The sequence below is a fragment of the Coregonus clupeaformis genome, chromosome 36, assembly GCF_020615455.1.
Source record: "Coregonus clupeaformis isolate EN_2021a chromosome 36, ASM2061545v1, whole genome shotgun sequence".
In the NCBI taxonomy this organism is placed as follows: Eukaryota; Metazoa; Chordata; class Actinopteri; order Salmoniformes; family Salmonidae; genus Coregonus; species Coregonus clupeaformis.
In genome coordinates, this window is record NC_059227.1 from 29,825,128 (window position 1) to 29,879,763 (window position 54,636).

The following is a 54,636-nucleotide window of genomic DNA, read 5'->3' on the forward strand; positions in this document are numbered from 1 at the left end:
TGGAGACAGGAGTGAGTGGAAGTGTTACAATTGGACAAAACGGGACATTTTGCTAGAGAATGTGAGGAACCGTGTAGTTACTGTGCAAGGAAAGGGCACCAGTTAAGAAACTGTAGGCAGAAGGGGAAGAGAGAAATCAGGAGTCCTCATGACCTGGCTGTTTGGTTGTTGTTTTTTAATTGGGGTTTTCAAATAAAAAACAACACACCTAGTATGATGTTTATAAAGCCTTCTTGTTTCAATTTTGGGGGGTTTTCAGCAGGTCAAGGGTGATAGGTCTTAGAGGAGCACACAGTGAATTTTATGGAGTTTTTTAGGTTTCGTGTCACGCTCGTCGGGAACAGAGGAGGACCAAGGCGCAGCGTGGAATGCGAACATTTTATTATTATAAAGTATCACACGAACCAAACAACAAAACGAAAACGTGACGTCCCTGGTTACATACACAAACCAACACGGAACAAGAAACCACACCAAATGAATGCCTAACAGTTACTTAAGTATGGCTCCCAATCAGAGACAACGAGCTACAGCCATCTCTGATTGGGAGCCACCCTGGCCAACATAGAAATACAACAACTAGAACAAACACAAATGAAAACTCACACCCTGGCTCAACATACTAGAGTCCCCAGAGCCAGGGCGTGACATTTTGGCTGAGTTTGGGGTATATATGATTTCTTATGAGAATGAATGTCATGAGGATTAATGAACACTTGGGATAAGTAACATTTATTAAATATTTTGAATAATGGTAATGTTTGGTATACTATGGGATGGAATTTCAATTGCCTCTGAACTCTGTTTTAACTTTCTGGTGTTAATTAATCATCCACACTGGTAAATTCTAAAGGCATGAGAGGAGGACTTTAAGATAGTTTATTTTACCAATAAATAAAAATAAGGGATGGCAATTGGATGATAAATTACCAATATTACCTAAGTGATTGTTAGGTAGGTGATAATATTGACACATGGGCAGTGACATGTGTCAAAATGAGGGATGGATGGTAGAACAGATTAGACAACACTTTGTTGCACATGGGATTACTAATTATTTAAAAAAAGATGTGTTATCTGTGCTCAAAATAATCACCAGGGCAGACAAAGGGCACCTCAGGGTGAGTATCCTCCGGCTAAGTACCCTTTCCAGCAATTGGAAATGGATTTTATAGAGTTATCACGGAGTGAAGGGAAGAAATTTAGAGTAACCCCAGATGAAGATGGGTTATCCCCCTTTGAGAAAGTGTTTGGAAGACCTTACAGAATGCCACAGTTGGCAGGACCAGACAGGCAGACATAGAACTAGAGAGCACCCTAGCAGAACACATGAGAAGGTAGTTTATTAACCACACCTGTATGTCAGAGGTTTTGTGCCCCACAGGTGAACTAAAGGAGAAGGTGACCCACTCTATCTAACCAGGAGACTGGGTGTGGATCCAGTCCCTAAAGAAGAAAAACTGGAAGCAGCCCCCGTTGGGAAGGTCTATATCAGGTCCTGTTGGTGACGGCCTTCGCTGTAAGAATCGCCGAAAGATCCACCTTGGTGCATGTCACTCACTGCAAAAGGTAAACCCAGTTACACCTGACGAACAAACACAGAGTTAGGAGAAAGAACCGATCACCACTAGGGCTCGGGGTTGGCTCTTAACGAAGATTCCCTTACCCTGTCTGATCATCCCTGTGTGAGTTCGATAGAAGGTAAAGCAATGGGTTGGCCTCTGGCGTCTGACATGTTCTCAGGGCGAGGTGGGGATTCACAGGTCTCCTGACGGTAGGTAGCTGTCTGATTGTGGGGGCCATATTCCTAACACACTCAAACCCTCCTGATCCGCCAGAAGTAGTAGTTAACCTAACAACAAGTTGATAAAATAATACCTTAACACAGTCTATGAAGGCATAGGAGACAACTAGACGTAGAGAAAGGGGAAGTACTAGGGACTGTAGGGAAGGACATCACCATATGTATGTCACCATGTACATCCTGGGACTATGTAGTTGCTCATACCAAGCGGGGGGGATATGTCAATCTCCATACACAGTTTAAGGACAGGTGTAGTATTGTGAAAGTAGGGAATTACCAGAAAATGGCAGTGCGACCCATATAAGGGTAGGTGCTGTCTGAAAGTCTGAATTACGCTAAAACAGGTTACAGACCTGAACAAGTGAGATGTCCTCTTCAACTGGGGCACCCTATAGAGTAAACCTCTCTGAGGGAGGTAGTGAGACCGGGGCTGTGGTGAAGATAGTGCAAACTATAGACCTGAAGGAAGTCGTACAGGTGGAAACGGGGTATAGAAATCTTAACCTGTGGTTGGAATGGATTCAGTATACGGCAAGAACTATGTCTAAAGAGGACTGTTTTGCCTGTGTGACAGCCAAACCAGGGTTAACAACTACTCCGTTCCCCCTTGACAGGCTTTGACTCTCTGTCAGGTTTATCCTCCATGCAAGCCACCTGGGAATGTGGTGAAAGAGTCTTGTAGTAACTTGCACTTTCTGTATCCCCTGATAACAAAGTCACCCCGACCTAGGTTGCCTCCGTTTGAAGTCTCAGGGGATTCTTATTATTGTTTTTCTAGGACTAGTAAGGATAGGATACAGGGTAGGGCATCTTAGCTCCTGCTCCCACACAGAGAATGTCACACCTAAAGAGACCATGACTAATCTCTCCTCTTTGTTGCAGCCAGAGGATTTTAGGAACCAAAACCAGGTCCGTGCTGACATCTGATGGTTGTGTGGTGATAACAGATTGTGAACTCACCTACATATGCAAAAAATCAAACGTGTCAGAGACTGGTGAGTTGTCACGTAGAAAGTAGGACCTCCTCCTGGGATCCTTTGATGAAAGGATATATATTGATGGGATAGCAGTACCTCGAGGGGTTCCAGAACAATTTAAAGCTAGGAATCAGATCGCAGCTGGGTTTGAATCAAGTATTTTCTGGTGGTCAACAATTAATAAAAACGTAGATTGGATTAATTATACTTACTATAACCAGCAAAGATTTATAAACCACACTCGTGATGCAATAAAGGGATTAGCTGAGCAGACAGCGGCAACTAGCTTAATGACATGGCAGAATAGAATAGCTTTAGATATGCTTTTGGCTGAGCGGGACGGGGTTTGTGTTCTGTTTGGATCTATGTGCTGTACTTTCATCCCCAACAATACAGCACCGGACGGGTCCGTGACCAAAGCGCTTCAGGGACTCACCATGCTGGCAAACGAACTGGCTGAGAACTCTGGTATTGATAGCTCCATAAACGGTTAGTTTGATAACATATTTGGTAAATGGAAAACTATTGTTGTAACTATTCTGGGTGAAGTTATAGCTTCTATGGGTATACTTGTTCTTTGTGGATATTGTCTTATTCCCTGTGTCTGAGGGTTGGTGAGCAAGGCGGTTTCCCAACAGATGGTGAGATACGGCCCAATCCCGGACTCCGACTGAAGGATATGACCTACCAGGCTTGGTGGAGGACGACGACGATCCAGATAATTTGAGACTGGATGTTTTCCTAGAACTATAAATCTCTAGTTTAAAAGTTATTGTAATGAATTTTTGTGTATTAAAGTCTCATTTTAAGTATGATGTACTAGTTACCATTGCTAAAAAGTAACGTTATGCTTTTAATCATGGGGTAACCCTGATGAACCTGTAATGTTTTAATATGCAAACCAACTTATATACTTCAATGAGTGTGATTCATTTCTATAACAACATATATTTTGTATGTGTGTAATATTTAGTCAAAGGGTGGAATTGATAGATTAATTATTAATGACTAATTATTACACCCTGAAACTGTGTATAATGTGTTAGAAATGTGTGAGTGTAGGACCAGTAAAGGCTATGGCATTGAGCCACTATTTAACAATGTGAGTAAGAGTTAGGCCAGACAACAAAGACAACTGAGAAACTAAGATAAAGAGGCCTCCCAATTTAGGGAGGGGAGAAACTGTTATGAAAACATGGTGCAGAATATTGTGAGAACGGCAATAACTGAGTAATGCAGGGAGTAGGATATGTGTGTATGTATGTGTGTATGCATGTGTGTATATGTGTGTGTGTGTGAACTGAAGGTCAGTAGAGCAGTTTTAGAGTGGAAAACTACAGCCCGCCTACAGAGGGAAGGGATTTATTTTTGTATGACGTATGAGTATAAAAGATGGACTCTGAAATTGTGATGGCAGAATTCTCAATGAATAAATATCTCTGACTATGCAGACCGGGACTCTGGCCGTTACTTAAATCCCAAAAGACTTACAACCTTTTGGGAGACACACAGAGAAACTGAAATAGTTTGTTAAATAATTCACATAACAACACACCTACTAATTCAAGGGTTTCTCTATATTTTTACAATTTTCTACATTGTAGAATAAGAGTGATGACATCAAAACTATGAAATAACACATATGGAATCATGTAGTAACCAAAAAAGTGTTAAACAAATCAAAATATATTTTATATTTGAGATTCTTCAAATAGCCACGCTTTGCCTTGATGACAGCTTTGCACACTCTTGGCATTCTCTCAACCAGCTTCACCTGGAATGCTTTTCCAACAGTCTTGAAGGAGTTCCCACATATGCTGAGCACTTGTTGGCTGCTTTTCCTTCACTCTGCCGTCTCAATTGGGTTGAGGTCGGGGGATTGTGGAGGCCAGGTCATCTGATGCAGCACTCCATCACTCTCCTTCTTGGTCAAATAGTCCTTACACAGCCTGGAGGTGTGTTGGGTCATTGTCCTGTTGAAAAACAAATGATAGTCCCACTAAGCCCAAACCAGATGGGATGGCGTATCACTGCAGAATTTTGTGGTAGCCATGCTGGTTATGTGTGCCTTGAAATTCTAAATAAATCACAGACAGTGTCACCAGCAAAGCACCCCCACACCATAACACCTCCTCCTCCATGCTTTACGGTGGAAACTACACATGCGGAGATCATCCGCTCACCCACACCGCATCTCACAAAGACACGGCGGTTGGAACCAAAAATCTAAATGTAGTTTCTTGGCCCAAGTAGGTCTCTTCTTCTTATTAGTGTCCTTTAGTAGTGGTTTCCTTGCAGCAAATCGACCATGAAGGCCTGATTCACAGTCCTTTCTGAACAGTTGATGTTGAGATGTGTCTGTGACTTGAACTCTGTGAAGCATTTATTTGGGCTGCAATTTCTGAGGCTGGTAACTCTAATGAACTTATCCTCTGCAGCAGAAGTAACTCTGGGTCTTCCATTCCTGTGGCGGTCCTCATGAGAGCCAGTTTCATAATAGCACTTGGTGGTTTTTGCGACTGCACTTGAAGAAACTTTCAAAGTTCTTGAAATGTTTCCGTATTGCTCGACCTTCATGTCTTAAAGTAGTGATGGACTGTCATTTATCTTTGCTTAATTTGAGCTGTTCTTTCCATAATATGGACTTGGTCTTTTGCCAAAAATGGCTATCTTCTGTATACCTTGTCACAACATAACTGATTGGCTCAAACGCATTAAGAAGGAAAGAAATTCCACAAATTAACTTTTAACAAAGCACATCTGTTAATTGAAATGCATTCCAGGTGACTACCTCATGAAGCTGGTTGAGAGAAGAATGCCAAGCGTGTGCAAAGCTGTCATCAAGGCAAAGGGTGGCTATTTGAAGAATCTCAAATATAAAATAAATGTTGATTAGTTTAACACTTATTTAGTTACTACATGATTCCATGTGTGTTATTTCATAGTTTTGATATCTTCACTATTATTCTACAATGTAAAAAAGAAAGAAAGAAAAACCCTTGAATGAGTAGGTGTGTCCAAACTTTTGACAGTTTTTGTATATATACTGTACATATATATATATATATATATATATATATATATATATATACTAAGTGTACAAAACAAAACACCTTCCTAATATTGAGTTGCACCCCTTTTGCCCTCAGAACAGCCTTAATGCGTCGGGCATGGACTCTACAAAGTGTCGAAAGTGTTCTACAGGGATGCTGGTCCATGTTGACTCCAATGCTTCCCATAGTTGGGTCAAGTTGGCTGGATGTCCTTTGGGTACTGGACCATTCTTGATACACATGTTGGAAACTGTTGAGGGTTAAAAAAAACTTGCCAGAATTTGTAGAATTGCAGGAAATTATCTTTCAAATGTACATTTCTCTCTCCGCTCTCAAGAGGCGGACACTAAAATGTTTTGCCCGCGAGGTTGGGGGCCTCCAAACATATCTCACTTAGGGCCCCCCCACATATACATTTTACACACAGTAATTACACAAGAAATGCATCGTTTCTGGATTATTTCACATTTTAGTCATTTAGCAGACACTCTTATCCAGAGTGCATACATTATTTTTTTTATTATAATTTTTTTTTTCATACCCCCGTGTGAATCGAACCCACAACCCTGGCGTTGCAAACACCATGCTCTACATCCCTGCCGGCCATTCCCTCCCCTACCCTGGACCAATTGTGCCCCGCCCCATGGGTCTCCCGGTCGCGGCTGGCTACGACAGAGCCTGGATTCAGACATTCCCATATATTTTCGATAGCGGCATGTGTAACATAACTCCATCATTCCTATCCATAATATCTTTAATAAATATAATAGCATTTTAAAACCTTGTTTCCATAAATATTTTTTTTTTATTTATTTTTTTACAATCATTATATTTGAGTTTAACCATTATATTTGTTGTAATATTTGTTCTGTATTTTCTGGAGGATAAAATTGAAATTCGAACCAGCTTTGTATGGCTTGTTTAAGAAAGGGCGATAATTTGAACAAGGTTTCATTTTTTATTCACCGAAAATGAGAACCAAACATTACTACTGCGATTGTCTAAATAAATTTATTCCAAAATACATATGTGCATTATAATTTATTACGCAATTATATGCCTGTCTTATTCCCCAAAACAACTTTGTCGATTCTATGGAGTTTTCTTAAAGCCGCACAATAGAAAGATGCAATATTTATAAGAGAACTTCAGTTCTTGGAGGAATGTCTGCATATTTTTGCCAAACCTTTGAATCAGACCAAGCTGCCACAGAGACAGAGAGCATGATGCTGCATCTATTCTGTAGCTTCCAGTTAGATAAATCAAGATCTGGGAAACGTTGGGGAAAACAAGTGCTGATGCAATATCACACTATCACCATCTGTCTGTAGCTTCTCCATTATTTATAACTGAAGTACCTCTAGTGAGAGGAAAAGAGAAGAGAAGAAGAGAGGAGAGGAGAGGAGAAGAGAGGAGAGGAGAGGGGGAGAGATGGGAGGAGAGAGGAGAGGAGAGAAAGGAGAGAGAAGAGAAAAAAAAAAAAAGAAGAGAGAGAGAGAGAGAGAAAAAAAGAGAAGAGAGGGAGAAAAGAAAGCGGGAGATGAGACGAGACGAGACGAGAGGAGATACTGATGGACTGATCTTGTTTTGTGTCATTTGTACTATGTGGCAATAGCATTCAACACAATTCAAACCTGGTTTCAAATGGTGCCTAGTAGTGCCTATGCTATTAATGTGCGATTACCAATTGACCATTTGATCATGTCATTTCTAAAATATATTAATAAATACTGTAAAATAAAGTGCTACCCACCAGTCCCCTTATCCCCTCACTGTGGTTGCATCCCAAATGGCACCTTATTCACTATATATTGCACTTATTTTGACCATGTGGGCTCTAGTCAAAAGTAGTGCACTAAATGGGGAATAGGGTGCTATTTGGGATGCAAGACAGTGTCATTTACATCTTGGATGCTCCCTGCATGTGACTGTGGGTGGTGATCACTTAAACAAGGTAAATTATAGGGTAATGTTGTTGCGATGTCTGGCTCTCATCCCACAATACAGTAAGTCTGTCTGTTCAGAGGAGATAAAGCGAATAAGAGGGTTGAATGGCTGAAGCATAACATATGTGTGACTGTGTGTAATGGGACTGTGTGGTTGTTAAATGGCTGTAATAAAATGGTATGTATGGGGTGGGGTGGGGTATGTGTGTGTGTGTGTGTGTGTGTGTGTGTGTGTGTGTGTGTGTGTGTAGTCCCAGACAGTACTGAGAACTGGCCTCTTCCCTGGAATCATATCTCCTCCAGTGGTGATTTTAGCATGTAAACCTTGGTGGGGCAAAAAAAAAAAGTGGGTTGCATGCCAGCAAAGCCACTACACAACACAACACTAAACAATACATTAATTGAACTATTACGGTGACAAACGGTGCCCACAAACTGTTTGGCATTCTCTGGATTTATGGTGCTTTCAAGACAACTGTGAACTCGAAAAAAAACAAGGTCGAATCATAACGTCAGTGATCTTCAGGTCGGAGCTCTAGAAGGAGGCCAGAGTTCCCGACTTGGAATTCTGAGTTGAATGACCGCTCAAAATGTATTTTCCCAGTCGGAGCTCGTTTTTTCCCCGAGTTCCCAGTTGTCTTGAACTCACTGAGATTCTGAGATTTCCCAGTTCCGAGTTTCCAGTCGTTTTGAATGCTGCAGAAGTCATGCTGGATTGACAGCATAGCCAATGTATTCAACCTTTTCTGGCCCATGGTGTTGCGTGTGAATGTTTATCCTTTTAAGCTTGGAAAAGAGACCCTTCAACCCAGACTTGGACCACACGCCCTCTCCACCAAATAGCAGGCAGGGGAAGCAAAATAGTGATTGCTTTGCAACCCTTGCAGTTAGCCACTGATTCCTTCCAAACCACTCATTGTTGAATTTGCGATTTCCAACTTGTTGTGTAGTGTTTATGTCCAATGGCTAATGAGCACCGATACATTTTATCTATAATTTCTCTTCATATGAAAAGGATTGAAAAGGAGTTGCCGGTAGATTGTCGGCATGATTCATGATGATGACTGCTTGTCTAGCTTGCTAGCTAAGATTTTGAAAGTATTATGTTGACATGATCAGTCCAATCAAAGCTACGGTAGATATAACGTGATTTGACGTCATTTTATCTGTGGCCAATGACCTTGAGCCTTCTTGGATGGGCACTTCTAATGTAAATCTATTGCAGCACCCAAGGGGGCTTGAACTTTCTAGCTCTCCCTGTAGATTTTGCGGTGACGTACAGTGAGGGAAAAAAGTATTTGATCCCCTGCTGATTTTGTACGTTTGCCCACTGACAAAAACATGATCAGTCTATCATTTTAATGGTACGTTTATTTTGAACAGTGAGAGACAGAATAACAACAAAAAAATCCAGAAAAACGCATGTCAAAAATGTTAAAAATTGATTTGCATTTTTATGAGGGAAATAAGTATTTGACCCCTCTACAAAACATGACTAAGTACTTGGTGGCAAAACCCTTGTTGGCAATCACAGAGGTCAGACATTTCTTGTAGTTGGCCACCAGGTTTGCACACATCTCAGGAGGGATTTTGTCCCACTCCTCTTTGCAGATCTTCTCCAAGTCATTAAGGTTTTGAGGCTGACGTTTGGCAACTCGAACCTTCAGCTCCCTCCACAGATTTTATATGGGATTAAGGGCTGGAGACTGGCTAGGCCACTCCAGGACCTTAACGTGCTTCTTCTTGAGCCACTCCTTTGTTGCCTTGGCCGTGTGTTTTGGGTCATTGTCATGCTGGAATACCCATCCACGACCCATTTTCAAAGCCCTGGCTGAGGGAAGGAGGTTCTCACCCAAGATTTGACGGTACATGGCCCCATTCATCGTCCCTTTGATGCAGTGAAGTTGTCCTGTCAGAAAAACACCCCCAAAGCATAATGTTTCCACCTCCATGTTTGACGGTGGGGATGGTGTTCTTGGGGTCATAGGCAGCATTCCTCCTCCTCCAAACACGGCGAGTTGAGTTGATGCCAAAGAGCTCGATTTTGGTCTCATCTGACCACAACACTTTCACCCAGTTCTCCTCTGAATCATTCAGATGTTCATTGGCAAACTTCAGACGGGCCTGTATATGTGCTTTCTTGAGCAGGGGGACCTTGCGGGCGTTGCAGGATTTCAGTCCTTCACGGCGTAGTGTGTTACCAATTGTTTTCTTGGTGACTATGGTCCCAGCTGCCTTGAGATCATTGACAAGATCCTCCTGTGTAGTTCTGGGCTGATTCCTCAACATTCTCATGATCATTGCAACTCCACGAGGTGAGATCTTGCATGGAGCCCCAGGCCGAGGAAGATTGACAGTTATTTTGTGTTTCTTCCATTTGCGAATAATCGCACCAACTGTTGTCACCTTCTCACCAAGCTGCTTGGCGATGGTCTTGTAGCCCATTCCAGCCTTGTGTAGATCTACAATCTAGTCCCTGACATCCTTGGAGAGCTCTTTGGTCTTGGCCATGGTGGAGAGTTTGGAATCTGATTGATTGATTGCTTCTGTGGACAGGTGTCTTTTATACAGGTAGCAAGCTGAGATTAGGAGCACTCTCTTTAAGAGATTAGGAGCACTCCCTTTTGTCACGATCGTCTAATGAGGAGGAGGACCAAGGCGCAGCGTTGAATGTGAACATATTATTTATTAGAATGATCACCCGATCAAAACAACAAAACAACGACGTGACAGTCAATGGTCAATACACAACCAAACACGAACAAAATCCCACAAACCCGAATGAAAAACAGACAGTTTAAATATGGCTCCCAATCAGAGACAACCAACGAACAGCTGACACTCGTTGCCTCTGATTGGGAGTCACTAAGGCAAACACAGAAAACAACAAACCAGAACCCCCAACATAGAAACACACCACATAGAACAAACACACCCTGGCTCAACAACTAGAGTCCCATTGCCAGGGTGTGACACCTTTCTGATTGAGAGGGGGTCAAATACTTATTTCCCTCATTAAAATGTAAATCAATTGATAACATTTTTGACATGCGTTTTTCTGGATTTCTTTGTTATTTTTCTGTCTCTCACTGTTCAAATAAACCTACCATTAAAATTATAGACTGATCATTTCTTTGTCAGTGGGCAAACGTACAAAATCAGCAGGGGATCAAATACTTTTTTCCCTCACTGTAGTGTCCCCATGAGTGACAGAACACTGAGCCAATCATTGTGCAACTAGAGAAGATTACCAACCCCTACGCTCTGTGTTTTCCGCTGGCTGCCCCACCACCACAGAAAGCACTGAGCTAGGCTGAAACACCTGCATTTTGGAGCTGCCTTACTCAAGAAAGCAAAAAAGAGACCATGTTTGTATGCAGCTTTATTAACACAATAATTATTTTTTTTACATTGTTTGCAAACTGATATGTGACACGTATTAATGCCAAAATAACATGCAAAACAGGCAACATTAAAAAAGTACTTTTTTTTTAGCTAAACAGGTGGGGCTCAAAACATGTGGGGCTCTGCCCCACCTGCTCTGAATGACGGGTCGCCGCTGAGAGAGAGGACAGAGAGAGAGAGAGAGAGAGAGAGAGAGAGAGAGAGAGAGAGAGAGAGAGAGAGAGAGAGAGAGAGAGAGAGAGAGAGAGAGAGAGAGAGAGAGAGAGAGAGTGAATGCGGGGCTGGGGGCGGCCGATAGGTGTTTTGCTCTGCAGCCCACTCTAAACATCATGCTTAACTGGTAGGGTGGAGGCTGTGTGCTGGACTGAGGAAGGGATCAGTCAGAAGAGGGGAGGAAAAGAGAGGATAAGACAGGAGATGGAGAGAGTGGGAGAGAGCAAAGGAGAGGTGAAGAGGAGACAAGACAGCGGGAGAGGAGTGAGGAGTGGAAAGGAGAGGAAAGAGGGAGAGATGAGGGGCAATTAGTGGAAAGGAGATAGAAGAGGGGATGAAGAGACGGGGGAAAGGAGAGGGAGATAGAAGAGGGGATGAAGAGACGGAGGGAAAGGAGAGGGAGATAGAAGAGGGGATGAAGAGATGAGGGGAAAGGAGAGGGAGATAGTAGAGGGGATGATTTGGCTAAGGTGAGGGAGATGGCATGAATAACAGCATACCCACGATGGCGGGATGTGGGGGAGGGAGAGGAGGGCAGGGGAAACAAACCACTGCATTCTCCTTTGTCTCTCTCCCTTCCTGTCTCGTTTTCTCAGCTACACACAGGCACACACACAGGGCAAAAGTGCACCTTAGCTATGCTCTTAGCTATGCTATACACCCTGTACTTAACCGCACTACTTAACAATTACCCTCCCGCAGTTTTATCATTGAACAAACCTGTCTATTTCCCTCTGTATAACTACAGCAGAACTAGGACACTTCTCTCTCGCGCTCTCTCTCTGTCTCTCCCTTTCTATCTCTCTCTGTAATGCTCTGCTAACAGAGTTGTTGTGATGGTGGTGGGGGAAGGGGAGAGACAGAGCTGAAGAGGGAAGGGAGGCTGAGGAGGGAAGAGAAGGGAGGATGAGTCACAGTCTACAGACAGACAATGCCTCCCAGGTCCTTCCAACCTTGGCCCTCCTCCCTATTGATGTAACCACATCTGCTACCCACGATAAACCCCACCTCCCCCCTCCTTCCCCTCCTACTCCATTCATATCAGCTAAAAGTGTATACATGGCCTTTTAATTACGGTTAAACAATGTACCATCCCATGCCTCCTCTAACAGGCGAATGACTTTTACTGACAGCTCATCTGGTTGGTGGCGTGTAAATATTTGGAACTTGGGAAGGGAATGTGTAGTTAGAGAAACACCACCGCCTAGTGGGGAGGTTTGGTCCTGCATGTGCTGATGCCCGTTGGTAGACTGCATTTGAAACCCTTTTAGTTAGCTTATAAACATGGTTTAGGTCTGAGGCGATTTTTGTTGTTACATTTTCAGGTTACCATATGTGTGTGTTTATACTTGTACAGAGCAGTATGTATTGCATGCTTGTTATTTTTCTATAAAACAAAAACAGAATATCACCACGTTTATAAATCACTGGTATTATTCTTAAATATCTGAAACACCCAGTCTTTCTTATAATGCACTTGGACGAGTCTGATTAAAAGCTATGTGACAAGCACACGCACGCACACACACTGTGGCCAAAATATGTGTGTTAAAATGTGAATTATAACACAGAATAAAGACCTATAGGTCACAGTCCTTTCTTGGCTATAAGACCACACAATAGCCCTTAGACTAGAGTCCTCCAATAAATCCTACTGTGAAGTGGAGAGCTGTAATCTGGGTCAAGGACACCCACTTACACATTAACAATACTAATAAGTAACTAGTATTACGGACAATTGATTTGAAACCCACTGAGAGATTGAATGACACCCCTGCATGACCAAATTCTGAAGCCATAAAAAGACAGTTCAAATGGGCCCTGAGAGAGATACAGACTTCAGACTAGAATGGTAACAATGTGGCCGGCTGTCTGGATGCCTGTGCCCTCAGCCTGATAAAAAGGCTGATCATGTACAGCTTTAAGGGGAGACAGATACAGCTTTAAGGGGATGAGGTTTGTCCATTTGGCCTAATATTGACATCCAGTATTTCCTCTAACATAGACCACAGCACTCATTGTGTAAAGCAATCGATACACCGAGAGCTGGCGGGACTAGGGCTAGGGGGTGATAGGGGGTTAGAGTATTGCTGAACACCCATCCGCTTCTACCCCAAGCCACTTCATGTAGATCTGAAAGGATTGGATGGGTATAAGCAATATGGTGAATATTCTACCTAGCCCATCAGAGGGCAATGTGAAGCTATTACCAATTTCTATATTGCTAACAAAAACAGTCCCAATCCTAACCTCTCAGATATAATAGAAATGCCACCACCACCAGATGCATGAAAAGCACCAGAATTTAGCAGCCAAACATTGGATTTGGGATTGGGATTGGGCACAGACAGGAGTCCTTTTCTCAGACCCTCTCTTTAGAACCTCTTCACTGAGAACACCAGGCCATGTCTGTTGAGGCGGTCAATGAGAGTTGTCCTGGCAAACGCAGCTCCTGGACTGTACACTCCTCCCCTGTAATCACAACATAGTGTTTAGTTCTACATTTACATTTTAGTCATTTAGCAGATGCTCTTATCCAGAGCGACTTACAGTTAGTGAGTGATTTTTTTAAAAATACTGGCCCCCTGTGGGAATCAAACCCACGACCCTGGTGTTGCAAACGCCATGCTCTACCCATGAGCTACATCCCTGCCGGCCATTCCCTCCTCTACCCTGGGCCAATTGAGCGCCGCCCCATGGGTCTCCTGGTCGCGGCCGGCTACGACAGAGCCTGGATTCGAACCAGGATCTCTAGTGGCACAGCTAGCACTGCGATGCAGTGCCTTAGACCACTGCGCCACTCGGGAGACTTAGGTCCTGTATATGCGTCTATTACGGTATATTTGTACTGTTACATTGTAATGATAGCTGCACATTTGATGTACCAGTGTGTAGACTTTATTCTTTGTAGAACTATAAAATATTCACGAGAGAGAGTGAGAGAGAGAGAGAGAGAGAGAGAGAGAGAGAGAGAGAGAGAGAGAGGCACCTGACTCACTTTATAGGAAGGAATTGTGGTTCATTCAGCACGGTGATAGCTGCCTGTACCATAGCAACTGGTGTGGCTACATAGCCAGGCTCTGTGGACCAATGAAAGTCAACATAGTTTATCAACAAAAACTATAGCAGACCAATGATAATCAAGACGTAGATAATAATAAGCACTGTGTGGACATTGGACAGAGCATGAATAGACATGATCCTGACTTGCATTACAACCAAACCAAAACAAGGCTACAATCAGAGACAATGTATTACCTGCTCCATGTATCTGGGTACATATCCTAGCGTTGGGTCTTCCCTGAGACGGGTCCAGCCCCTCAATATAACCCTCCCCGAAAAACGTCAGACTGAAAGATGTTCCCTCCATCTGGGAGAGGAAAGAAGAGGAGTCTTAGCGCTTAAAGTGATGAATGCTAACCTCCACTTCCAAAAACGGATCAAATGAATACAGTGCCTTTTTTTTCATAGTTATGTTATCAACATTGTACAAAGCCTGCATCCAAAACTTGACTAAGCATGAAACATTTATGGATGTTCTTCTCACTAGACACATGGCTATGACTGGGCCATTCATGTACACAACCGGTCAAAGGTTTTAGAACACCTACTCATTCAAGGGATTTTCTTTATTTTTACTATTTTCTACATTGTAGAATAATAGTGAAGACATCAAAACCATGAAATAACACATATGGAATCATATAGTAACCAAAAAAGTGTTAAACAAATCAAAATATATGTTATATTTGAGATTCTTCAAATAGCCACTCTTTGCCTTGATGACAGCTTTGCACACTCTTGGCATTCTCTCAACCAGCTTCACCTGGAATGCTTTTCCAACAGTCTTGAAGGAGTTCCCACATATGCTGAGCACTTGTTGGCTGCTTTTCCTTCACTCTGCGGTCCAACTCATCCCAAACCATCTCAATTTGGTTGAGGTCGGGAGGGCTTCTGTATACCCCCCCCCCCCCCTACCTTGTCACAACACAACTGATTGGCTCAAACGCATTAAGAAGGAAAGAAATTCCACAAATTAACTTTTAAGAAGGCACATCTGTTAATTGAAATGCATTCCAGGTGACTACCTCATGAAGCTGGTTGAGAGAATTCAAAGAGTGTACAAAGCTGTCATCAAGGCAAAGGGTGGCTATTTGATGAATCTGAAATATATTTTTATTTGTTTAACACTTTTTTGGTTACTCCATATGTGTTATTTCATAGTTTTGATGTCTTCATCAGGCCTGAGTCCACTACAGTACCTGCTTCCTGCTGGGTCCTGCCTTGGTGAACACGCCAAAGGAGAAGAACTCTGGAAACTGAGGAGCAGAAACATCAACCAATTCATTGGAACATTTAGCTGACTACCTCCATCTCCAACACAGGTAATTTCTTCTTGTTATCGCTGTACAGTACAGTAACTACAGTGGGGAGAACAAGTATTTGATACACTGCCGATTTTGCAGGTTTTCCTACTTACAAAGCATGTAGAGGTCTGTAATTTTTATCATAGGTACACTTCAACTGTGAGAGACGGAATCTAAAACAAAAATCCAGAAAATCACATTGTATGATTTTTAAGTAATTAATTTGCATTTTATTGCATGACATAAGTATTTGATACATCAGAAAAGCAGAACTTAATATTTGATACAGAAACCAAAATATTATATAATTGTTTGCAATTACAGAGATCATACGTTTCCTGTAGGTCTTGACCAGGTTTGCACACACTGCAGCAGGGATTTTGGCCCACTCCTCCATACAGACCTTCTCCAGATCCTTCAGGTTTCGGGGCTGTCGCTGGGCAATACGGACTTTCAGCTCCCTCCAAAGATTTTCTATTGGGTTCAGGTCTGGAGACTGGCTAGGCCACTCCAGGACCTTGAGATGCTTCTTACGGAGCCACTCCTTAGTTGCCCTGGCTGTGTGTTTTGGGTCGTTGTCATGCTGGAAGACCCAGCCACGACCCATCTTCAATGCTCTTACTGAGGGAAGGAGGTTGTTGGCCAAGATCTCGCGATACATGGCCCCATCCATCCTCTCCTCAATACGGTGCAGTCGTCCTGTCCCCTTCGCAGAAAAGCATCCCCAAAGAATGATGTTTCCACCTCCATGCTTCACGGTTGGGATGGTGTTCTTGGAGTTGTACTCATCCTTCTTCTTCCTCCAAACACGGCGAGTGGAGTTTAGACCAAAAAGCTCTATTTTTGTCTCATCAGACCACATGACCTTCTCCCATTCCTCCTCTGGATCATCCAGATGGTCATTGGCAAACGTCAGACGGGCCTGGACATGCGCTGGCTTGAGCAGGGGGACCTTGCGTGCGCTGCAGGATTTTAATCCATGACGGCGTAGTGTGTTACTAATGGTTTTCTTGGAGACTGTGGTCCCAGCTCTCTTCAGGTCATTGACCAGGTCCTGCCGTGTAGTTCTGGGCTGATCCCTCACCTTCCTCATGATCATTGATGCCCCACGAGGTGAGATCTTGCATGGAGCCACAGACCGAGGGTGATTGACCGTCATCTTGAACTTCTTCCATTTTCTAATAATTGCGCCAACAGTTGTTGCCTTCTCACCAAGCTGCTTGCCTATTGTCCTGTAGCCCATCCCAGCCTTGTGCAGGTCTACAATTGTATCCCTGATGTCCTTACACAGCTCTCTGGTCTTGGCCATTGTGGAGAGGTTGGAGTCTGTTTGATTGAGTGTGTGGACAGGTGTCTTTTATACAGGTAACGAGTTCAAACAGGTGCAGTTAATACAGGTAATGAGTGGAGAACAGGAGGGCTTCTTAAAGAAAAACTAACAGGTCTGTGAGAGCCGGAATTCTAACTGGTTGGTAGGTGATCAAATACTTATGTCATGCAATAAAATGCAAATTAATTACTTAAAAATCATATAATGTGATTTTCTGGATTTTTGTTTTAGATTCCATCTCTCACAGTTGAAGTGTACCTATGATAAAAAATTACAGACCTCTACATGCTTTGTAAGTAGGAAAACCTGCAAAATCGGCAGTGTATCAAATACTTGTTCTCCCCACTGTATATGTTATATTCACACAGATCTGACAGTCATGGAGATTAACTGAGCGAAGGGCTCACAGTTAAAAGAAGAGGATGCCATTCATTTGTGTCTTTTCTGCACTCCTTTAACTACCCTTAATTAGGCCAACCAACTGTGACTGACAATTTCTCTTTACAAGCTTGGTAACCAAACTTGATTAATCTCATTTCCACAGACATCTAATGTGGATAAATACACTATATGGGCCCCTAAGGGCCCTGGTCAAAAGTAGTGCACAATATAGGGAATATGGTCTTGGCCTCTGGTCAAAAGTAGTGACTATATAGACAATAGGGTGCCATTTTAGGCACATTTTGGACACATACCGTAATGAGGAGCTTCCTTCCCAGGCCGAACTTCCCTAGGAACCAGAAGAGCAGGCCACCACAGAACATCTTTATCAACGACCAGACGCCACCGACACCTACATACGCAGAGTACTGGACCTGAAGAGGGAGAGAGGGAGGGGGGAGGGGGAAAGAGAGAAGGGGAGAGAGAGAGGAGAGAAGTAGAGAGAGGAAAGGAGGGAGAGAAGGGGGAGGGAGGGAAATCGATAAATAACTTTTAACTCCTCCGTGCTCCTGTAAGCTACTGATGCCCCCTGCTTCTACATAGTACTCCCCCAGTCCATGGAAAGGGTAGAGGAAGGGCACATCACAGGCACTATAATCTTTAGTGCACCATTGTTGGCCAGGAGCAGTGTTGAGACACACCACAGAGATAATGAGGAGAGAAAGATGATGAATCACTTGGAGCTGTTGTATGACTCATTATCATCTATCTCTCTCCACATGAAGAGACAGGGGTTCTTTCCAATCAATTTCTCTCCACATTGGATGTTTGTGAGTAAATGAGGCTTCATTAAATAGTTTCATCGGAAGCTAGTAAATGGATGAAAATGTTGACAGTCAGCGTTGCTTGACCTAATTAGGGGTTGTGAAAGCAAGGAAGGGGATAGACACGTAGATACTGAGGTAGACTATGGACATGACAGGAGTTATACCTATAGTATAATAACGTAATTTAGCAGACGCTTTTATCCAAAGCGACTTACCGTCATACGTCCATACCAAACACATTTGGGTGGTCCCAGGAATCGAACCCACTATCGTGGAGCTGCAAGTGCCATGCTCTACTAACTGAGCTACAGAGGACTATGTACCTACAGTTGAAGTCAGAAATGTACATACACCTTAGCCAAATACATTTAAACTCAGTTTTTCATAATTCCTGACATTTAATCCTAGTAAAAATTCCCTGTTTTAGGTCAGTTAGGATCAACACTTTATTTTAAGAATGTGAAATGTCAGAATAATAGTAGAGAGAATTATTTATTTCAGCTTTTATTTCTTTCATCACATTCCCAGTGGGTCAGAAGTTTACATACACTCAATTAGTATTTGGTAGCATTGCCTTTAAATCGTTTAACTTGGGTCAAACGTTTCGGGTAGCCTTCCACAAGCTTCCCACAATAAGTTGGGTGAATCTTGGCCCATTCCTCCTGACAGAGCTGGTGTAACTGAGTCAGGTTTGTAGGCCTCCTTGCTCGCACACGCTTTTTCAGTTCTGCCCACAAATTTTCTATAGGATTGAGGTCAGGGTTTTGTGATGGCCACTCCAAGACCCTGACTTTTTTGTCCTTAAGCCATTTTGCCACAACTTTGGAAGTATGCTTGGGGTCATTGTCCATTTGGAAGACCCATTTGCGACAAAGCTTTAACTTCCTGACTGATGTCTTGAGATGCTGCTTCAATATATCCACATAATTTTCCCTCCTCATGATGCCATCTATTTTGTGAAGTGCACCAGTCCCTCTTGCAGCAAAGAACCCCACAGCATGATGCTGCCACCCCCGTGCTTCACGGTTGGGATGGTGTTCTTCGGCTTGCATTTTCCTCCAAACATAACGATGGACATCATTTTCTGGAATTGTCCAAGCTGTTTAAAGGCACAGTCAACTTAGTGTATGTAAACTTCTGACCCACTGGAATTGTGATACAGTGAATTATAAGTGAAATAATCTGTCTGTAAACAATTGTTGGAAAAATTACTTGTGTCATGCACAAAGTAGATGTCCTAACCGACTTGCCAAAACATTTTACATTACATTTTAGTCATTTAGCAGACGCTCTTATCCAGAGCGACTTACAGTTAGTGAATGGGTGAATACATATTTTTTTATACTGGCCCCCCGTGGGAATCGAACCCACAACCCTGGCGTTGCAAACACCATGCTCTATCAACTGAGCTACATCCCAGCCGGCCATTCCCTCCCCTACCCTGGACGACGCTGGGCCAATTTTGCGCCGCCCATGAGTCTCCCGGTCGCGGCCGGCTGCGACAGAGCCTGGATTCGAACCAGGATCTCTAGTGGCACAGTTAGCACTGCGATGCAGTGCCTTAGACCACTGCGCCACTCAGGAGACATTCCAAACTATAGTTTGTTAACAAGAAATTTGTGGAGTGGTTGAAAAATGAGTTTTAATGACTCCAACCTAACTGTATGTTAACTTCCGACTTCAACTGTAAGTGGGTATTGTATGTGGCAGTAGATGGGGTTTGACAGTGGGCTTGGTATTGAGCAGGTTGTTTAGGCTAGCCATGATGGATAAAATACTGGGCAAAGGAGCCTGGGTACCAGTCTGTTTCTGCTTTAGCCAACTGGTCGTTTTCTTGCCATGCCAAACAGCTACGCATAAGCAAGACAACAATGTAGCATCGTTGAGTTATTGAATGCAGGCAGACACAGTCAGGCAATAGAGGTGTGTGGTTGTGTTAGATCTTACTGGTAACTCCTGATGCTCCTCATACAGGAAGCGCTGGGATCTCCTGACCACCGATGGGTCTGAGCCCATGAAGGGTATGGCATACTGGTCAATCTCCTTACTGAAGAACAGGCTACCCCTGAGGAATACACACACACACACACATACACACACACACACACATACACATACACACACAAGTCAGTTTACTTCCAAATACACTCTAGAATTTTCACCATCAGCATCCCACAGAATTCAGCACAGACAGATGCCATCAACTCATTTCATCTATATTGATAGACTAGTCCTCTAAATCCACTTCAGCATTGCCAAACACCAACTGTGCCATGCCAATAAAATGCAATTACTTTTAATGCAAATGGATGAACACAGACTGTCTGTACATTAGACATCTGCCAATACCTCTTCTTGACTTTGGCTCCTACAACTGGGAGAGGTTGGTGGCCAAACTTCTTCCTCAGCTTCCTCAGGGAACCGCTGTCTGCAAAGCCGTAGATGGCTGACTGCCATGTGCCATCGTGGGCACAGCCTCCCTACAGGGAAGGAAGGAACATCCCAAAGCTTTAGCCAAGTCACCATCACAACAAACAAACTATTAAAGGGATAGTTCACTCCGAAATTAAAGTCTGTCAGAATTCACCATGACACCAAACAAATTGTAAAGGGGATAGTCCGCCCGAAAACCAACGTTTGTCAGACATTTTCTGACCTCAAAAGTGGTTTATGAGTCCACGTCCCATGCCATTTGTTGTGTCTAATGAAATGATGAAATTAGACGGTGCCTACAGTTCCCATTCATTCAGGATTGAGGCATATAGCTGGATCTAAACAAAATAATGGTGTGGACCTTGGAATCATCTCAACATTAGATCACTTTAAGGCTCTACAAACATCTGACAAACTTTGATGTATGACTACATTTCCCATAATGCATGTAGGAAACAGGAAGTGATAGAGCTGTCTACCTCAGGACCAGTGTGTACAGTCAGGAAGCTCTCCACAGCTGTCAGTGTTCCTGTTAACGGATATGACACAGTGTTATTATATATCCTTTACTCAAGGACAGACTGGTCTAGTGCACAGATAGAAACCTCATTGGAAACCAACAAGGGTACTAATGCAGTGAGTTAATTGTGTACTGTAGCTGTTTCATCCTGTTTGGAATTCAGCTAAAAACACAAACATCTTCTTTGCCAAAATGGTGCTGTAATTCATTGATAACAGGAAAAACACCAGTAAAGCAGAAAGAGCCTGCAAATGCAATGTCAAGGGCAAAAATAAGTATGAGAAGTAGAATTGTATCTTCTTCACAGATGGCTTCCATCATCACAAACCCAGAGACACAAACAAGTGTTGTTCTCTATAAAACATTTTAAAAAACATTCACAAACCCAACTAACAGTGTACTCTCTACCTTTAAACTGGTTCCTTGTGTACAGGATGCCCATGTCAGCTGGTATGGAGTCAAAGCCACAGCTGCCAATCACATACACTCCACTATCCATCGCTCTGCTATGGTAGTCCAGCTGCATTCTCTCCAGGAACTATGAACCACAATACAAGACCACCATAAAAACACTATGTCAACCGATCTGGTAGGGGAGACATGGGGTGCATCCCAAATGGCATGCACTACTTTTGACCAGACTATGTTGTGAATAGGGTGCCATTTGGGTGTGATTTGGGATGCACCCTTGGCCAATATATTGAATGTGTTTCACAGATATGAGCATAAAGCTCCTAAAATCCGAATACATCCTACTATCCTTGTCTCTGTAAAGTGCAATGCCTCTCATAGACAGTAATAAAACTAGGTTGGAGGTAGAGGCTAGTGAAGGCACTGAATTGAGCCATAAAAACGGACATTTAATATGATGGTGTTGTATAATGACAGAGCCTACTACCTGAGGTTCTCCACAGATGTCTATGCAGTGGGCTCCATTCTCTATGCAGGCCTTAACCACTGGCTCACCATAGAACCTGTACTGGGGAGACAAGAAAAAGGACTTAATAAGATTTGGTGTTAATGGAGGTATGGGCTTGTGTGTGTATGTGTCATCAACACTTTATCAAAAGTCAAAAGTATAATCTCCCTATCAAATTGCCATACCTTCGCATTTGAGAACATGTTAATATGTTCCATACGCACTGATAAAGCTAGGTCTACTGTACTATACTGCAGTACCTGTGGACACAGCTACACAGTCAGCATATTCCTAACAAGCTTTCCAAATATCATTGGGGATATGAGTACCTTGGGAGTCTGGACAAATGACACCCCAGATCCACAGCTGTGCGAGGCCAGCCTTCATCCCAGGTCTCAATAACAACAACACTCATTATTACTGTAGACTTACTGGCCCCACACAGTTGAGAACTACCAGTCCTTGTTGGCACATGATGGCCAATGAATCTGCTTCGGAAACATCAGCCACAATGATTTCAACTTCAGTTCTTAACTCTGGCTTACCTGGAAACAGAGAGCAAAGTTGTACTGAATGCATGCATTGGTTAAAACTCACACATTTACAGTAAATCATAGCTTAATACCATTTTGGAATAGGCATTTAGAAAGGGAAAGGGAAAGGGGATACCTAGTCAGTTGTACAACTGAATGCATTCATCTGAAATGTGTCTTCCGCATTTAACCCAACCCCTCTGAATCACTGATCATATAGTTTGGACAGATTTGCATTATTAGAACTGGTGACCATTATTAAGCAAGTCACAAGGCAGTGGGATCAATATCAACTAAGATTAAACAGCAGTATCCCTATGTACCCAGTTAAATATTAAGACACCTGTTTAAAGGTCAAGTTCAGCAGTGTTGTTGTTTACCCATAGAGAACAACTGATACTGCTTGTGCATACTGCGCGCGCCTACAAAAACAAACAAAAAAAAAGGTTATTGAGGGGTTCTTTGTCAGAGGTGAGGGTGGTATGTGTAACCATTTTTCAGGTAGGGTTCTTTACTGCTCAGGAAGGGTTCTTTACTGCTCAGGAAGGGTTATTTACTGCTCAGTAAGGGTTATTTACTGCTCAGGAAGGGTTATTTACTGCTCAGGAAGGGTTCTTTACTGCTCAGGAAGGGTTATTTACTGCTCAGGAAGGGTTCTTTACTGCTCAGGAAGGGTTCTTTACTGCTCAGGAAGGGTTCATTACTGCTGTGATGGTTGTGAAGAATCATCCTGTTCTTTCCCTCTCCTCCATGTTTTCCTTTATGCCATGAAATGCTAGATTGTTAAAAAGTTCCACTAATTTTACGGTACACTAGACGCTACTGGTTGCAGTGAAAGTACAGTAAACAACAACAACAAGTTACTGAATTTTCCGTATTTGTGCCAAGTGTTGTACCAGTTTAAGTGGTTGATGGTTATGTTGTTAAAGGTTGAGCACCTCTTTTACTGTAACACTGTCAGTTCTGCAATCTTTGTAAGAGCATGTGACAATGAAGAGCTGCACTGTTAAGAGGTAACTGTGCAGTGTTTCCCCTAGGATTATTTTCAGCAATGGTGGCAAGGGTAGCAGGGGAAAGTGCATTTTTACTACTGTTAGCGCAATGATATGCTAGCTGTTCACATCGACTTCCAGTCATGGAGCCAACGACTATCCATTTAAAAGGGCAACGCAACAGAAATGTTTAAAAAAAATTACTTCATATTTTTGGCAGTGGTGGCAACAATTTGAATGAATATTGGGGAACACTGCTCTGCATTTCACAGTAACTTAATGGCAGTTAGCTGCCTGGAAGTTGCTGTGAATTTTGTGTTACCTAACTGGCAACTAGCTGTCAGTTAGTTAGTGTAAAATTCACAGTAACTTAATAGCCAGTAACTTACCTGCAACTAGCTGTCAGTAACTTACTGTACTTCACTGAACTTTACTAATTACAAGCGTAACATTCGTTGACAACTACTAAGCATTCTTTGTGGTTAGCACACTTGGAAGTCAGCCTCACCTGGCCTCAACCTCTTGGTTGACAGTCAACTGACCATCCTGCCACACCATCTGGTCAGTGAGTGCGACAGAGATCAGTCACAGTAAGTTACTGTGCAGTTTACAACAACTACTTGCAGCAAGCTGACAGTAAATTGTAGAAAAATACAAATGAAATTCCTGGTGGCCAACTGCCATTATGTTACTGGTAAATGCACAGTAACCTCTTACCAGTGCAGCTCTTGATTGTCACAAGCGCTTACAAAGATTGTAGAACTGGAGTGGACAGATGAGGTCCTCAACCTTCATCAACATAACAATAAAACCACTTAAACTGGTGCAACAGTTGGCACAAATACAACATATTTTAGATCATGCACCCAGATATGTTAATGAGCCCCCGCCAGCACTGCCCCCACCTACATTTCAGAGGGCACTAATGATTGTACCTTATATTGAATAGAAAAATGTACCATTATACTAGGTTTTGCGCATATGTATCCTTAAAGGTACTGACCAGTATTAACCGACATGCGAGTACCTAACAGTGTGTGCCATAAGCACATCTGAAGTATCTTATAAGTATAACTGTAGACCTGTTATTGGTTTTACCTGGAACCAGAGGGTTCTTCTTGAGAGGGTTCTAAATGGCACTCAAAAGGGTTCCCCTACAGGGACAAATCAAAGGGTTCTACATGGCACCCAAAAGGGTTCCCCCATAGGGACAGATAACAGAATCCTGCAACAAGAGGGTTCTTCATGAGAGGGTTCTACGTAGAACCCAATTGGGTTACCCTACAGGGTCAAAACAAAAATAAACCCAGGGTCCTTGTGAGAGGGTTCTAAAAAAAATCTAAGGGTTCTACGTGGCACCCAAAAGGGTCCCCCATAGGGACAAATGACAGAATGTCTATTGGTTCTAATCTTTTAAAGCTACAATATGTAACTTTTTGGCCGTCCCACCAAATTCACATAGAAATGTGAGTTATAGATCTGTCATTTTCATTGAAAGAATATCTAAGAAGCGGTAGATCTGTCTATGTGCGTTATTTCTATGCTTCCCATTCTTAAGTTTAGTTTTTGCATCTTTTACTTTCGGTTTTGTACACCAGCTTCAAAAAGCTGAAAATACAATATTTTTCTTTATGGAAAATATATTTCACAGTGGTTTAGATTCTTTACACTATACTTGCTTGTTTTGTCATATAAACTGAAATTAGGCGAACTATTAGAATTTTTGAGAGATTTCTGCATAGTGCATCTTTAACCATCTCTATCATACCCATAGACCCGGTGGTGTAGCAGGCAAGTCATGTTCCTGCATGTGGGCATTCGTGCATCTGGAACCCCTCTTTATACTTATATTGGTTATTTTTAAGTTAGGACAGGCGGGAGGTGGGGACGCTCCAGTACAGTAGGTTAATGCACAATAACGTTGGTTCCCAGACGCCTATAAACCCCACATAAGAAGGGGTGGGGGCGACAACGGTAGCTAGCTAGCCATACACCGGTAGACAGTGTCCTTCGCCCCCGCCTGTCGGGCACTGTTTTCCAGCAGTTCTGTTAATGACGGCGAGGGCAGGTGTTCGGCAGGCGGAAAAGAAGGACACTGTGTGATAGCTTAGCCAGCTAGTCCTAAGGAGGACTCTGGTACACAGCAGGCGGGAGGCGACACTGTGTGCTGGGTCACTAGCAAGCTAGCTAGCACACAGTGTCACTAACTATCCTGCTACCCTTACGAAAAAAATATTACAGTCAGAGCGCAGTATAACTGCAGTATGCTGCAAATACTGCATCCAAATAACACCCTTTTTACTGCAGTAATTTTGCAGCGTAACTGCAGTTATTCTGCTATTACTGCGTCCGAAATACCACAGTCGACTGCAGATACTGCACTTTTACAGCACTTTCAAAACGGCAATCTCTTTTTGTACACGGTGTCGCCCTAACCTCACACCTGCTGTGCTAGCGGAAGGCGGGGAAACCGGTAGAGAGGGGCATTCGCCCCCGCCTATCGGGCACGGTTTTCTCCGGTACACAGCAACTAGCAAGCTAGCACACGGTGTCGCTAACTAGCTAGTTAGCTAGCTAGCACAGTGTCACCCCAGCCTCCCACCTGCTGTGCTAGCGGGAGGTGGGAGCGACCGGTAGACAGTGTCATTTGCCCCCACTTGTTGGGCACTGTTTTCCCGCAGTTCTGTTCATTATGGCGAGGGCAGGTGTTCAGCAGGCAGGAGCGAAGGACACTGTCTACCGGTTTCGCTCCCGCTAGCTAGTAAGAAAGACTTCAGTAGTCGGGGGCAAAAAACCTCTGATAATACTTTTATTTCCCTTTTGACCCACATTCACACGAATGAAGGGGGGGTTAATGAATGAACCAATGGGATGCTCAAGGGGGGTAGCGTGAATGCCCACATGCAGGAACACCCCGATTTGCAGGCTGCAGTTGCACACTACTGTCGCTGGCAACCTAGAAGTTGTGAGTTCAAATCCCAAGTGAGGATGACTCGCAAGTAATCAGAATACAGCAGCATACTGTCACTTACAGAAATAACACCTTAATCCAGCTCTAAAAATACAGTATATTTTTGTATACTCCCTTACAAAAAAAGATTGCAGTTTTGAAACTGTAGTAAAAGTGCAGTAACTGCAGTCCACTTATGGTATTTTGGATGCAGTAATTGCAGAATAACTGCAGTAAAAAAAACGGTGTTATTTTGGACGCAGTATTTGCGTGTACTGCAGTTCTACTGCACTCTGACTGCAATTGTTTTTCCTAAGGGTTTACCATATTTTCACTGCAACCAGAAACCGGGATTTTTTTTTTTTTTACAGTACAATGAAGAACCATACAAATTGTTATACAAAGGTTTATTAGAAGAACCGTTATTAAAAGGTTCTCCACAGCCCAAAAAAGGGTTCCCCTACAGAGACAAACTGAAGAACCCTTTGTTACTAGCACCTTTTTTTGAGAGTGCAAGAGTTTATAGGCCTAGTCGGTTAAAGGCAACTGAAACCGTTGCCGCTGTTAATCATTATACAGTAGCCTAGTCAAACCATGCTTGACATAAAATCATTATTCAACTGGCAGCAGGCAGTATGCACTCGCTTATCTTTTCTGGTTAGTGTCAAACACGTACGGAGCATCTCGGCGGCTTGGTTCAGAACTCCCTCCAGCCGTTGTCTGCTACGCCCGGCCAAGGCCCATTTCAGAGAACCGCTGGGTCCTTCTAAGGCGCTCCGGGCTACCTCTTCCACCACAAACTGCCCGGTAAAACCGGAGGCTCCGAATATGATAATGTGATAAGGTCTGGTAGAGGTTACAGTCGCCATTGTGCACTAAAACTTCAGTTTACTGTAGCCTAGTTTACGCAGCGTGACGCGCAAAAAGATCTGTTCTCGTAGTGTTTCGTATTAATCAACTGACTACAATGTTAACCAATGCGTTCGGTATTACTGCAACGTAGGCCAAAAAAAATATCGATATTGAAATACTAAAGCTGAGATATGTAAAACCACATGGGTAGGCATAATAATGTTATCCGAAATAACTCGAATTTTGACTGAAAACATAAACTGCGCAGCAATCTTGCATGAGTCGACTGAGCTCTAGTCCAACGCTTGATATTATGCAGTATAAATACACACTTCTAGAATAATGGTGGCTGGTTTGGTTTCATGGTGCACTGAGACATCTTGTGAACTGTTGGTGGTATTACATCTTGAGTGGAGCACTGTAGGCTACAACATTGCACAACTCATGCCAATATGAACAATAAAATAACATCACATACCAAGTTTCCTTGATATAATTTATATTCCATTGAGAAAACAAGTCAACAAAAATACTGCAACATATAAACATGGATTGAATGATGCAACACAATAGTAAACAATATAGGCTGCTACAGTGACAATTAGAGGCAACAATCATTGACATTACTCAACCGCAGCCATTTAGGACTTTATTCAATACGTATATTGCGGAAATACAGCATTACAGCGTGATTGAAATGGTTCCAATCGTTTTTCCACCATTCATTTTTCCCATAGGGGATTTTAGAAACACTTAAAATAAGGGCTGTGTTTCGTGTAGGCTTACCCTGGCGTGACATTTTGATAACCATGTAAATCTCTATAGGACAAGGTGACTTATCAATATATTCGCCTGTATTTTTTTATGCTAATCAGCTGCTAATGTGGCTGTCATAAAGAACTAAAAATACCATGATGATCTGGAGGAGATTGCTGAATCAAGCAACTGTAAGAATCTCTGGATTAACTATCTAATGTTAGCTAAATGTAGTAATGAATAAATGGTCTACATTTCTTTAAATTGACAATTCTGTGAACTGTCTTGTGCAAGTTTTAAATTGACACAGTACCTGTTAGCAAAGGTGTCAGCTAGAGATGACATGCAGGAGCTTGCAGGGATTTGTAGTCTTGCATGATGTCTACTTTGATTCTAATTAGCATTTTAGAAACTGAGCGTAAATAGAGCCGAATATATTGATAAAAGTCACCTTATCCGAGAGAGATTTACATGGTTATCAAAACGTCCCACCAGGGTAAGCCTACATGAAGCACATACATTATTTTAACTGTTTCTAAAATTCCCATAGTAAATTAATGGTGGAAAAACGATTGGAACCATTTCCCAGTTTGACCGCCAGTGTGGGGCTCTATGTTCCCACATTAGCTGAGACTGCATTCAGGTAAATGCTGCAGATGTCACTTCAATATGAAATTACCTTCACATTTCTATCAAGCAATTTGTAACGCTTCAGAAATACAGATTGAATAGCACTCTTAGAGAGCATATGGGTGGAAATATTACTTTTACCAGTGGCATGACTGTCCTGTGTGAGGATCTAAGGCCTCAGATCAGCTTGGCATTGGCTGACAATAACCAGACCCTCTCTCACCCACAGAAGAGGGGAGGGGGGACTGGGCCAGTTTTGACACATCACACCCGGTCGTAAATTAGGCAGGAGGGGAATCTCTTTCTACACCTCCAGTATTGGTGATTGGAAATGCCCTTTGTCTCCAGAATACTTTTGCCGCCAAAACTCTAACGTCCAAAAAGTAAACACTGGAACAATATTTCTAAGATAAGAATGTGGGGAATGGTCAGTGGGGACCTAAAGAATAATCATGTCATATTGTTTATTATTTTGTGGTGTCATTAAGAATGGTATCAAGAAAATATTGTAACTTGAAAAGTATCTGTCAAGTTTTCATCAGATAATTTGTGTATATAATATGGAAAATTATGAGAGTATTTTTGTTAAGATAGGAATGTGATTTTAGTTTTCTAACTTTAGATCATAGTTTTTGATGATGCTTTGCACCATTAATTAGCCACCCCCCGAGTGTGCTCAGAGAGCGTGTCAGCATGATGGAACGCCCCTTTTACCAAGAGTGCATAAAGGCTTGAAAGACAAATTAACATCAGACCAGAAAGACGTGAGCGGTGGCTACACATCTGAAAATAGTTGGAACGTTGACCCTCAACACGAGGTGTAGAAGATCACCTCCCAGACTAGTCCCAAACATTGCCAGGCTGCAGCTGTGCGTGTAAAGTGGTTAAAACTCTGACTAACCACACAAGGTGGGAAGGAGAAAATCCCCTCTCAGACAATCGCTGGTACAGCTGAGTATCTGCTCAGAAGAAAGACTCCACTCCAAACCAAGACAACTAAGAAGAAGGACATTGTGACCTCTGGTGGACAACCAGAGCCTTACACCGACACAGGACACTATCAAAACCCCCTAAGAAGAAGGCTTGGTTTCACCAGAGATAGACAACGAACAAAGACATCCATAGGTAAATACATTCATGATTTCTTACTCCAAACGGGCGGTGGTTCGTGAGCAAAGTATTATGATTACTTTGAGGGTAGTTTCCAAATGTATCAACGATAAGTGTCTCTGTCTCTCTTTCTCTCTCTCCCTCTGTGATGAGTGTGATTAGAAGGAGTCAGGCGCAGGAGGGTAAATCACAGAATACAGAGTTTATTCCGTCGTACACAGTTGCGCTGGATAGCCACAACAAAATACAGGCACAGGGGAACAATCTACCCCGGAAATACAAGATACGGGTAGCTCCAACAAAATACAGGCACAGGGGAATAATCTACCCCGGCAATACAAGGTACGAGTAGCTCCACCAAGCTACACTCAACTCACATAAAACAATCACCCACAAGGACAAGGGGGCAGAGGGAACACTTATACACGGACTAATGAGGGGATATGAACCAGGTGTGTGTAATTGACAAGACAAGACAAATGGAATGATGATATATGGAGCGGCAGTGGCTAGTAAGCCGGTGACGTCAAACGCCGAAGCCTGCCCGAACAAGGAGGGGAGGCAGCCTCGGCGGAAGTTGTGACACCCTCTCTACCCCTCCCTCTTTTGGTAACCAAGCAGTCATGTTGTTGTTAGTCCACTAGGGACTTTTTCTCATGTATTAAGTGTGTATGTTATTCTGTGTTATTATTTAGTTAGCTAGTAAATAAATAATTAAACACATTGTGTAGTGCTGAATCATAAGTAATGCTGGGGTTCTTGCAGATCCAAGAGGTCTACGACCGTTCAGAATGACGACTGATAAGAGGTAATGATTAATACGTTGACTGTTTTATAAAGACCTTTAGAGTTTAATTCGGGAGATGGTAACTCTATAAACAACTTCTTCCGTGGTGCCCCAAATCCTAATGAGTTAATTGTTACCTGCTTAATTTAATCAGGTAACACTTAAACATAGTTAGTTGATTCGATAAATAACAGTCATCATATTAATGAAAGTCATTTCACAACACCAGACACCAATGTCAGACAATGGATAGAAGATCATGCCCATAAAGTAATTAGTATGTCATTAGGGACATTCCAATGGCAAGCTGTGGCTTTCTGTCTGATTTCCTTCAAACACATTCACAGAACCAAGCACTAGGTTTAGAACAGGGTTCTCCAACTCTGGTCCTGGAAAGCTACTGGGTGTGCAGGATTTTGATCCAGCCCTGCAGTATCATCTTCAGATTAGACCACAGTTAGCTGATGTTACGAATTCCAATTTGTTGTTGCTAATGTTAGCTAGGTGGATATGTGGCTAACGTTAGCTAGATGGCCAACATTAGCTTGGCTAGGGGTTAGGGGTTAAGGTTAAGGTTAGGGTTAGGAGTTAGGTTAAAGGATTAAGGTTAGCTAACATGCTAAGTAGTTGCAAAGTAGCGAAAAAGCAGTAAGTAGTTGCAATGTTGCTAATTAGCTAAAATGCTAAAGTTATCTGTGATGAGATTCGAACACGCAACCGTTGGGTTGCTAGATGTTCGAGTTACCCTCCCTCCCTGTGTTGCTAGATGTTCGAGTTACCCACCCTCCCTCCCAACTTTCGTTTTTGCCTTAAGTAAACTTATGTCTTATATAGCCATACCGAACGTAACATATCATACTAATTTGAGTGTCACGGATTTTCGTTTACTATGTTACGTCTAGTCTATAAGACCAGCCTGGCCATACAGTAGATAAAATCAAACACAGTTTGCAAGGGAATGGATTTGTATTGAATACATTAAAATCGACTCATAGAATAAAAGACAAATAAAGGACATTAAGGGCTGTATGGTTACAGTACATAACAATATTGACCAGCACAAAAAAGTTGACAAAAGTGCCTGAGATATTGGAGTAATCCGTACAGTACTGAATATCATGACTACATTTAAATTAATTGTTGTATGAACATTAAACTTGTTCATATTTTCATACCAAGAGCCATACATACAGTATCTGTCATGCATATTTGTATTGATATCGTTACTCAGTTTTCAACAAATTACTTAACAATGTGCCAATTCCAGAGAGCCGTTCTTCACAAATGACTTTCATTTGCAGTGGTCAACAACCTTGTGTACCTTCAGAGGAATGTAAGAGTAATTCTAAACCCATGTCTCCATGTACAAAAACAGCTGTAAAATGTACAACATGTAGGCTACATTTGACAAGTCAAGGAGTTGAGAAGACTTGTCATGAAAAATGCTGAAACGTTGATAATAAAAAATGTCATTTCAATTCCCAAAATGTCTTTGGTTTTTTTCACTATGAGGCTTTCAAATTCAGATAAACATCTTTACTGTTTATCTGAATTGTATCTGTTTTTCAGATAAACATTACAAATTCAGATAAACATATTTTTTAATAAAAATTCCAACTAGAATATACTTTACAATGCTATGTTTTGTTCCTTTGAATGTTTTTGGAAGCTCTTTTGTGCAGCGTCCATCTTGAGGTTAAAAACTGCAGGTTAAAAACAAGCGGTTAAAAACTTCAGTTTAAAAACAAGAGGAGGCAGTGTTCCAGAAACAGTTTGGTCTGCATGTGAAATGTCAGTAGTTAAAAATGTCTGCACCTGTGCCTCCTGTTAGATCAATGCTCACAAGCCCGTTCAGTCTCTATTTCAGGCCCTACCCTAGAACTTCAATGACCTTATGACCTTCTCTAATTCATACTGGGACTAGGGTCAAGTCCTCCCTCTTGTCTCAGTCTCAGAGCAGTTCATACAGTATATAATACCCTCTTACTGTATCTATTCCATGGTTTGGACAGTATGGAGAGCCAGTGTCTGACTTCACTTAAAGCATTCTCTCCAACCACCAGTGTCTGAGCCCGTCCAGGAAGCGTCGTACTTGGACCACGTAAAAGTCTATGTTGTGAGAGAAGTCGGTGCAGATACTACTGTAGGTGTCCACTAGGGTGCAGTACAGAGCAGTCCCGCCCAGACTGATCACCACCGTTACTAAGCACAACAACAGCAGGATCAAACAAGAGTCTCCGCCCACCTCGTCTGCACAGAGAAAGAAAACATACTTATCAATATGTTACTACTATCTTATTGTGTCTTTATTGAAGACACAGTATAAGAGCTTATGTATAGAGTGTATGCATGTGTGTGTGCATGTGTGTGTGTGTGTGTGTGTGTGAGTGAGAGAGAGACAGAGAGAGAGAGAGAGAGAGAGAGAGAGAGAGAGAGGTTGTTATCAGGCTGATCCATACCTGGTTCCATGCCATCCTCTGGCTCACTGAAGCGCACCTTGCGTTTGGAGTTCTGTTTGGCTGAATCAGGACCCTCTGGGGGCAGGCCATCTAAAGACGCCCCCCTCCTTTTCAGAATGGACACCAGGCCACCTGTTGAGGAGCTCTGCAGGGGAACAGAGTGATGGGGGAGACGTGAGAAGTAGAAACAGTGTGCAGCGAATAGCTTAAACATTTATTTCTCTATACAGTACACTACTTTTGACCAGAGCCTTATGTAATTAAAAACAAAAAAATAATTTAAAAGTGAGAAGTAAGCATTGTTTTGAAGCCGAAAAAGAAAGGAAATTCACATGAGCACCACAATGCCTACTCCACCCATGCTCTACCAAGGTTTTTCAGCACACAGCTTTGACCTACTACAGTAGCTATGTTGGTCTATTGTACTTCAAACGATGTGTGTGCAGGTTGCTTAGGATTCAAACCTTCTCAAATAGCAGAGGAGCTGGATGTTCCAGTGGAACCAGAAGATAAACAAGTGCATAGAGAGTGCTCGGCGCTCCGTCAATCAGCTGGTGTACACATTTCAGGGAACACAATCCGCCACCCTGCCATTAAGCAGTGTGTCCCTGGGATGTACCATAGGGGTGGAGTGCATCTGAAGGATGAGGGCAATGATGTATTCCTTAAGAGTTGGTCTCTCCAGTCTCCACCGTACTCTCCTCTGTAGTAGCAAGATGGAGAAAGGTGCAATTGCGGCCCGCAATTCAGGGCGTTCCTGCATGTGGGCATTCCTGCATCTGCAGGAACCTCTCTTTATACGTCACGTCATCGGGCTAAAGCGGGGAGGGAGGTGCGCCCTTCTCAAATCGAACAGTAATCTGCGCCGCTCTGTCATTTTGTCAACAAGGCAGCATGGTGCATCGTCCAGAAACAATTTATTTTCCATAAATTAAATGTTTGAATTTCTAGATAGTTTCTGTGGGCTTTGAACGGGGCACTTGGCTCACGTCCAGGATGCAGCCTGGTTCCAAATCGAATGCAATCAACTTTCAGCCAATGCAAACCCCAGAGGGTAGTAATTACTAGGATTGTGTTTTCCCATGCAAAAGGGATTGCTTTTGATAAAAATGCTTTATCTGCCTTCCCAATTAAAATTAGTTAGAACATTTTAACATTTATTTTATGGAAAATATTTTGACTGTGGTAACTAGTGGAAACCCTTCAGATTCCATGGCGGTGAACATTTATTTTATGGAAAAGATTTTGACTGTGGTAACTAGTAGAAACCCTTCAGATTCCATGGCGGTAAACTTAACGCTTACGCTACGAACCCTGTCATGATCTGACTCCGGTGCCAGGGTGCCAGGGTTATTCGAGGAGTGACGGAGGGAGTTTTGTGCATATTCTGCCCAAGGCAGAAACGCAGCCCACTCCCCCGGCCGGTCCTGACAGTAACTACGAAGGTACCTACCCAGTTCCTGATTTACATTTACATTTACGTCATTTAGCAGATGCTCCTATCCAGAGTGACTTACAAATTGGTGCATTCACCTTATGATAGCCAGTGGGACAACCACTTTACAATATATATATTATTATTATTATTATTTTAATTTTTTTTTGGGGGGGGTAGAAGGATTACTTTTATCCTATCCCAGGTATTCCTTAAAGAGGTGGGGTTTCAAGTGTCTCCGGAAGGTGGTGAGTGACTCCGCTGTCCTGGCGTCGTGAGGGAGCTTGTTCCACCATTGGGGTGCCAGAGCAGCGAACAGTTTTGACTGGGCTGAGCGGGAACTGGGCTTCCGCAGAGGTAGGGGGGCCAGCAGGCCAGAGGTGGATGAACGCAATGCCCTCGTTTGGGTGTAGGGACTGATCAGAGCCTGAAGGTACTGAGGTGCCGTTCCCCTCACAGCTCCGTAGGCAAGCACCATGGTCTTGTAGCAGATGCGGGCTTCAACTGGAAGCCAGTGGAGTGTGCGGAGGAGCGGGGTGACGTGAGAGAACTTGGGAAGGTTGAACACCAGACGGGCTGCAGCGTTCTGGATGAGTTGTAGGGGTTTAATGGCACAGGCAGGGAGCCCAGCCATCAGCGAGTTGCAGTAATCCAGACGGGAGATGACAAGTGCCTGGATTAGGACCTGTGCCGCTTCCTGTGTAAGGTAGGGTCGTACTCTGCAAATGTTGTAGAGCATGAACCTATAGGATCGGGTCACCGCTTTGATGTTAGCAGAGAACGACAGGGTGTTGTCCAGGGTCACGCCAAGGTTCTTTGCACTCTGGGAAGAGGACACAACGGAGTTGTCAACTGTGATGGCGAGATCATGGAGCGGGCAGTCCTTCCCCGGGAGGAAGAGCAGCTCCATCTTGCCGAGGTTCAGCTTGAGGTGGTGATCCGTCATCCACACTGATATGTCTGCCAGACATGCAGAGATTTGATTCGCCACCTGGTTATCAGAAGGGGGAAAGGAGAAGATTAATTGTGTGTCATCTGCGTAGCAATGATAGGAGAGACCATGTGAGGATATGACAGAGCCAAGTGACTTGGTGTAGAGAGAGAATAGGAGAGGGCCTAGAACTGAGCCCTGGAGGACACCAGTGGTGAGAGCACGTGGTGCGGAGACAGATTCTCGCCACGCAACCTGGTAGGAGCGACCTGTGAGGTAGGACACAATCCAAGAGTTAGCCGCGCAGGAGATGCCCAACTCGGAGAGGGTGGAGAGGAGGATCTGATGGTTCACAGTATCAAAGGCAGCAGATAGGTCTAGAAGGATGAGAGCAGAGGAGAGAGAGTTAGCTTTAGCAGTGCGGAGAGCCTCCGTGACACAGAGAAGAGCAGTCTCAGTTGAATGACCAGTCTTGAAACCTGACTGGTTTGGATCAAGAAGGTCAATGGGTACCTGCCCATTAGATTGGGGACGGTACCCGGAGGTGAGGTGAGGCTGACCGTGACCCCCAGTCGTTCCATGAAGGCCTTCCAGACACGGGAGGTGAACTGAGGACCACGGTCAGACACGATGTCCTCCGGGATCCCATAGTGCTGGAAGACGTGAGAGAAGAGAGCCTCCACGTTCTACAGGGCCGTAGGGAGACAAGGCAGAGGAATCAAACGACAGGCTTTGGAAAACCGGTCCACAACGACCAGGATGGTGGTGTGCCCCTCCGAGGGGGGAAGGACTGTGACAAAGTCCACGGAGAGATGGGACCAGGGTCGTTGTGGAACCTGCAGCGGGTGGAGTTTGCCATAGGGGAGGTGTCTAGGTGTCTTGCTCTGTGCGCAGGTGGAGCAGGAAGAGACGTAAACCCGGATGTCCCAGGCCAAGGTGGGCCACCAGTACTTGGCGGAGAGACAGTCGATAGTACGGGCTATACCCGGGTGCCCCGACACAGGTGCTGTGTGTGCCCAGGCGAGGAGATGGTCCCGCACATCAGAGGACACGTAGATACGTCCCTCGGGACAGTGGGCAGGTGAGGGCTCCTGTCGCAGGGCTCGACAAATGTCTGCGTCCACATTCCACACAACAGGGGCCACAATGCGGGACATGGGAATAATGGGTGTCACTTTCTCCCTCCGATCCTCTGTGTCATGCACCCTGGACAATGCATCGGCCTTAAATGTATTTGATCCTGGCCGGTAGGAGAGGGTAAAGTCAAACCTGGCAAAGAATAGTTGGCAAAACCAAGGAAGCGCTGCACCGCCTTGATGTTGGATGGAACAGGCCACGACTGTACTGCACTGACCCTCTGCCCTTCCATCTCCACTCCCGCGGTGGATATCCGATAGCCCAAGAAGGAGACTGCCTGCTGAAAGAAAAGGCACTTCTCCGCCTTGGCGTACAGGTGATGCCCTATCAGCCTCTCCAAAACGAACCTGACATGAGACATGTTGCTCGCGTGTAGTGTTGTACACCAAGACGTCGTCTATGTACACCACTACACAGTGACCCAACATGTCTCTAAACACCTCGTTAATTAATGATTGAAACACCGAGGGTGCATTTGTCAGGCCGTAGGGCATTACCCTGTATTTCGTAGTGCCCTGTGCTGGTGCTGAAGGCGGTCTTCCATTCATCCCGCTCTCTGATGCGCACCAGGTTGTAGGCACTGTGTAAATCCAATTTAGTAAAGTACTTAGCACCGTGCATCTTCGATCACAGTGGGTATGAGAGGCAGGGGATAACTGAATTTAACAGTAGCCTTATTCAGTGTCTGGTAATCGATACAGTGGTGGAGACCTCCGTCCTTCTTCTTCACGAAAAGAAGTTGGAGGAGGCCGGAGAGGTGGACGGATGGATGAATCCTTGGGCCAGTGCCTCCTTGACGTAGGCCTCCATGGCTTCGGTCTCCGCATGCGATAGAGGGTAGATGTGCCCCCACGGGAGGGTAGAACCAGGCAGTAGGTCAATAGTGCAGTCCCATTGGCGATAAGGGGGCAGGCACGTGGCACGAGTCTTCGAAAAGGCCACCTGTAGGTCCCGGTATTCCTCCAGGAAAAGGACGTGGGAAGCCTGGTCTGGACTTTCCACGGAGGTGGCACAGATTGACACAGAGAGACACCTCCCCTGACACTCCTGCGACCAACCAAACAACCTCCTCTCTATCCATGATATACTGGGGTTATGTAACTGTAGCCAAGGGAAACCTAAAACTACAGGGTGTGCAGGAGAGTCTAGGATGAGGAAAGTGATGCGTTCATGGTGGTTGTGATTAACTGTGAGGGAAATGGGAATTGTGGTCTGGCACACCAGTCCGGTTCCTAGGGGACGGTTGTCTAGGGCATGGACTGGGATAGGGGGTTGTAAAGGGACTAGAGGAATGCGTAATGATAAGGCCACTGACCGGTCTATGAAATTGCCTGCAGCACCTGAATCCACTAGGGCAGGACTCAGTGGGGGACCAGGATAGTCAGGGAAGGTGACATGGAGGAGGACGGGCTGGGTGGACAGAGAGGAGCAAGGCACGTCCACGCCTACCTAGGAAAGTGCAGGAGTGCTCCTCGGCCTGTCGCTTCCTCAGCTGGTTCTCCTTGTGTCGAGGATCAGATCTGGGGAAGGGTAACAAAACATTTCTGCAGCATTGAAGGTCCCCAAGAACACAGTGGCCTCCATCATTCTTAAATATAAGAAGTTTGGAACCACCAATACTCTTCCTAGAGCTGGCCGTCCAGCAAAACTGAGCAATCGGGGGAGAACGGCCTTGGTCAGGGAGGTGACCAAGAACCCGATGGGTCACTCTGACAGAGCTGCAGAGTTCCTCTGTGTAGATGAGAGAATCTTCCAGAAGGCAACCATCTCTGCAGCACTCCACCAATCAGGCCTTTATGGTAGAGTGGCCAGACGGAAGCCATTCCTCAGTAAAAGGCACATGACAGCCCGCTTGAAGATTACCAAAAGGCACCTAAAGGACTCTCAGACCATGATAAACAAGATTCTCTGGTCTGATGAAACCAAGATTGAACTCTTTGGCCTGAATGCCAAGCGTCACGTCTGGAGGAAACCTGGCACCATCCCTAATGTGAAGCATGGTGGTGGCAGCAGCACGCTGTGGGGATGATTTTCAGCTGCAGGGACTGGGAGAATAGTCAGGACCGAGGGATAGATGTTGGGAGCAAAGTACAGAGAGATCCTTGATGAAAACCTGCTCCAGAGCACTCAGGACCTCAGACTGGGGCGAAGGTTCACCTTCCAACAAGACAACGACCCTAAACACACATCCAAGACAACGCAGGAGTGCCTTCGGGACAAGTCTCTGAATGTCCTCGAGTAGCCCAGCCAGAACATGGACTTGAACCCAACCGAACATCTCTGGAGAGACCTGAAAATAGCTGTGCAGTGACGCTCCCCATCCAACCTGACAGAGCTTTAGAGGATCTGCAGAGAAGAATGGGAGAAACTCCCCAAATACAGGTGTGCCAAGCTTGTAGCGTCATTCCCAATAAGACTCGAGGCTGTAATAGCTGCCAAAAGTGCTTCAACAAAGTACTGAGTAAAGGGTCTGAATACTTATGTAAATGTAATATTTCAGTTTTTTTTATTTTGAATACATTTGCAAATATTTCTGAAAACCTGTTTTGCTTTGTCATTAAGGGGTATTGTGTGTAGAACCATTTTAGAATAAGTCTGTAACAAAATGTGGAAAAAGTCAAGGGGTCTGAATACTTTCCGAATGCACTGTATATTGTCAACCTTGAGTTGTGGCGATGCATGATCCATCCATACAGCTAACGTTACCACTACAGCCTTGTTGGCTTATAGCTAGTTAACTTTAGTTGGCTAGCTAACTGGTAATAATGCAGCCAATGATGTTCGTTATCTTATTTGTGCTTATTTCACGCAAGTGTCAAGGCCAACAGTTTACACAGATGACTTCAGCCATGTAACAAACCTTCCATAGTAAAATATAGCTAGTTTCCTTTGCTTGTAGCTTGCCTCTCATCCGACTGGTGTTAGCTAGCTACTAGCACTGTTGCTGCGCAACCCAAGTGCTTTGGTCCGGTTTTAGAACTTTGAGATTCAGATGAAAATAAGTTAGCATTGTCAGAAATGCTACAAAAAGGTAGCACATCGTTGGTTCTTAATGGCCCGAAATGTGCACGTAAGAGCGATAAATTATACATTTTATAAAAACTGTTGCACCTACAAATGTATTCAGTCCAAAACGGCTGGATGGATCATTACGAGAGGCGAGTGTGTTGTGTACCTACAATCAAGTTGATTTGCGAATTTCCATTGACATTGTGTCATATTGACTTAGATATGATGGTAGGGAGATTTGAATTTAACATTGAGCTTCAACCAGTGCATATACTATTGTGCACCATATATATATAATATATTTATATAATGCACCATATAGGCAATAGGGAGCAATTTTAGACGCACCCTTAGAATGTATCTAGAGGTGAAACAAGTGTATGTTTGCACAACAAACTGCAATGATGTACAGCTCTGCGGAGTCATACACTATTGCACTTAAATTAGGTCATTTATCACACTGACAGTGTCATCCACGTTATAATATATAGGTAGGTGAGTTATATGGGGTCAATATGCAGAGATCAATAACAACACAGGATAATGCCTTAGTCAACAGATCTATTGTCAACCCATACAAGAGCGCTAGTATATCATCTTAGGTTGTCTCTAGTGTCTAGTCTGACGTGTGGTTTCAGCAGTCACTACTAGACAAAACTGGGTTCGAATACTAGCCAGGCATGCTCAACAAAGCCCATAATTGCTCAACAAAGCCCTACTAAATGTCATTGTCTGAAACATTTAGCAGGACTTGTACGTGAACTACTTGTTCTAAATCTGTTGTGGCCCTTTAGTGACATCATAGCCTCTGTGTCCTGTACTCAAACATTCCACCCATGGCCACGTCCGTAGTGTGGCTCAGCAAATGGATTGAAGTAATAAGCACACAGCCAATTAACTAGTTACAGACCCAGCTCCTCTGCCAATACATTTCTGTGCTCCCTTGAGCCTGTCCAAGGCTGTGTAACATTCCAAAATGTGTGTCCCCTACCAAACAAGACAGAGAGAGAGACAGAGACAGAGAGATCGAGACATACAAGAAGAGAGAAAGAAACAGAAAGAGAGAGAGGGAGAGAGAGAGAGAGAGAGAGAGAGAGAGAGAGAGAGAGAGAGAGAGAGAGAGAGACAAAAAGAGAGAGAGAAAGAGAGAAGAGCAAGAGAGAGATAGATAAGGCTGTAAACATGAGGCTGTTTAAGCCTCAGTTACAGTGTATTCTCACCTCCTCCACATGAGAGAGTTTGACCAGGTCTTTGGCTGAGGCTTGGGGAACCCCCGCCGGCCACTCCACCACCTGCACCTCCTCTTCTGGACTCTCCTCAAACACCCCCTGCCCTTCCTCCTCCATCTCTTCCACTCCTCCCTCTCCCTCCTCCACTCCTCCCTTCTCCTCATCCATGGCAGGGTCAGCTCCTGTTGACGTGGTCTGCTCTAAATCCTCCTCACCCTGTTTTACAGGGTTGTTGCCTCTGACTGCAGAGACAAGATACATTTTGCTTACAGTACTAGGCCTACTACTAATCACATGGCTTCAGCATATAGTGCCCATATGCACTTATTATAGATACTGACACAGACACACACTTATAGCTGAGACAGTATGGAAGCATCATCTGGTATCAGATTCCATATTATGAGCCCTTATTGACTAGAACCAAACTACACTCTGGGGCTTTCCAGTGAACAAAGAGGATGATATCATCTCCCTCCTATACACATCTCTAGGCTAAGTGGCCATTCTATAATATTGATTTAGGGATTCATCTGATGGTGGGTTTTGTCTTTACCTTTTCCATGGTGGGATGGTGATGTTTCGCTCTCATTCCTCTCACACTGCCCCCTGGTGTTGTGGTTGTCTTTCAGCACTGTGTCTGCCATGCTCTAGAAAAAACAGCTTTGTCATAAATGTCGCTCATGTCACAAACACACTAATCTTCTCTTAAAGTATGGACTAAGAAATGTCATCAAAAGGATGGTGTGTAGTGTATTTTCTTACCTTTTCCGCACTAAGCATTGGCCTATTACGGAGAGACAGAGAGAAAGAGAGACAGAGAGAGGGAGAGAGAGAGAGAGAGAGAGAGAGAGAGAGAGAGAGAGAGAGAGAGAGAGAGAGAGAGAGAGAGAGAGAGAGAGAGAGAGAGAGAGAGAGACAGAGACAGAGACAGAGACAGAGACAGAGGTCAGACTGGGTAAGCTGATATTTTGAAGCCATTTGATTTAAAAAATGTCAAGCTAAAATGACCGGTGGTCACAACAGTGACTGAGCATCTGGTATCCAGCTGAATCAATCTATAACAAACCGCCACAAACTAACATACCAAGAGACATGGGTGGGGTTCTGTGACTCGCATGAAAACCTATCTGAGTCTATAGCTTAGTAGAGTAAGTAAAGAGAAATATTTGAAAATCAAATAAGTGTTAGTTAATTAAGGTGTGGTTTCATGTCTAGACAAGAACCACTAGCGTGGGATGGTATGTTCAAAGGTCAAACATAGGGTATAATCTGACAAATCAACCAAATGACTCTAGCTAATAAACCATTCATTATAAACTATCATTAATGAAAAGATGCATTTAAATGAAGACAGTGTTTACTGATCCCCCTCTGGAGCGGTAATATTGTGGGTGGTGACAGAATGTGACAAACTAAACTATATAGACCTGCTTTGCTTTCCCTTCTACTGCAGCAAGCAGTACTGCTACAAGTTATTGTAAGTCAATGTTTTGTGCATGTAGTCTCAGTTATAGCATAACAATGTGCTAGATCAGCACCCATGTTATGGTCCACCAGTATCTATCTCACCTCTGGTGGGTCCTGCAGATCTGGCTCAGCATTTCTATGTGTTCCTGTCCAATGCTGTTGGTTTCACCTGGTGAGGTGCTCTCTGCTGCTCTGTTACGCTCTCTCCACTGGCTCTCTGGAGCACACAGGACACACACACACACATACACGCACACACAGAGTGGAATTCAAAGAATGACAGGGTTATATTTTGTCAGTCATGTTCAGGTGAGTCTATGGCAGTGACAGAGCAGATGTGTAGAGAAGAGTGCAGTACCCCAGACTTCCTGCAGGGCAGCGAGGTTGGACAGGAGGCGCTCATGATATAGTCTCTCCAGCTGAAGGAACTGCACCGCCCAGTGATCTTATAACCATCAGCAGTTAAGGAAAGAGGACACTACAAGAGCCCATAAAAACCCTCCCTGAGGCTGTCAACTCTGGGATTCAAAAGACAGGATCATATTAACAAACGTCAGACAAATATATATATCTGGTGTTTTGAAGATTACATCGCTGGTGCTTGTGTGCGAAAAACCAAGATTTCAGAAAATGGATGACGCTATAAACAAATATTGGAATTTTGAAGCTATTCCAGGGTATGTTCTGCAGTTGACTGTGTGTGTGTGTATACTACTTTCTTAGGCAAAACCTCTAGTGTAAGAGATTCTTATCTCAATGGGAATGAATTGGATTACTACCAGTATAACACATTTCCCTCATCAACAACCCCCAACTTCCACACCCAATATTTCCCCAAATCAAGGGAAATCCTGCAGGGAAATCCACCCATGAACCAACAGAACAAGCCAAATAGTAATGAAATAGTAACCCGCCTATAGAAACTAAGAAACTAAAAGTTAATATTCCGTTCTGCCCAGCACACATGGAAACATTTACCCCACTACTGCAGAAATATCAGGTACCTTTCCTTTTTTCAAATTAACAATTGTTAAAGTGTCATCCTAAATCACTGTCACCAAAGTCCCTGAAAAACACTACTATTTAACTGCTGTTCAGCTCTATCAAAACAAAAGAGTGGAAATAAGTATTGGCAATAAGTAATGGCAAGGATACATTCCTCTTCCAGGGAGTAGGCCTCTGCTATCTGTCAAGAAAGAGAAAGAGAGAGAGTGAGAAAAAAAAAGCCTTACAAACTGACCTTCTTATTCTGTCACTTAGATCACTCACTCAGAATCAGACTTCAGTACGGTATGTTTTTTTATTTATTTTTGTCAGGTCCTCTATTTAAAAGAGAATGTGTTCTCAATAACCTACCTGGTTAAATAAAGAAAATAAATAAACTAGAAAGATTAATTTAAAGTAATAATGTAATTTCACTAGAAAGGTTTTACCCTAAAGAAAACGTGTGCGCTTGCTTCAGCTGTCCAACTGTACTGTCAGACTAGATACCCTCCTGCTTGGTAATGAACTGATTCTATAACAGCTACTAATGGCTACCGACACTAAACAGTCTGACTTCCAACACGTTTTGTATCTAAGCCAAGTCACTTGATGAACTTGAATGTGACTCAAGTTTTAACTTCTAGGAATGTCTGCCACGTCCATTAAAGCCAGTGAAACATGCCATGAGCTAACCTTAGACCACTTTCATGTAGCTCTGAAAGACTATATTAAGTCACTCTAGAGCAGGGATGGGCAACTTTGATTGGGGTCGGGGCCAGAAAAAAGGGGCCGCAGTGGCTCGCGGGTCTGTGTACCCACCATACCCATCCACACCCACACATGCAGTCATAGCTGGCGCTAGCCTTTTGGGGGCCTTAAGTGATACCTTGTTGCGAGCAAAATATTTGAACGCCCCCCCCTCTTGACAGCGGGTTGAAAATAAATGTTTTACAGTCTTTTCCTGCAATTCTACACATTTTGCTATGGGGCGTAGAGAAAATGCTGTACTTTTAAAGCAAATTTGCTGCAATTCTACAAATTTTGCCATGGGGCGGAGAGAAGATCTTACCATTTTATAACTAATTTCCTGCAATTCTATACATTTTGCCATAGGAATCTAAAACACTTTAGCTGACATGGGCTAAGTGAGTGACTGTCAGTGAATGACATAACAAGAGAAGAACTGCTGATGCACAACCATATTTCTAAACTGCACCTTGTGTATTCTACTATTCTAACTCTCAACAGTAAGTTGAGACCCCGACTGAGTTCCAATTTTGAGGGGGAAATTGATTCGTGGGCCTACGAAAGGGGGGCCACCGTCAGTTGCCCATCCCTGCTCTAGAGGATATATGCAAATAAAGGGTTTGAGTTATGTTAGGTATGTTTTAAGAGCTGAGATAATGCAAAACCACTGCTATTTCATTTCCATTAATTAAATAGTTAGTTTCACAAGCAGATAATCTCAGTTTTAAATCCAAGAGAGAGAGCACACATTCTGTATATCAAAGCCTAAAATCACATTATACAGACACACATACCAGGAGAGACATTTGACCTTTGTCAATGACCTTTAAGGCATAAAGTCACAAGCAAGAACATATACGTGGTCACATGTGGCTCAGTTGGTAGAGCATGGCGCTTGCAACGCAAGGGTTGTGGGTTAGATTCCCACAGGGGACAAGTATTAAAAAGTATGAAAATGTATGCACTCACTACTGTAAGTTGCTCTGGATAAGAGTGTCTGCTAAATGACTAAAATGGCATTGCCTAGATTTGCTTTTCGTGTTTTTATGCACACATGACTGTGTATTCTTAATGTTGAACTTCACTCCCCTGTCCATGTATAGAATGAATGAAAGAATGATTGGAAGAATAAATGAATGAATTATTTAATTAATTAATGAAATAGTAGTCTGGAAGGATAGAGTTAAGACACAAGATGTGACTCAAGATGTGGCGAATAACAAGCTGTTCTGCATCAGATTCACTTCTACCGTGACGCACAACCGAACTCAAACAACTGTGTCAAACAACTCTGTCTCAACTCTCTGTAGACTCTACAGTGTAGAGTGAACACAAAGTCAAGACGCAGACTGAATCTCTTCAAATGTCAATGCCTGTTTACAAGGATTCTATGAATTGATTTTTTTGTACAGCTCTACAGCTCTAATTCTCCATGTTTGGGCATCTATTTTGTCCACATAGCTGAAATGCATTGACATTCAATCTCTTGGCGTACTTCTTGGCCAGTTATTCTGCCAATGCTCCACTGATTGTAACAGTTTGATCACAGAGCAACCCTTTCTTCTGTATCAGTGTATCAGGGCCCGTCCCAAATGGCACCCTATTCCCTGCCTATTTCGAGCACTACTGTTGGCCAGGGCCCAAAAGTAGTGCAATATGTAGGGAATAGGGTGCCATTTGGGAAGCAAACTCAGTGTATCAGTGTGGCCTGTCTTTTCTTGAGGCGTGTAAATCATAGCTGGCTCTTTGTTCCATGACGACCAGAACTGGCAAAGAAAAAACAACAACTGCAAGACTATTACAGTACAATGAGGGCCAAAGCAAGTGTTCTAACTGAATAGGATTATAACATAAGTGTATAGAGTACAGTACATGAGAATTGTCATCATGGTTTCATCTTAAAGCTTGATTTACTCTCCCTACAAATGAAAAGAAGGCACAAGGGAAAAGCAAGATGTTTCAGTGGCAAAAACACAGGTGACAGATGAGGATGAGATGGTGCAACCAAACCACAGAGGAATAGAACACAGAGGACTTGTGCTTGTGAGGGTGACAACACACACACACACACACATACACACACACACACACACACACACACACACACCTGGTGTAGAGACTGTGGCAGCAGTGTGTGGTCACTGTGTTCTCCCAGAGACTGTAGTGAAGCTAGCAGGTCAGGGCTGGGGCAAGGGGGGCCTCTGGGGCCACTTCCTGAAAACAAACACAATGTCAAGTGTAATAGACAGTTGAGGAATAGGCATGTTTGATTTGACATTTTGAGGCTACTCTTAAGGTCTTATCATGGCAGCCATAGGGAGTTGAGAAATGTTTCTGCTCTAATCGCTAAGATCCAATTTGTGCTTGTCTTTTGAAACAGCTTGAGGTAGGTGACATATGCAAATCTACTACACAGTAAATATGTATACTGTAGTGTACACTAGTGATGCGCGGGTTGACTAATAACCCGCAGTCCCCGAGGGACATTAAATATTAAATATTGTGTGGCTGTCCCCGCGAATAGCGGGTTGAGGGACATTAAATATTAAATATTGTGTGGCTGAAGTACGGGTGTGTGGCTGAAGGGCGGGTGTGTGGCAGGCAGGTTGAATAAAGAGAAACAGTACCTTAAAAAATCCATGAATGTATAATTATTGTACAATTTACAGTTGAAGTCGGAAGTTTACATACACCTTAGCCAAATACATTTAAACTCAGTTTTTCACAATTCCTGACATTTAATCCTAGTAAAAATTCCCTGCCTTGGGTCAGTTAGGATCACCATTTTAAGAATGTGAAATGTCAGAATAATAGTAGAGAGAATGATTTATTTCAGCTTTTATTTCTTTCATCACATTTCCAGTGGGTCAGAAGTTTACATACACTCAATTAGTATTTGCTAGCATTGCCTTTAAATTGTTTAACTTGGGTCAAACGTTTTGGGTAGCCTTCCACAAGCTTCCCACAATAAGTTGGGTGAATTTTGGCCCATTATTCCTGACAGAGCTGGTGTAACTGAGTCAGGTTTGTAGGCCTCCTTGCTCGCACACACTTTTTCAGTTCTGCCCACAAATGTTCTATAGGATTGAGGTCAGGGCTTTGTGATGGCCACTCCAATACCTTGACTTTATTGTCCTTAAGCCATTTTGCCACAACTTTGGAAGTATGCTTGGGGTCATTGTCCATTTGGAAGACCCATTTGCGACCAAGCTTTAACTTCCTGACTGATGTCTTGAGATGTTGCTTCAATATATCCACATCATTTTCCTTCCTCATGATGCCATCTATTTTGTGAAGTGCACCAGTCCCTACTGCAGCAAAGCACCCCCACAGCATGATGCTGCCACCCTCGTGCTTCACGGTTGGGATGGTGTTCTTCGGCTTGCAAGCAGCCCCTTTTTCCTCCAAACATAACGATAGTCATTATGGCCAAACAGTTCTATTTTTGTTTAATCAGACCAGAGGACATTTCTACAAAAAGTATGATCTTTGTCCCCATGTGCAGTTGCAAACCGTAGTCTGTCTTTTTTATGGCGGTTTTGGAGCAGTGGCTTCTTCCTTGCTGAGCGGCCTTTCAGGTTATGTCGATATAGGACTCTTTTTACTGTGGATATAGATACTTTTGTACCAGTTTCCTCCAGCATCTTCACAAGGTCCTTTGCTGTTGTTCTGGGATTGATTTGCACTTTTCGCACCAAAGTGCGTTCATCTCTAGGAGACAGAACGCGTCTCCTTCTTGAGCGGTATGACGGCTGCGCGGTCCCATGGTGTTTATACTTGCATACTATTGTTTGTACAGATGAACGTGGTACCTTCAGGTGTTTGGAAATAGCTCCCAAAAATGAACCAGACTTGTGGAGGTCTACAAAAAAATTCTGAGTTTCCCATGATGTCAAGTAAAGAGGCACTGAGTTTGAAGGTAGGCCTTGAAATACATCCACAGGTACACCTCCAATTTACTCAAATGATGTCAATTAGCCTATCAGAGGCTTCTAAAGCCATGACATCATTTTCTGGAATTTTCCAAGCTGTTTAAAGGCACAGTCAATTTAGTGTATGTAAACTTCTGACCCACTGGAATTGTGATACAGTGAATTATAAGTGAAATAATCTGTCTGTAAACAATTGTTGGAAAAATTACTTGAGTCATGCACAAAGTAGATGTCCTAACCGACTTGCCAAAGCTATAGTTTGTTAACAAGAATTTGTGGAGTGGTTGAAAAACGAGTTTTAATGACTCCAACCTAAGTGTATGTAAACTTCCGACTTCAACTTTATATCTATAGGCTACATTGAGGTTTTTCTTTCATTATTTTAGTCTATCTGGTATTAGTTCATAAGCTTAAACTTTATGGCTTAACTGTAGCCTACGCGAATAATAGCCTACACAGCCAATCGCATAATAATGCTTTTGGGAGCGCGCAGAAAAAGTTAACGTCAATCCACGGAGGCAAAAAGAACATTGTCGAAGTTTAATTCAATAACACAAAAGCTGCGAAAGGAGAGTTGAAGATAAAGAGAAGGGAGGGCCAGAAAAGTAATGTTTGGAAAATATTTGGTGAAGTGGTAAAAGAGGATGATATCAGTGCCAGCTTTGTTATGTGTGATGATTGCGAGGCGCTTTACAAATTCGACAGACACAAGACGGCCTTCAAATAGGCCTATGTTGTGTCAAGGGAACTGTAGCCAACTGTTTAGATAGGTTAAATGGAAACTGATATCTGTACACTGACTCTAGGTCTATAACCTCTCACATACCCTTTATAATAACTCCTGCAGAATTAAGCATTTCTTGCCGTAAAATTACACCAAATGTAGGCAAAATTTGGACTTGGGAACAGGAGTGGAGAAATATGATTTATTTATTTCTGCATCTTGAGAGAATGCAATGCTCAGTTTTGGGAACAGGAGTGGAGAAATATGATTTCTTTATTTCTGCATCTTGAGAGAATGCAATGCTCAGTTAGATACTACATTTAGAGCTGTTGTCTTCATCATAAAAGCGGATAGAATTTCAACCACATAAAATATGCATCGAAGCCGAAACACGTTGGGTCGTTTTCACAGCTTTCTTTTGTCTAATGTCAACTGATGTCATTTGGACATTTTGCACAGAAAATCTTTCCCGTTGTTTTTGCGTTATTGTATTTTCTCCCCAGTCCCTAAAAGTCTTTGCTCGGCGAAAGCTGACAGAGAAAACTTTACCGATGTCAACTAGATTAAAGCATTCATTCTATCGATCTATTACATTATTCTGTTGATCAAGGGTATATTTAGTATTTTAGGGCAACATATAATGACAAAAGAGAAGCTACATGTATCTAATTATAGACAAGTTGACTAACAGCCTAACAAAATGTCGGAAATTATAAGCAGAAACATATCTAAATCAGGCAACAACAAAACTCTGCACCCCCTGTCAAAAAATCGTTCTGCCGTCTTTGACTGTAGCCTATATCGCATTTTCTATATTTGCGGGTTAGAGTTGGGTGCAGACCTCAGATTTTCATGTGTGGGTTATTAGCAATTGCGTGCGGGGTGCGGGTGAACAAACAGCTGACCCGCGCACCACTAGTATACACCTACACTACTGTATGAGACCTGTACTGTGTGATGAGTGCTGTAGACTACCTGAGGCAGTCTCAGTGTTGTTTGCCTCCTCTCGCTGAGTCTTCTCAATGTCTGGGTCTCTGGAGGGGCTGGTACTCTTGTTGCCCATCCTCTCCCTCACAATGTTGTTGTCCTCCAACTCACTGGTTCCCAAGCGGTGGGTCGGGCCCACAGGAGGGATGTGGCTGGCTGCTTTAGGGCTGCCACTTACTAGGATTGGATTCTGTCTATAAACATGGATTTGGTTTAGGCTACTCTATGGGTCACAGGACACTCCAAAATATTTATGTTAGTGTAATAAAATGTGGGATCCAATGTTCTAGGTTTTCCAGCTTGTTGTTGTAGTTGGACTTGGGAGAGTATAAGTAGAAGGTTGTGTCATCAGTGTAGATATATGGTCTATTATTCCACCACAATCTCCTTGTTTTTATGGTCTCCCTGTGTTCTGGTCTCCTTGTTTGGAGTTGTTTGCACCTCAATCTCCTTGTTTTTATGGTCTCCCTGTGTTCTGGTCTCCTTGTTTGGAGTTGTTTGGGGCTCTCCCTGGTCCTCGAAATCCCTCTAGCAGGTCACCAAGGAGCTTTTCCTCTCCTCTTCAATACCCTGCTGGATATGAACAGATTTTATAGTGTTAGCATCAGCGTGTCATTCTCAGCTGGAAATACGCCTTGAGTTAGTGAGGAAACTGAATGTGCAGAAGAGTGGGAGTGAAATGCTAGTTATTTTTGCTGAGTTCATATTTTCAGAGAGAACTCTTTGTGTTACAACCAGGACTTGCCTTCAGGCACAGAGAAGCTGTTACATCAGCCAGGCTTATTTTGAGAAACTTAAAATAACATATTTGTCTATTAGAAACCATAATGGCCATGTTACATCATCAACACATGGGGCTGCACACACAGAGAGAGAGAGAGAGAGAGAGAGAGAGATGTACAGTGCATTCGGAAAGTATTCAGACCCCTTCCCTTTTTCAAAATTTTGTTACGTTACAGCCTTATTCTAAAATGGATTAAAAAATAAATACATCTCATCTATCTACACACAATACCCCATAATGACAAAGGGAAAACATGTTTTGTGATTTTTTTAGCAAATGTATTAAAAATAAAAAAACATAAATAGCTTTTTTACATAAGTATTCAGACCCTTTGCTATGAGACTCGAAATTGAGCTCAGGTGCATCCTGTTTCCATTGATCATCCTTGAGATGTTTCTACAACTTGATTGGAGTCCACCTGTGGTAAATTCAATTGATTGGACATGGTTTGGAAAGTCACACACCTGTCAGTTGACAGTGCATGTCAGAGCAAAAACCAAGCCATGAGGTCAAAGGAATTGTCCGTAGAGCTCCGAGACAGGATTGTGTCGAGGCAGAGATCTAGGGAAGGGTACCAAAAAATGTCTGCAGCATTGAAGGTCCCCAAGAACACAGTGGCCTCCATCATTCTTAAATGGAAGAAGTTTGGAACCACCAAGACTCTTCCTAGAGCTGGCCGCCTGGCCAAACTGAGCAATCGGGGGAGAAGGGCCTTGGTCAGGGAGTTGACCAAGAACCCGATGGTCACTCTGACAGAGCTCCAGAGTTCCTATGTGGAGATGGGAGAACCTTCCAAAAGGACAACCATCTCTGCAGCACTCCACCAATCAGGCCTTTATGGTAGAGTGGCCAGACGGAAGCCACTCCTCAGTAAAAGGCACATGAAAGCCCGCTTGGAGATTGCCAAAAGGCACCTAAAGGACTCTCAGACCATGAGAAACAAGATTCTCTGGTCTGATAAAACCAAGATTGAACTCTTTGGCCTGAATGCCAAGCGTCACGTCTGGAGGAAACCTGGCACCATCCGTACGGTGAAACATGGTGGTGGCAGCATCATGCTGTGGGGATGTTTTTCAGTGGCAGGGACTAGGAGACTAGTCAGGATGGAGGGAAAGATGAACGGAGCAATGTACATAGAGATCCTTGATGAAAACCTGCTCCAGAGCGCTCAGGACCTCAGACTGGGGCGAAGGTTCACCTTCCAACAGGACAACGACCCTAAGCACACAGCCAAGACAACGCAGGAGTGGCTTCGGGACAAGTCTCTGAATGTCCTTGAGTGGCCCAGCCAGAGCCCGGACTTGAACCCGATCGAACATCTCTGGAGAGACCTGAAAATAGCTGTGCATCGACGCGCCCCATCCAACCTGACAGAGCTTAAGAGGATCTGCAGAGAAGAATGGGAGAAACTCCCCAAATACAGGTGTGGCAAGCTTGTAGCGTCATACCAAAGACAACTCAAGGCTGTAATCGCTGCCAAAGGTGCTTCAACAAAGTACTGAGTAAAGGGTCTGAATACTTATGTAAATGTAATATTTCCGTTAGTTATCTTTAATACATTTGCAAAAAAAATCTAAAAACCTTTTTTTGCAATTTCATTATGGGGTATTGTGTGTAGATTAATGGGGGGCTTTTAGAGTAAGGCTTTAACGTAACAAAATGTAGAAAAGGGTCTTTACATCAACATTATTGTGTTTGATGTATTTCGAATACCCGTTAAGATTTTTTCTGCTAGATGTTTTCTAAGACCCCTTTTCCATCTGTTTGACCAGAAATCAAGTTAAGCATTTCACTGTGCTTGTGCACGTGACAAATACAACTTGAAACTTGAAAATCAAAGTCTTTGCTTATTCCACATTTTTTGGATGAAAATGGTTGAAAACTTTATATACTGTATGCCTTAATTTTCAAAAAAAAATTGACTTATCTTTCATTTGACACCAAATTTTATGTGCTCCTATGAACTTTACATGTTAGTGCTCATAAAAACAACCTCCACATCATACGACCTAGCCTACATTTAAGCATAAATGAATGACCAGAGAGTATGGATGGAATGCACAGAGTGGGGGTTCAGAACATGTCTGGAGGTGCCATGTTCACAGTCATGTGGATGTGAGGGGGTTTAGAACATAGAACTAGAAGGAGGAGTGTGACTCATATGCATCGTGTCTAATGTGTAGTACTGGCCTTTACCCTCTCATTTAACACGCCACTGTGTGCGTGACTCATAGCTCTTACATAGATTTAAGGTGACAAAACTCACAGAAAATGTACACACATTGCTTATCCAATGTGATGCATTGTTTTGAATAATCATCCATGTTTGCATCCTCCAACCAGTAACTGACAAACTGTAGTTATACACAGATAGCAGAATGAACCTCCAAAAAACATTCCTTACCCCATGATACTTCAAAGGGTGTCTGTCTGTCTTTTGGATTTTCAAGTCCCTCAGTCGAGCACCTGATTCCCTTTTTGTTCAAACTGGGCTTAAGCGGGTTTTGGTACACTTTCTTTCCAGAAGAATTAACCTTTTTAGTATAGAGTAGACTAATGTATGTTTGGTCTTATATGTATACTTTGATCTCTTCCGTGTGGTCATGTGTATTTTTATTTTATAACGTTTACATCTCATTGCATTTACTTATGTTGCGAACCAATAGTGAAGAATTTATGCTGCAGCTGATGCTGCCTACTGTGCCTATCCAGGCAGTGGCACTCAAGTGCATGTGCAGCTCAATGTAACCAAATAGATGAGTCCAAGCCAAACCTTTCATGTTGGTTCAATTCATTGGAATACTGTAGCACATTATCAACGCAGTTTACAGAGTAATAAACGGGCTACATGCGCTACAATGTTGCAATTCACAGTATACATTTTCTTACGCCAATTTCATGTTTATTATTCAGCAATGAAGAGCAACTATTTCATCCTTTTCTAATGAATAAACCAACGAAATCAAGAAGCCATTCCTGCGATATTTTGGCTATAACCATATACGCTAAAATGCTGTCGTCATCAGAATCATATATTCGAAGACGGTAACCCTAAGTAAAAACTGTGGTACCCCATCATCACGCGGATGTATCCATACTCACACTTGCAAGATAATGTCCCGCTGTAGGCAAAGGTTCGTGGTTGACAATCAACTGAACGGTCATCAACGGTCATCCAGCTCAATCCCTATCCCTTTTATTCTAAACGCGATGTTCTAAATGCACTTGATATAGAATCGTGAGTGTCACCGTGCGTAGTGAATTTTATAATCTGACAGCTAAAGAGATGCTCTCTGCGGATCCATGGTTGTTTACGATCTAATCCGGGCATTTTCTGTCTTCGTCTGCCCTTCATTGCGAAATATATAATTTTATTGTACAGAAGAGGAAAGGGGGCCATCTTCTGGCAGCTGGTTGATGTCTCAAATTGTACACAGAGGTGGCCTGTAATTTACAGGCCTGGCACATCAGTGTTTACATGTGGTGGAAAATGTTTCTCGATTTCATTTAATATCATCCCACTGGGCACAGACGTCAGTTAAACGTCTAGTTGTAATGTATATTTGGTAGATTTGTCAACTAACGTGAAACCAACAAAAAAAATCATCATGTTACTGGATTTAGGTAAAATGTTGGGTGAAAAAAAATACAACATTCCCTTACATTGATTACTTTTTTATAATCCAATCAGTTTTCCACGTTGATTCAAAGTCATCACATTTATTTATTTATTTTTAAACCAGTTTTTGACAGTGAGATATGTCACTCAGGTTGTTGGAGCTATTTGTTGTATGGGGAAGTTGGGCTGCATCAAGGTGTATTTGTTCCTGTCGATTAATGTTCCGTCCTCACAGGCACCTGAGCCTGTTTGGAGATGCGATTTGAACTGTGACTGAAGGAGTGGGATGGTATTTTGTATAATGTCGTTACACAATGTGGAACAGTAGCCTATTGTGTAAAAGTACAGTGTCTCCTTCTTAGAAACATATGTTTTCAAATATCTATTGGAGAGCTTTGGTATTT

The 54,636-nt window shown here is 43.1% G+C and overlaps 2 protein-coding genes across 3 annotated transcripts; both read right to left on the reverse strand.

Annotated features, from left to right (window-relative positions):
- Positions 1 to 12,128: 12,128 nt before the first annotated feature.
- On the reverse strand, positions 12,129 to 27,831 carry sccpdhb (saccharopine dehydrogenase b). Its single transcript, XM_041864731.2, has 12 exons — positions 27,327 to 27,831; positions 22,608 to 22,720; positions 22,155 to 22,235; positions 21,665 to 21,794; positions 21,216 to 21,265; positions 20,653 to 20,783; positions 20,251 to 20,368; positions 17,791 to 17,910; positions 15,661 to 15,717; positions 14,657 to 14,768; positions 14,397 to 14,478; positions 12,129 to 13,870 (listed from the first exon to the last, which is right to left on the reverse strand). The coding sequence occupies exons 1-12, from the start codon at positions 27,517 to 27,519 to the stop codon at positions 13,774 to 13,776; spliced, it is 1,284 nt and encodes a 427-aa protein (XP_041720665.1). The 5' UTR covers positions 27,520 to 27,831; the 3' UTR covers positions 12,129 to 13,773.
- Positions 27,832 to 31,593: 3,762 nt separating this feature from the next.
- Positions 31,594 to 53,950, reverse strand: cnstb (consortin, connexin sorting protein b). Of its 2 annotated transcripts, none has more exons than XM_041864733.2 (11): positions 53,716 to 53,950; positions 49,818 to 50,399; positions 46,294 to 46,400; positions 43,611 to 43,641; positions 42,814 to 42,900; positions 42,558 to 42,672; positions 41,751 to 41,772; positions 41,542 to 41,635; positions 40,977 to 41,227; positions 33,245 to 33,389; positions 31,594 to 33,035 (listed from the first exon to the last, which is right to left on the reverse strand). In XM_041864733.2, exons 2-11 carry the CDS (start codon positions 49,903 to 49,905, stop codon positions 32,824 to 32,826), a joined length of 1,152 nt encoding a protein of 383 aa, XP_041720667.2. In that variant the 5' UTR covers positions 49,906 to 50,399; positions 53,716 to 53,950; the 3' UTR covers positions 31,594 to 32,823. The 2 variants fall into 2 exon arrangements, with proteins under 2 accessions (XP_041720667.2, XP_041720666.2); XM_041864732.2 differs by having other exon boundaries at positions 49,818 to 50,402.
- Between the last annotated feature and the right edge of the window lie 686 nt (positions 53,951 to 54,636).

Bases quoted from the DNA above. Each gene is read 5' to 3' on its own strand.
- sccpdhb (XM_041864731.2), bottom strand. From the start codon at position 27,519: ATGGCGACTGTAACCTCTACCAGACCTTATCACATTATCATATTCGGA. The intron at 21,795-22,154 runs GTAGTAGGCTCT...TGTGGTTCATAG, and splicing joins ACATCTGTGGAGAACCTCAG to TTCCTGGAGAGAATGCAGCT. The intron at 17,911-20,250 runs GTAAGATCTAAC...CTCCCTCTTCAG, and splicing joins AGGAGCATCAGGAGTTACCA to GTCCAGTACTCTGCGTATGT.
- cnstb (XM_041864733.2), bottom strand. From the start codon at position 49,905: ATGGGCAACAAGAGTACCAGCCCCTCCAGAGACCCAGACATTGAGAAG. The intron at 42,901-43,610 runs GTATCCTTGCCA...GATGGTTATAAG, and splicing joins CTACTCCCTGGAAGAGGAAT to ATCACTGGGCGGTGCAGTTC. The intron at 41,636-41,750 runs GTAAGAAAATAC...TGTTTTTTCTAG, and splicing joins CAATGCTTAGTGCGGAAAAG to AGCATGGCAGACACAGTGCT.